The sequence below is a fragment of the Rana temporaria genome, chromosome 4 (genome assembly GCF_905171775.1).
Source record: "Rana temporaria chromosome 4, aRanTem1.1, whole genome shotgun sequence".
Taxonomy (NCBI): Eukaryota; Metazoa; Chordata; class Amphibia; order Anura; family Ranidae; genus Rana; species Rana temporaria.
The window spans coordinates 421,783,196-421,846,215 of NC_053492.1; the positions used below are offsets into that span (position 1 = coordinate 421,783,196).

Below are 63,020 nucleotides of genomic sequence, written 5' to 3' on the forward strand. Positions count from 1 at the left end.
AGCAGTAGATCAGTGTCCTGTCACTAGGCAGAACAGGGAGATGCCTTGTTTACACAGGCATCCCCATGTTCTGCAGCTCCGACACCAAGTTTGCGGGTCCCACGGTCACGGAGCTCGTGGCAGGGATGTACCTGTATGCCAATTTGCCTGTCCGTGTCATTCTGCCGACGTAAAAGTGACAAGTGGTTAACTAAAGGTAAAGTTATCCTTTGATCACCACTGCATTGAAAGTTTTGTGAGTTCAGGCAGCTGAAAGTGATGCTATAAGATAAGGTATGGTGCTTTGCCTCCCTCTGCTGGTATCCACTGGTACTGACACTAATTTAACGGATATCTGAACAGAAAAAAAAGTATTACATTGCAAACTATATTATATGCAAAACAAACTGAAAACCCTCACCTTGTAACAGCCCATTCAGTTTAAAACAGAAATGAAAGGCAAAACATTTGTGTGTATATATATATATATATATATATATATATATATATATTATAATCCTTTTTTTTTATATATATAAATGCTTACATTCCCTCTGTTCTCTACTGCATAAGGCCTAAGGGAACTTCCCAGTGAATTGGTGTGCAGGGAGTAGGGGTGTCAGGACAAATCAAATCATTGGAAGAGAGCAGGCTGAGTTCTCAGCACAGCTAGAGAACTGACCACAGTGTGTTCTTATGCCTAGTGTGGTCAGCTTTTAATAGGCAAGCAGAAGGACTGGAAGGAACACCAGGGATTTCACATAATGGGATTGCACAGAGTGGTCCTGAACTTCCTCTTCTGGGGTCCCCCGCCAGTAGGCTTGGCTCCTCTTCTTCTGTGTTGCCCCCCATAGCAAGCCACATGGGGGTACTCCTGCGGGCTTGCTCCGGAGCTGGGCTGCGTGTGTCCATAGACTTGGTCCCACCCCCCACTCCCTCCTTACAGGATGTGATTTCCAGCAGCAAAGGCCAAGGCTTGTACCTTGTCTTAAAGCGGAACCTGGTCATTTTTTCATCTTTCATTAAATCTTCTGCCCTTGTTGTTTTTACTTTTGATAGTAAAACATTTTTGTCCGCCAGTAAATACCTTATACAGCCCACTTCCTGTTTCTTGTCTGATAATTAGCCTAGGCTTATGATATCATGCACAGCTCTCTCTCTCTCTCTCTCTCTCTCTCTCGTGAGAGTTTGCCAGAAAGGGAGGGGGTGAATCAAAATAGGGCCAATGAGAGCTGCAGAGCTGGAGGTGTGCCTCTGTGTGTGTCTGTGTAAATCCACAGGCAGCAGCTTCGGCTGCCCACAGTAAAAATGGAAGCAGCCAGACTCAGTGGAGGGAGATTTCTGCAGCATATTTGGCAAGTATAGAATCACAGTATATATAAAATAATATGCAAAGTGGTTGAAGGGAAGCTTCAGAATGGCAAAGATGTTTTTATCTCAAATTATGTGAGCAGACTGCACTTCCTCTTTAACCACTTCAATACCGCACATAGACATACAGTGAGGAAAATAAGTATTTGAACACCCTGCTATTTTGCAAGTTCTCCCACTTGGAAATCATGGAGGGGTCTGAAATTGTTATCGTAAGTGCATGTCCACTGTGAGAGACATAATCAAAAAAAAATAATCCAGAAATCACAATGTATGATTTTTTTTAACTATTTATTTGTATGATACAGCTGCAAATAAGTATTTGAACACCTGAGAAAATCAATGTTAATATTTGGTACAGTAGCCTTCGTTTGCAATTACAGAGGTCAAACGTTTCTTGTAGTTTTTCACCAGGTTTGCACACACTGGAGGAGGGATTTCGGCCCACTCCTCCACACAGATCTTCTCTAGATCAGTCAGGTTTCTGGGCTGTCGCTGAGAAACACGGAGTTTGAGCTCCCTCCAAAGATTCTCTATTGGGTTTAGGTCTGGAGACTGGCTAGGCCACGCCAGAACCTTGATATGCTTCTTACAGAGCCACTCCTTGGTTATCCTGGCTGTGTGCTTCGGGTCATTGTCATGTTGGAAGACCCAGCCTTGACCCATCTTCAAAGCTCTAAGCTCGAAGCTTCAAAGCTCTAACTAACAAAATCTCGCAATACATGGCCCCGGTCATCCTCTCCTTAATACAGTGCAGTCGCCCTGTCCCATGTGCAGAAAAACACCCCCAAAGCATGATGCTACCACCCCCATGCTTCACAGTAGGGATGGTGTTCTTGGGATGGTACTCATCATTCTTCTTCCTCCAAACACGGTTAGTGGAATTATGACCAAAAAGTTCTATTTTGGTCTCATCTGACCACATGACTTTCTCCCATGACTCCTCTGGATCATCCAAATGGTCATTGGCAAACTTAAGACGGGCCTTGACATGTGCTGGTTTAAGCAGGGGAACCTTCCGTGCCATGCATGATTTCAAACCATGACGTCTTAGTGTATTACCAACAGTAACCTTGGAAACGGTGGTCCCAGCTCTTTTCAGGTCATTGACCAGCTCCTCCCGTGTAGTCCTGGGCTGATTTCTCACCTTTCTTAGGATCATTGAGACCCCACGAGGTGAGATTTTGCATGGAGCCCCAGTCCGAGGGAGATTGACAGTCATGCTTAGCTTCTTCCATTTTCTAATGATTGCTCCAACAGTGGACCTTTTTTCACCAAGCTGCTTGGCAATTTCCCCGTAGCCCTTTCCAGCCTTGTGGAGGTGTACAATTTTGTCTCTAGTGTCTTTGGACAGCTCTTTGGTCTTGGCCATGTTAGTAGTTGGATTCTTACTGATTATATGGGGTGGACAGGTGTCTTTATGCAGCTAATGACCTCAAATAGGTGCATCTAATTTAGGATAATAAATGGAGTGGAGGTGGACATTTTAAAGGCAGACTAACAGGTCTTTGAGGGTCAGAATTCTAGCTGATAGACAGGTGTTCAAATACTTATTTGCAGCTGTATCATACAAATAAATAGTTAAAAAATCATAAATTGTGATTTCTGGAATATTTTTTTTTATTATGTCTCTCACAGTGGACATGCACCTACGATGACAATTTCAGACCCCTCCATGATTTCCAAGTGGGAGAACTTGCAAAATAGCAGGGTGTTCAAATACTTATTTTCCTCACTGTATGACGTCCACAAAGGGGATCTCCCATCCCGGGTGGACGTCATATGACGTCCTGGACTTTGTGCGGTGATATCTGAATGATGCCTGCAGCTAGAGGCATCATTCAGATATCATTGTGTTCCGGTGGTGATCCTGCGCACCAGCACCAGATAGGAAGCATAGAGATGATTGGTGACCAGATGGTCGGAGACCCGGGCGCGATGTGATGACGTCACGCCCGGATACTGGAATGTAAACAAAGCCGCAATTGCGGCTAGTAAGCATGAGATGGGTGAATTTTTTGGAGGAGAGATGTGGGGTCTTATTGACCCCGCATCTCTCCTTAAAGAGGACCTGTCACACACCTTTCCTATTACAAGGGATGTTTACATTCCTTGTAATAGGAATAAAAGTGATAAAAATATTTTTTTTTTAAAAAGTGTAAAAAATAAATAAATAAAGTAAAAAAAATAAAATGTTTAAAACGCCCCTGTCCCCGTTAGCTCACGCTCAGAAGCGAACACCCACGTAAGTCCCGCCCACGTTTGTAAACGTCGTTCAAACCACATATGTGAGGTATTGCCGCGTGCGTTAGAGCGTGTGCAGCAATTCTAGCACTAGACCTCCACTGTAACTCTAAACTGGTAACCTGTACATTTTTTCAAAGCGTCACCTATGGAGATTTTTAAGTAACGAAGTTTGGCGCCATTTCATGAGTGTGCGCAATTTTAAAGGGTAACATGTTAGGTATCTATTTACTCGGCGCAACATCATCTTTCATATTTTACAAAAAAATTGGGCTAACTTTACTGTTTTGTTATTTTTTAATTGATGAAACCATTTTTTTTTTCCAAAAAAGGAGTTTGAAAAATTATTGCGCAAATACTGTATAAGAGGTTGAAATGGCCGCCATTTTATTCCCTAGGGCAGTGATGGTGAACCTTGGCACCCCAGATGTTTTGGAACTACATTTCCCATGATGCTCAATTACACTGCAGAGTGCTTGAGCATCATGGTAAATGTAGTTTCAAAACATCTGGAATGCCAAGGTTCACCATCACTGCCCTAGGGTGTCTGCTAAAAAAATATGTATAATGTGTGGGGGTTCTGAGTAATTTTCTAGCAAAAGAATGATGATTTGTACATGTAGGAGAGAAGTGCCAGAATAGGCCCGGTATGGAGGTGGGTATAAAAGCCCTGTATTGAAGGGGTTAAAGTGATTGTAAAGGCAGTAGTGTTTTTTTTACCTTAGCACATTCTATGTCAGTGATGGCGAACCTTTTTGAGCCCGAGTGCCCAAACTGCGATGCAAAACCAACGTATTTCTTTCAAAGTGCCAACACAGAATTAAACCCACCAGCGGCTCTGTACAGAGGATGGGACTGATTATCCTTCTCTGAATGAGCCCTAAGAGGTCAAAAACGTAATATTCTGCCAGATTCGCTCAGAATGCAGGGTTCAGGAATGCATTGTGCTTAGAATGCACTGTGCAACATACACTGACCTACCTTACACATGCACTGACCTACCTAATGAGGCACAATGTTTCCCAATGACACCAATAATGAGGCACAAGGACACCAATGAGGGGGGTAAAATGTTTCCCAATGACACTAAGAATGAGGCCAAATAACAGCAATGATGGGGCATAAAGTTCCAAAATGAGGCACAATGACACCAGTGAGGGGGGTAAAATGTTTCCCAATTACACTAATAATGAGGCCAAATAACAGCAATGATGGGGCACAAGTTTTACAAATGAGGCACAATGACACCAATGAGGGGGGTAAAATGTTTCCCAATGACACTAATAATGAGGCCAAATAACAGCAATGATGGGGCATAAAGTTTTCAAATGAGGCACAATGACACCTATGAGGGGGTAAAATGTTTCCCAATTACACTAATAATGAGGCCAAATAATAGCAATGATGGGGCACAAGGTTTCCAAATGACACCTATAATAAGGCACAATGTCCCAATGACACTAAGAATGAGGCCAAATAACAGCAATGATGGGGCATAAAGTTCCAAAATGAGGCACAATGACACCAGTGAGGGGGGTAAAATGTTTCCCAATTACACTAATAATGAGGCCAAATAACAGCAATGATGGGGCACAAGGTTTCCAAATGAGGCACAATGACACCAATGAGGGGGGTAAAATGTTTCCCAATGACACTAAGAATGAGGCCAAATAACAGCAATGATGGGGCATAAAGTTTTCAAATGAGGCACAATGACACCTATGAGGGGGTAAAATGTTTCCCAATTACACTAATAATGAGGCCAAATAATAGCAATGATGGGGCACAAGGTTTCCAAATGACACCTATAATAAGGCACAATGTCCCAATGACACTAAGAATGAGGCCAAATAACAGCAATGATGGGGCATAAAGTTCCAAAATGAGGCACAATGACACCAGTGAGGGGGGTAAAATGTTTCCCAATTACACTAATAATGAGGCCAAATAACAGCAATGATGGGGCACAAGGTTTCCAAATGAGGCACAATGACACCAATGAGGGGGGTAAAATGTTTCCCAATGACACTAAGAATGAGGCCAAATAACAGCAATGATGGGGCATAAAGTTTTCAAATGAGGCACAATGACACCTATGAGGGGGTAAAATGTTTCCCAATTACACTAATAATGAGGCCAAATAACAGCAATGATGGGGCACAAGGTTTCCAAATGACACCTATAATAAGGCACAATGTCCCAATGACACTAAGAATGAGGCCAAATAACAGCAATGATGGGGCACAAGGTTTCCAAATGAGGCACAATGACACCAATGAGGGGGGGTAAAATGTTTCCCAATTACACTAATAATGAGGCTCAATGATGGGGTAAAAGGTTTACCAATGATACCAATAAAGAGGCCAAATGACACCAATGATGGGGTACAAGGTTTCACAATGATACCAATAATAGCGGGGCACAATTCCCAGGGCTGCGGTTTAAAAATGTATATATATATTTTTTTCCAATGAAGAAAAACGATAATTTCACCCAACAAAGTGTATGACAAGCAAGTGTATTGGCAAAGAGAAAATCTGCAAAGGCACTTTCTGGAGAGATTCCCAGGAAATCTTTTATTTTGGGAGTTAATCTGGATCATAGACACAGGGCCAGGATGAAGGAGGTGAAACCAGACAGGAAGGAGTTGAAGGTGAAGGTACCTCCAGCAGTTGGTACAGGTATGGCATGGCTCCGGTCAGCAGGATGTACAGTAGGAGCTTAAACCTCGGCCTCTAAGAAGCAGGAATCCACAAACAGAACCGATCTACACATGATGTCCACATCTCACCTGTCTCCAGTGTCTGTGTCTCCCAATCCGACAGCGCGTTCCCGCCCGCACGTCACCCCTGATTCCAGCCGCATGGGAGCCATGTTCTCTGTCACACCCACCCCAGACACATCACCGCTGGCCCCAGAGACTTGTGGGAGCCGCGTCTTATCATTCACGCCCACCTGTTCTCTGTCACACCCACCCCAGACACGTCACTGCTTGCCCTAGAGACCTGTGGGATGTGTAGTTTGATGGGGGCCGAATCAGTTTCTATTGTCCGAGGATTTTTTACAACACCGGTCGGTGTTTGCTTTTCTCCTGGCGTGCCCACAGAGAGGGCTTGACGTGCCAGGTGTGGCACGCGTGCCACGCGTTCGCCATCACTGTTCTATGTAGTAAGGTAAAAAAAAACTTCTGCATGCAGCTCCCCCTTCAGGCCCCTCTAAACACATACCTGAGCCCAATCTCAATCCAGCGATGTGCACAAGAGGCTCTCTTAAATCTCTCGCTCCTCATTGGCTCATATACAGCAGCGGGAGCCATTAGCTCCTGTTGCTGTCAATCACAGCCAGCCAATCACCTCGCTCGATTCACACAGCGGCCTCCTGTGCCGCCGATCTCCGTTCCCTGCGACGTTACGACGCACGGGGACGGAGAACGGCGCCAAATTCAAAAAAGTAAACAAACACATTACATACAGTATACTGTAATCTTATAGATTACAGTACTGTATGTAAAAAAAACACACCCCCCTTGTCCCTAGTGGTCTGCCCAGTGTCCTGCATGTCATTTTATATAATAAAAACCTGTTTTTCTCCCTGCAAACTGTATATTGTCCATAGCAACCAAAAGTGTCCCTTTATGTCAAAAATAGTTTTAGATCAGCTAAAAAACAGCGATAATAAATTATAATCACTTGCAGAATTGTGCGATAGCGATTTGTGGGGAAATTCGTCATAAAAAAAAAAAAATTATGACAATGACAATTCTGCAACTGAGCAAATTTCAGTGATTTTGATTTGATTACATTATTGAATAATTTTTATTATAATTATATTATTATTTGTTATAATTATTTATAATTATTTATTATATTATAATTTATAATTTTGTTTTTAAAAAAATGTCATACCCGGGATGTCTATTAGAATCTTGTTTGGTCAGATTTAAGTGAGTTATTTCTAAAAATTACAGGCCTACAATATAAAACGCCAAATTTCCTTGCAAATAATGGTACCGCTTTCAGCATGTTTTTTCTGAAAGAATCATACCGCCAGGGAGGTTAACAAACTTTTTTCTTGCATAGTTCTCCTTTAAGGGGGCATGGCAGGGGGGTGTGTCCCATGCCTACATACTTTTTCTAATAGGTGTCCCTCGCTTCTATCTCGAAAAGTTGGGAGGTATGCCCTAGCAAGGGGCTTGCTGTGAGGACACTCCGCATGGGGGGGAGGAGCCAGGAGCACCGGTGGAGGAATAAAGAAGAGGAAGATCGGGGCTGCTCTGTGCATAACCATTGCACAGAGCAGGTAAGTATAACATGTTTTTATTTTAATAATAATACAAAAAAAAAACTTTTACAATTACTTTAAGCTGGGACTGAGCTAGACAAGGTTGCCTAGTGGAGTGCCGACACACCTGGTGGTTTTGTAATTTAGTCCTTTATTTTCGTAAAAAGTGGTTAACAATCAAGACAGATAGCAGAGATACATGACAAAGATCAGGCAGTAGGATCATACATGGTCATAAATGAGAGAACACTGCTTACATTTTGAATAAATATATTACATTAACCAGTTTCTGACTGTGTCACACAGATATACTGCGGCACAATGGCTCTCCCTGGCGAAATCCTGTATGGGTACATCCTACCCATTTTCGGCCACCAGAGGGCGCGCACCCGCTGCACAGTGGGGGACCCAATGCGCGTGGCCGGCGGGCACAATCGCCGCCGGCCACGATTGCATGCACGAGCGCCAGCACAGGGATTTGTGTGTGTAAACACACAAATCCCTGTGCTGTCAGAGGAGAGGAGCCATATCATTTCTTCCTATGAAGTACGAAAACCGATATGGCTTCTCTCCTAGTCACTCTCATCCCCACACAGTAAGAACATGCTGAGGGAACACACATTTAACACCTTGATCGCCCTCTAGTGTTAACCCCTTCCCTGACAGTCACATGTATACAGTAATCAGTGCATTTTTATAGCACCGATCGCTGTATAAATGACAATGGTCCCAAAAAAGTGCCAAAAGTCTCCGATCTGTCCGTCGCATTGTCGCAGTACCGCTATAAAACGCAGATCGCCGCCATTACTAGTTTAAAAAAATGCCATAAAAATGCCCAAAATCGTTCCCATCGTTTTCAGACGCTATAACTTTTGCGCAAACCAATTAATATACGCTAATTAAATTAGCATGTGGAAGAAGGTGCTCTGATCAGATGAGACCAAAATTTAACTTTTTGGCCAATAAGCAAGATGCTTTATGTGGCGGAAAACTAACACTACTCATCACCCTGAACACACCATCCCCACCGTGAAACATGGCGGTGGCAGCATCATGTTGTGGGGATGCTTTATTTTAGCAGGGACAGGCAAGGTGCTCAGAGTTGATGGGAAGATGGATGGAGCCAAATACAGGGAAATCTTAGTACGCTCCTTTTGACAATTGTTGTCCAACTTTCGGCCAACAAATGTTGGATGACATGCTAGTAGATTTTTGGCAGACAACGGTTGACTTAGGAGTTCTGAATACAAATGCACACCACACTTTTCACATATTCATTTGTAAAAAATCTTGAAAGCCATTTATCATTTTCCTTCCACGTCACAATTATGTGCCACTTTGGGTTGGTCCATCACATAAAATCCCAATAACATACATGACAAAATGTGGACATTTTCAAGGGGTGTGAATACTTTTTCAAGGCACTGTAATATACTTTATTTTTCGCTTTTATAAATAATAAACCAATGAGAATGAGGAGTGGCCATTTTTTATACACAACTAGAAAAGATACCCCTTAGGAGCCATTCATGCCCAGTGCTCCACCATTGTGCCACAAATCCCCAGATTTACAAGGAGGTTTTTGGAAAATAAAAACTGTACAATGCACTCCTCTCCCCTAGTAAAGTCAGGGAAAAGGACTGCAGGCACCAGGCACACAGGGGTTCGGCCTGTCCGTGTCCCCAGCAACCATGGCCAGTTGTCACTCCTCCATTGGCTGTCATTGTGGCAGGAGGCGGGGGCGCGCCCGTCACCGGCGACAGCTCAGAGGGGCGAGGAAGATCCGCGCGCTCCACGCTAGTCTGTCCGCGCATGCGCTCGGGCGTGAGGTGACTGGCTGGCTGGCGGAGGTGACGTGCGCGCCCCCGTGTCTGGGAGCCGGAAGTCGGGACGTGGCCGGGACAGGATGGCGGTGGTGAGCGGTGTAGAGAGGCTGGAGGTCTCCATAGACGGGCTGACACTGAGCCCTGACCAGGAGGAAGAGCCGCCACAGGGGGCGGATGGAGGAGAAGAGGAGGCGGCGGAGGAGGACGAGGAGGCCGGACAGCTCAGCATGGAGCAGCGCTGGGGGTTCAGCCTGGAGGAGCTCTACTCCCTGGCACTGAAATTCTTCAAAGGTGAGAGGCACCTGAAGAGGGGCGGGGTCCCTGATGTGTATATGTGGGGCCTCTCTACTACTAAAATACCCCCCCCCCCATCTAATTATACATATGATTGGACGGGACTGTAGGGCCCCTCAACAGCTTTGCATTATAGGGCCCCCATGAAACCTGAGTGTGTTATTGGACCCCTGTACTGCTATGCACTATGGGACCCCATCACTGGCGTAGGAAGGGGGGGGGGCAGGGGGTGCTGTTGCACCGGGCGAACCATTTAGGGGGGCGACTTTCCGTGCCTCCTCCTAATTTTAATTTCCCGTGTCACCGCGACGCGGATGTTCCGAGCGGCCAGCGGCCACCATGTGTAATGTCCAGCCGCCAGCGCCCTGTGATTGGGCATATGGGGGTCATGTGAGGAGTGGGGCTGGAAGTCCCGCCTCCGCACATGACCGCCATACGCCCAATCACAGAGCGCCGGGAAACTCTGAACATGGCGGCGGGAGACGGCAGGTGCTGAAAGTGTGAGCCGCCGTCTTCCCCTCCGCTCTGGTGCTCTGCGGTACGGCGCTGTCTGTGTGGAGGGAGCGCATGGAGCGGGCTGCGCGTGGATGGCGCTGGCGGCCGGCGGGGGAGAGAGTCGGGACTCAGTCTGAAGCAATTCTGTCAGACAGAGAGGTAAGGAGGACTCTGAGGAGGATGGATTTTCACCAAGCTGGGGGAGGGGGGGGGGTTTGCGAGTATTGCAGGACTTCTACTGTCATGGTCAGTGTCATCATGGTCAGTGTCATCATGGTCAGTATGGTCAGTGTCATGGTCAGTGTCATCATGGTCAGTGTCATCATGGTCAGTATTGTCAGTGTCATGGTCAGTGTCATCATGGTCAGTATGGTCAGTGTCATGGTCAGTGTCATCATGGTCAGTGTCATCATGGTCAGTGTCATCATGGTCAGTATGGTCAGTGTCATGGTCAGTGTCATCATGGTCAGTATGGTCAGTGTCATGGTCAGTGTCATGGTCAGTGTCATCATGGTCAGTGTCAGTATGGTCAGTGTCATCATGGTCAGTGTCATCATGGTCAGTGTCAGTATGGTCAGTGTCATCATGGTCAGTGTCATCATGGTCAGTATGGTCAGTGTCATCATGGTCAGTGTCATCATGGTCAGTGTCATGGTCATGGTCAGTGTCATGGTCAGTGTCATCATGGTCAGTATGGTCAGTGTCATGGTCAGTGTCATCATGGTCAGTGTCATCATGGTCAGTGTCAGTATGGTCAGCGTCATCATGGTCAGTGTCATCATGGTCAGTGTCATCATGGTCAGTGTCATGGTCATGGTCAGTGTCATGGTCATGGTCAGTGTCATGGTCATGGTCAGTGTCATGATCAGTGTCATGGTCATGGTCAGTGTCATGGTCATGGTCAGTGTCATCATGGTCAGTGTCATCATGGTCAGTGTCATGGTCATGGTCAGTGTCATCATGGTCAGTGTCATGGTCATGGTCAGTGTCATCATGGTCAGTGTCATGGTCATGGTCAGTGTCATCATGGTCAGTGTCATGGTCATGGTCAGTGTCATCATGGTCAGTGTCAAGGTCAGTGTCATTGTAGGTGTCTGGTCAGTGCAGGTGTTGGGGGTCAGTACCATTACCGGTTGAACTTTCACATATACACGATCGGCGGCTCTATAGCCTGCCAATTGTGTATATGTGCTGGCTGCGTGCCCCCCTACCCCCCTCCAGTACTGCCGCCGCCCCCCCTCCTGACCCCTCACCTTCAATCCCGGGATCCGCTGCCCCATCTGCGGCCCGGGACCGGCTCGGGAGGGTGTCAGGAGGTAAGATGGGAGGGAGACCAGCATCTTCCTCCTTGCTGATCTCCCTCCAGGCTGTGAATGCAGAAGTGATGTGTATTACATCTGCATTCACCTGTCAGTCATCTGGCTGCTATAGCCAGAGAGAAGAAGCAGATCTGTGCTTCATCAGCTTCTTTTGGGGTCCCCAGGTGACATTAGGGGTCCTAGAGACCCCTAATGTCTCCATAAAGAGGACCTGTCAGTGTACCTGTGCTATTATATAGGGGGATTTTTATCCCCCTATGTAATAGCAATGACATAAAGTGTAAAAAAACATAAAAAGAGGGAAAAAAATAAGTAACTATAAAAAAAAGTGGATGTTTATATAGGGGGGGGGGGGGCGAATTTTTTTTTTTGCCCCGGGCGCCCATAACTCTGGTTACGCCACTGGACCCCATGTCCTGTGACAGTGGGGCCCCTGTACTACTATGCACCATGGGACCCCAGATCTTGTGACAGTGGGGCCCCTGTACTACTACTATGCACCATGGGACCCCAGATCATGTGACAGTGGGGCCGCTGTACTACTATGCACCATGGGACCCCAGATCATGTGACAGTGGGGCCCCTGTACTACTATGCACCATGGGACCCCATATCATGTGACAGTGGGGCCCCTGTACTACTATGCACCCCCATATCGTGTGACAGTGGGGCCCCTGTACTACTATGCACCATGGGACCCCATATTGTGTGACAGTGTAAATCATTGCACTGTGAGTCTACATATCATCTGACTGTACTGTGGGGCCCCTGTATGTACACCATAGCCCCCCCATATATCATTGTACTGTGGGGCCCCTGTATGTACACCATGACCCCCCCATATATCATTGTACTGTGGGGCCCCTGTATGTACACCATGGCCCCCCCATATATCATTGTACTGTGGGGCCCCTGTATGTACACCATGGCCCCCCCATATATCATTGCACTTTGAGTCTACATATCATCTGACTGTACTATGTGATTTCTGTATTGCCTTTTTTTTATATTATGTGGCCTTTATATAGCTGTCAGTATTATGTGGCCCCCATCTCTTCTCATTACTAGATGGGGCCCCTGTACTGTGGTATGTACTAAGCTGAATATGTTTGACTGTTAATGGGGTCCCTGTGCTGCAGTATATAAAGGGTGCCAATATTATCCAAATGTATCCAACTTCACTACTGCTGTCATCACAGGGCATTTATACTGGTGACTTTACTATGGGCCCCCATATGACTGTACTGTGGGGTTCCGGTATGGCCTTGCACCATAGGGACTAATATTTGCTTTGTGGTGTCCCAAGATTCTTTGATTATCTTATTCCCATGGTACCCTACCCAACAACCTCAGTAACCCCCCCCCCCCCCCTTTACTGCATGGCCCCATTGTAAATAAAGTGTCCCATTGACACTGACTTGTGCTGCGTGGAAGCATTTCATTGACTGTTACAGTGGTAGTACTTTATTATCATAGTACCTGCAGGGAAGGAACACTATTGGTTATGGGTAGAGGAGTCGGACCAGGATGTGTTTATAATTCCACATGCCGATCCTTCCCTTACCTGTCTGCTGTAGGAGAACAGATCCTTCCCTTACCTGTCTGCTGTAGGAGAACAGATCCTTCCCTTACCTGTCTGCTATAGGAGAACAGATCCTTCCCTTACCTGTCTGCTATAGGAGAACAGATCCTTCCCTTACCTGTCTGCTGTACTCGTCTGACTGGATAGCAGTTTGTTACCATTTCTAAAAAGTGTCATTAAAGGGGTTGTAAAGGAAAACCATTTTTTTCCCCTAAATAGCTTCCTTTACCTTAGTGCAGTCCTCCTTCACTTACCTCATCTTTCGATTTTGCTTTTAAATGCAGACCTCCCGATAGGTAAAACCCCCATGTGGTGCTGAGCCTTCATGATTTATTGAAAGAACTGAAATCCAGTGACTGAAAGGGGCAGTCCAGGGATAGTAAAGCTGGAGAGGAAAGACATTGATGATGCTGGACGTCCTACAGCCAGAAATGAGGGGGGTTCTATCTGACTTGCAGTACAGGAGAGGAGCCTGTGAAACTGTGCAAGACTGAAGGAAAGGTGGAGTTCCACCTTAACTATTGAAGCCACAAAGAAATCGGCAGCCGAGATATACCTATTACTGCCACCGACTGTACAGAGTCTTGCTATAGGTGTGTGTGTGTGTGTATGTATGAATATATATATATATATATATATATATATATATATATATATATATATATATATATATATATATATATATATATATATATATATATATATATATATATATATATATATATATATACACAGTTTGGTGATGTCACACTTATTCAGTAGACTTCCTTCCTCATTCCAGCACACCTTGTCCAGCTCACCAGTAACATTTTCAACAATACTTAGTGTCATTACCATTGCAATGAATGTAGCTTTTGTGTGTGTGTGTGTATATATGTGTATATATATATATATATGTGTATGTATGTATGTGTGTATATGTATATATATATATATATATATATATATATTATATTATATTATATTATTATTATTATTATTAAAACCTTGGTTTGAGAGCGTTTTGGTTTTGCAAGACAAGCAAATGTGTTAACAAATTTTGCCTTGATATACAAACGATGTCTTGATATAAGAGTGGCGTCCTGTCACAACTGAGTATAAAGAAGGAGAGGAGTCTCTAAGTGTAGCAATATGGTTACATTTAATGAAGGTACAACATTTAGCAACTTATTGCTACACTTAGGCGGTGCCTCTCTTCTCTTTTATACCCTGTGAAAAAAATGCTTTGATATACAAGTGCTTTGGATGACAAGCATGTTTCTGGAATGAATTTATGCTCACAATTGGGGCCGAAACAACTAATCGATTATGAAATTAATCTATTACAATTTTCATAATCGATTAATCGGCCAGTAACATAATGGGGTTAAAAAAACAAAAATTAGCCTTTATAGTACAAAAAAGCAAATCGCTACTGAAAATATTACTTTCACTGTCCCATCTTAAAAAAATGAACCCCTTACAGTAGCGATTGTTTGCTATTTTTGTACTTATTTTATTTTTTTTAACCCCCATTATTACTAAACATCTCAGGCCTCGGTCACACCTCTGTTTTTTGGTGCTTTTTGCAGAAACGCACTACAGTTCATTTACATGTTTTCCTATGGGACACGTTCACATCCATGATTTTTTTTCAGCTGCTGCGTATTTGGAAAGGGCAAGGACTTTAACGCAAAACGGTGCTATTTTGTTTTGTTTTTTTGGTTCAATATACTTCAATGGAGAAGCTGCAGAAAAGCATGTAATGTGTTTTTGCGGCAATTTATGTTTTGTAATCCGCCCCAAAAAAATTCATTTTTTTTTTAAGGCTGTTATCCGATTAATCGAAACAATAATCGGCCAAGTAATCGATTATGAAAATAATCGTTAGTTGTAGCCCTACTCACAATCCAAGGTTTTACTGTATATATGTTTATTTTTACCCTGTCTGTGTCCCATTGGTTGGGAAACTCGCCTTTCAGTCCTATAGACATAACAGACGGTCGGAGAAGATCTCTCTACAGCAGGGATATGCAATTAGCGGACCTCCAGATGTTGCAAAACTACAATTCCCATCATGCCTCTGCCTTTGGGTGTCATGGTTGTGGCTGTCAGAGTCTTGTTAGGCCTCATGGGACTTGTAGTTCTGCAACAGCTGGAGGTCCGCTAATTGCATATCCCTGCTCTACAGTGAGGGGAATCCCTTCTTGTCGGCTGCCTCTGTTGAAAGATTTCCTCTTTTCCTGTTTCGGTGAAAACTCAAAATTAGGTATTTTCCATCATTTCAGCTGCGGTGACCATGGCAACCAGGACCCAAATGGCTGAATTTCCCGAGTGGGGACACAGACAGCAGAATAAAAAATGCATCTGAATATTTTAATCCTTTCTGTTCACATTGTTACTTTTCCAGTTTGGTTTAAAAGCGGAGGTCCGCCCATCACTGCAAAATTTAGAAGCCAGCAGCTGCACATACTGCATCTGCTGACTTTTAATAATACAACACTTACCTGTCCTGTAGTCGATGCGATGTCGGCACTGAGTTCCATCAGCTGTCGGGTGCATGCCGCCTCCATTACGGGTAAAGGAACCCAGCAGTGTAGCCTTTCAGCTTCACGCCAGGAACCCTACTGCGCATGCGCGAGGCTCGGCTCCTCTCTCCTACTGGCCTGGCGACAGGGGGAAGAGGAGGGAGCCATGACGTCAATACCCGTGGCTGATGTCACATTTGGCACTCCCCGAAAGGTGCCAAATGTGGCATCTTAACTCCTCCTAAACGTCTTCACGGACACGTAGATTTTCAGGCATTGGGTTTAAAAGGGGGGGAGGGGCGCGATGCCAAGTGCCCCTAGGAGCAGCAGAAAAAAACTCTAAGTGTACTTGAGGCCTTATAGTTAACCTATCTGCTGTGAGTTATCAGTAGTTAGTGACAGTTGAATTTATCGCCCACGTGTCAGTACGTATTCTTGTGATTGTGTGTCCGCAGTTATCATATGACAGATTTTTATTTATAGGATATCACTTGTGACCTCTCACTGTCTTTTGTGTAATTCTTTTTTTTAATACTTCGGTCTTGAAGTTGGCTTGGAGGAAACCAAACTAGGCAATCCAGTCAGCTCATTTGAAGTTTAAGGATTTCTTTATACTAAAGTAGAACTATAGGCAAAACTATTTTTTTTCCTATTTTGGATTGAGCAAAGAAAGGGTATAACACTGTTATATATATTTATTTATTTTTTTGCAATCTGTGGTTCGTCGTAGAGATTTCTCTTCACTTCCTGTCCCCATAGCCAAACAGGAAGTGAGTGAAAATCTCTGTAAATTAAGGGGATTCCTTGGGGGCCCCCAGGTTACCCGGAGTAGTGTTCCTATTGGAAGATTTCCCATCTATTACTTTTCAGAGGACAACTCCGAATTTGGGATTTTCTTTTACTTACAAAGCTATTGGTAAACAGAACAAATAGAGAGGGTGAATCTCCTTAGACCCCCCTTTTACAGTGGGGCGCTTATCGGCGTTTTAGCGCTTAAAATAGTGCCTGTAAATCGCCTCTCTTGCCACCCCAGTGTGAAAGCCTGAGTGGGGAGGTGGGCTTGCAGGACGGGAAAAAAGTTCTGCAAGCAGTATCTTTGGGGCGGTGCTGAAGCAGTGTATACACCACTTCCAGAATGCCCTGCCCATTGAAATGAATGGGCAGCGCTGTCGAAGCGCTGCAACACGGGCCCTATTAACCCTTTCTTCAGCCACTAGCAGGTGCTTCAAAATGCCCCACCCCAGTGTGAAAGTAGCCTTAGGCCACTTTCACACTAAAGACCACCCTGTGCTCGCAGTAAAGTGCTGCTCGTTTTGGCAGTGTTTTTACCGGCGCTGTGCGGGCGGTAGAGGGGCGCTTTTAACTTCAAAGAAGGGGTTAAAGGCACCAGAAAAGTGCTGCCCGTTGATTTCAATGGGTAGGGTGGCGCGGTATATATGCAGCTCCCGCAACACCCCAAAGAAGCTCTTTATTTTTATTTTTTATTTTTTGTCCTGCAAGCATACCGCCCCAGTGTGAAGGCACTCGGACTTTCACACTGGGGAGGCATGGGAGGCGCTATACAAGCAATATTTTTTTGCGAAAGTGGCCTCAACAGGGGCACAGGCGGCAGTAAAAACTGACAGGCATTCTAATTCCTCTCCACAAAACTGCAAAAAAGCTTTGCCTTTTGTTATACTTTAAAGCTGAAATGGACTCCTTGATTTATCTGTTTTCAAAAACAATTACATTAAAGGTATGCCATGAATGATAACTTTTACAGTTGCTTTGGATCTCAACCAAACTGTCAAGCCATCAAATGTCTGGTGTCATAACTGATCACTTCAGCACCATGAAATCTGCAAATTTAAACAGAGGCTAAGATGTAAGGTGGCAGCTTCCGTACTGCAGACATATATAGCTAGGAGCCAGAGACTAAGGACTGGTTCATACCTAAATCGCACAGAAGCCTCCCTGTGCGATATTTTTTTTTTTCCCTCTTCTTCCTTTTAAGCCCATTTATTTGAAAGGGCTGAATATTGCACCGTGTGATACTTTTAAAAAATGCACGACGCTAAATTACATGGCCCTGCGGTACTATGCAATTTGGTGCCTGCAAACGCACTATTGTCACAATTTTGGGTATCGGTAACAATGTGCATTTTGAGCACAGTTTGGAAAATGTGCACGATATTCATCCTTCCCGCACTGCTTTGTGCTGTGAACCAGCCTAGTAATTTATTCCTTGACCTCAGTCCTGTTTCAAACCTTCAGCAGGTCCCATGAAGTGGCTTTTTTTTTTTTTTTGCACCTTTAGTTAATATTTTACGGTATTGTAGTATGCTACTATGCGCAGTTCCCGAGTTTGTGGTTGGATACATTGTCGCTCCATTACCATTAGGCATTGATTCTAAGCTCCCTGTCACTGAACAGGTTTTCTCACTCGGGTTCCACAGCCAATCATAGGAGGGGAGAAGTCTGCGGGCGGTATCAGATTTTCGGATGACAGCCGCACACAAGCAACGCAAGGTTTTTACAAGATTAGGGGAGTGTTCTGTAGGGGTGCACCAAATGGGAACTTTGGAACCGAAAATGCAGGATGTACTTGGCTGAGACCGAAACAGAAAAAGACAGTTTAAAAAAAATAGAAGATATATATAATATATATATTTATCTCACAAATTTAAATTAATATGAAATGGTCGGCCATTATTGGCACGTTTTTAGCTCAAGAAAAGTTAAAGAAAAACGTGTCCCTTTTAAAATTCTATCTACAGTGGAACCTCGGTTTACGGGTAACGCGGTAACGAGGTTCCACTGTATGTCTTTACACTGGTCTGTAACGCTTTTGTTAAAAATCCTGCTTGCTGCATTTTTGGTCAGTTAAAAAAAAAAAAAAGCACCAACAAACGCACCTCCCTGTTGAAATGCATTGAAAACGGACCAAGAACGCACCCGTGTTATGTTTTTGATGTGGTTTTCGAGTCACATGACCTATGAAAACCAGACTATAAGCACGGCAAAATCGTGTGCATTTTCAGCTCCATTATCGGCACCTTTTTCTCTTATTGTCAAAATGCAGATAACGCCATTTTTAGCCACCAAAATGTTGTTGCATCTCTAGTTTATAGTACACAAGTGTAAAAAAATCCTAAGGAAAAAACCAAAGGAAAACACTGCGCTAATACGTGATGAAAAAATTGTGAAAATAATAAGTGACAAAAGCAGCTGGTACCTATTGCTCTAAATACCCAAAGCAAAAAAATTACAACCAAAAAGAAGGTACAGCGCTGATGTGAATGAAACGAATTGTGAGTGAACAATACAATTATGAAAAATAATCAGTGACTGAATAAATAAATTAGATATTGATAAAAATAGTTCATAAAAATATCCAAGAGTGAATGTACTGATCCTTCACCAATCAAGAATTAAGTATAAGTGACAAAAATAGCAAATGTAAATCAGTGAAAAAAAGAGTCCAATGATAAAAAAGGCAAAATTCTTATTTCTTTATCTTCCACCAAGTATGACACCCGTGTGATGGTATTCCAATCTGCTTACCAGATTAACTGACCGTGATTGCGGTCAGATAAAGCCCAGAGATCTTTTAGAGTCCTCTCAAGTGGACTAAATGGCAACAGGTTATACAGATCATCTACTGCTCCAAAGCTCCAGAGGGAATAGGGATACGCTCATATATTCAAAAAGAAGAAGAAACGAGAAAAAGCTCCATGGTGAAGTACTGTATATAGGATCATGATTTATCTTTATCTGCTTCCTTGGGTATGGTGACCTTCTTTCAATGGGAGGCGTGTATCCAGGTGTTCTTCCCTGCAACTTTCACCGTTGTAGCTGTTATTAGGAGGACCTGATCTGATGCATGTAGTCAGTTTCGGAACTGACTACATGCATCAGATCAGGTCCTCCTAATAACAGCTACAACGGTGAAAGTTGCAGGGAAGAACACCTGGATACACGCCTCCCATTGAAAGAAGGTCACCATACCCAAGGAAGCAGATAAAGATAAATCATGATCCTATATACAGTACTTCACCATGGAGCTTTTTCTCGTTTCTTCTTCTTTTTGAATATATGAGCGTATCCCTATTCCCTCTGGAGCTTTGGAGCAGTAGATGATCTGTATAACCTGTTGCCATTTAGTCCACTTGAGAGGATTCTAAAAGATCTCTGGGCTTTATCTGACCGCAATCACGGTCAGTTAATCTGGTAAGCAGATTGGAATACCATCACACGGGTGTCATACTTGGTGGAAGATAAAGAAATAAGAATTTTGCCTTTTTTATCATTGGACTCTTTTTTTCACTGATTTACATTTGCTATTTTTGTCACTTATACTTAATTCTTGATTGGTGAAGGATCAGTACATTCACTCTTGGATATTTTTATGAACTATTTTTATCAATATCTAATTTATTTATTCAGTCACTGATTATTTTTCATAATTGTATTGTTCACTCACAATTCGTTTCATTCACATCAGCGCTGTACCTTCTTTTTGGTTATAGTACAAAAGTGTAAGCTAAAGGCGCTTTATGTATTAACGAGTAAATCGGAATCATTTCATATGTAAATTTCTGGTTGCAGTTCCACTTTAGGCTGAGGTTCACACTGCGGCACCGTCCGGCTCCCAGCAGGGGTCCGTTGTGTCTGCATTCACTGTTTCAGGTCCGATTTCAGCTCAAATTTTGGGCTGAATTTGGCCCTGAAATGGACCAAAAGACGCACAGACCTGTGAAATTCGCACCTGAGCCGCTCTGGAGATGTGTGAATCGGCTCCATAGAGAGCCACTCACAATCTCCTTAAAAAAAAAAAAAAAGGCTACAAAAAAAATTAGAAAGAATTTTATTTTAATTTTTTTTATATACTTGCCAGAAGTGGCTGTTACTAGGCAGATCGTCCTAATCTGCCACTTCCTCGCCCGCTGTGGTCTTCTTTCTTTCTGAGCCCTGTCTTCTGGGGTCCCTCGGCGGCTGTCTCGGATCCTCCTCGCAAAAGCTTTCCACCTTCATGCAAGCGAGCTCGCATGGTGGAAAGCTTTTGCGAGCGCGCTCCCGTGATACAGAGGCGGGCATAGCCACCTACTGTATCAGCGCTGCCTCATCCGCTGTGATTGACAGCAGCGCCAGCCAATGGCTGCGCTGCTATCAATCCATCCAGCCTAGCCAATCAACGGCCAGGCTGGGAACCGAAGAGGATCACGTGGACGCGCGCAGGACTTTCGAGGGGTCAGGTAAGTAAAACGGGGGTTCGGGGGGGGGGCGGTACCGTCGGATGTTTTTTCACCTTAATGCATAGGATGCATTAAGGTGAAAAAACATGTACCAATACAACCCCTTTCATTTTCTTTTTTTTTTAATGCCAGACCTCCGCTTTAAATGCGAATTGAATGCAGAGAAATCCGCATCCCATTCACAACAGTGTGAATACTAATATGTAGACATCATCACTAGACTTCTAAAATGCTAGTTGCCTGGCAATTTCTGAAATCAGTAGTTTGAAGTCACTGACCTGCCATTGGATTGACATGACCTCCAGGCAAACAAACCGTTTTATCCAGGAGATGTTTTCCTCTAAATGTGGGTGATAATTCTAACCATCCTCCAATTCATAGTGGAAGAGTCATGTGTATTGTTCCAGGTCTTTCAGTAGCCTTCTGTGTGTTGTCCCTGAAGCAGCCTGCATGATAAATGGGCAGGTCTTAGCTGTGTGTGTATCGGCGCTCAGCGCACATCTTATTAACCTAGATGTGCTACAGCCAAGGCCAGTGTGTGTAAATGGAGTCTGATTCTAAAAGGGTGACAGCTGCTGGCTGGCTGCCCTGCTCCACTATCCAGAGGCAATTTATCTTGAACATTCTGCTTTTGTTTCCATATCTGTTCATACAGTTACAACCCCAAGACACCTTCTGGCAGAATTAAAGGTTTGTTTTTGTTTTTTGTAATCCTTTGCCAGTTTTGCCAGCTTGATTTGTATTTGGAGCGATGGAATGCTTTGAGGTTTTGGCCTCCTTTACCCCTTTTGTAAGAAATACTGCAGACCACTTTAGCTTTTCACTGAACTAAATTAATCAGTCCAGATTAACAAACACAAGGGACCATCACATATTAGTGGAGAAGTGGCAAAATCCAATTTTTAACACTGCAGGCATCATTTATAGAGAATCTTTCACTTTGTCCATTCAAGGCTCTCAGAAAAGGGCACCTGCAAGAGCCCTGAGTCTAATCCCTATATTTGCCCCATGTCCGTGTCATAGCTTATAAAGGGTTAATGAGTTTCTCTGCTCCCTTATGCGTCAGGTCAGGAGATTGGCCACTAAGACCTGAACATTGCATCCTGGGAGAAAGAGAAGGTCCATATGCTCCTCCACATATATGGAAGAACTAATTATTTCCTAGGGCTCAAACAGACAGACAAAAGTAGCGGAACTGCAGAGCAAAGAAGATGATCTCCGATGATCAAAGTGATTGATTTTGATGGCAAAGCAATATTCCATCCAGTACTGATTTGGAGTTATTCTGGAGAATTAAAGTAGTTGTAAAGCCACTCGGATGACATGATTGTTGAATACATGCAAACAACTGCAGTGCGGGCCATTGACCTGTACCGGGTGCTAATCCGGCCTCAATGCTACTGGTCTCAGCTCTACACACAGAGGGTGCAAAGAGAGGTACATTTCTCTACCAGCAAGAATCGCATGTTCATCTAGTTCAGGGATATGCAATGGGCTGACCTCCAGCTGTTGCAGAACTACAAGTCCTATGAGGCAGAGGAAGACTCTGACAGCCACAAGCATGACACCCAGAGGCATGATGGGACTTGTAGTCCGCTAATTGAATATCCCTGATCTAGTTCATCCCTAATACAGAGAGTGACATTTCTAACTGCCTGTCAGCTCGTGACAGTGCCAAGCCTGCTGATATAAAACGATCCCACTATCATGCCATCCCCTCCCTTAAATAAGGACATGTGCCACACAGTATGTGTTTTATAAAAAAAAATGCAGATTTCTACCTTCTTTCAGAGCGTCTTCCGGCGCTCGCGTGACTCCTCTGCTCTCTCCTCTCCTGGACTGACCTATCCAGTGGGAGGGGCCAAGAACTCCCTCTGACATCAGCGAGGAGGAGAGAGCCAATGAGTCATGTAAGACGCTCTGAAAGAAGATAGAAATCTGCATCTTTTTTTACAAAACGCATACTGTGTGGCACATGTCCTTATTTAACAGGCATGATAGTGGGATAGTTTTATAGCAGCAGGAGTGGCACTGTCATGAGCTGACAGGCAGTTAGAAATGTCACTCTCTGTATTAGGGATCAACCAGATAAACATGCGATTCTGGTGGAGAAAATTACCTCTATGCACCCTGTGTGTGTGTGTGTGTGTGTGTGTGTGTGTGTGTGACCAGTAGCAGTGAGGTCGGATTTGCTCCCGGTACAGGTCAATGGCCAGCACTGAAGTTGTTTGCATGCAATCAACAATCATGTCATCCGAGAGGTTGCATATGATTAGGCACTCTGACAAGCTCTGTATGCAGACACTTTGCATCCAGGGACAGCGATTCTGTTTGCACACAAACTGGATACAGCAAATCGCCCACTTTTATGCAGATATTTCACAGATGCAAACTTTGACTGCATCTAAATGCTGTAGCCCAGCCACCTATTTTGAATATGGCCTATCTTTTTTCACTGACTCCTATTATCAGTTCTATAATGCATCTGCTTGTAAAAGTTACTTTTTATAGAGCATAACATTTACATGAAGGGGAGTCTGTTTAGTTTATATTACCCCTGGTCTAGAAGACTGTCTGTTTTGGGTGTTTTTGTACACATTGTGCGGTCTCTAGCACTCCTGCAATCTGTGGTATGCTAGGGACATACTTAGAACTGAGCCTTTCCTCCAGTCTAGGCCGCCTGTAAGTGTTTACATTGCCTTTGCTAAGCCAAGTTTCTCTGCTTCTGCACTGTGTTGAAACATCACAAAGCATGCCTGGCACCAGAGGATTACACTTGTTGACCAGGCCACTTAAAGTGTTTGTAAACCCTTACAACTCACTTTATGCTACATGTAAGCCTATATTAAGGCTTACCTGTAGCTACCCTGCATATCTCCTAAACCTGCACGGTTTAGGAGATATCCTCCTGTGTCTGCATGTGCCAAAATGATCAGCACATGCGCACTGAAGCGACGAGCCAGGGGGAGACAACCACTTTAAAGTGCATGTAAATCCAATTCATGAAATTTGAGCTGGGCACATATATCTGCAGTGTTTTATCTCTCTTCAAAAGAGCTACTTCTCCTGAATTGTTCCTCTGTTATCAGCCTGATAATTTCTGACATTTTAGATAAAAGCAGCCTGAAATTTCTGTCAAGGGAGGTTGCTAAATTAGATTAATAGGGAGCAGGCCCTATTGCAAAACAGCTCTGAGAGTCTCTGCATATGACAGTGTTTCTCAATTCCAGTCCTCAGGCCCCCCCAACAGGTCAGGTTTTCAGGATTTCCCTCAGATGAAAAGGCTGTGGTGATTACTAAGGCAGTGAAACTGATCAAATCACCTGTGCAAAATAATGGAAATCCTGAAAACCTGACCTGTTGGGGGGGCCTGAGGACTGGAATTGAGAAACACTGGCATATGATGAGAAGGGGTGTGTGCCTTTCCTCCAATCAGCAATTTTAGCTATCTTGGCTGTATACTCAGACATCACACTCTGTGTTAAACAGGAAGAGAAAGTCTCCTAATAGGATCTGAACTTTCTAAACAGTATATAAATGTGAAGACCGCACAGATGTATGTAAAATCTATGTAGGGAGATTTGGTTCATCTGTATCATCTGAGCTTTTCACTTCCCTGGGTGTATGGAGGGTTTACCTCCACTTTCAGCCGTGGTTCACATTGATGCTACTTTGAAATCGGACTACAGTACTTCACTTGAAGGAGCGTGATTTAAAGTAACAAGCTCAGCGCGATTTCAGGTGCTACTTGATAGATATCTGTGTGGCTTCATACACAGATGTCTATTGAAGTCGCACCTAAAATCTGCAAAAGTAGTGCAGGAACTACTTTTGCAAATCGGTGTTGCGCCGATTGGAACAGTGCCATTGCCTATAATAGGCTGCGACTTGACATGCGATTTGATCTTTCAAATCGCATGACAAATCACTGCAATGTGAACCTAGGCTTTTTCTTTCTACTTTTCATCCATCTGTTTCTTACATAGGAGAAGTTGTCATTTTTTATTTGCCACAAAATTTTGCTGGAGGGAGTTGCCTGATAATTATGACATCTTCCTTGGCTCACACCATGAGGTGACATAAGCAGCTGTGAACGTGGATCGCTGTGACTAGAGGAGTATAAAGCTCCTTGGTAAACACGTTCCCAGAATAGGGGCCACTGAAGCTTCATTCAGCTCTCGTCTCTTTAGAAGCTGCAGTATGATAACGAAACTGAAATTGAAAAAACTAATGGCAGGTAAAGTTTTATGGCAAAAGAGACTCTGCACATAAAACCTCCTTGTCCTTCCTTTTTTTTTCTGTTTATTATGCGCTGTTGTCAGCGCATAATAAACGGAAGAGAAAAAAAGGAAGGGCAAAGGGGTTTTATGTGCAGAGTCTCTTTTGCCATAAAACTTTACCTGCCATTAGTTTTTTCAGTTTCGTTATCATACTGCAGCTTCTAAAGAGACGAGAGTGAATGAAGCTTCAGTGGCCCCTATTCTGGGAACGTGTTTGGTGACAGTGACAACTGCTCATGTGCAATGCAGTGTATAATCTTGGCATCTATGATATAAGCAATAATGTGCGCGTTCTCCAGTTGATGAAGATTACGCTTCCTTACAGCCTGGTACTTCAGGAAATATTGTGTGATCCCCCCTTTCTCTGTGATAAAGAGCTGTAAGTTGCAAGTATTACTTTAATGTCTGTGTTTTTTTTTTTTTTCCCTGTAAAGTGCTGTAGTTATAATAAATTAAAGCTGATTTACTGAAAGAGTTGGGGCTCTTTTACACTTGTGTTAAATGTTAAAGCTGCCTAAAAGCACATCAATGCACCTATAGCATTAATGAGCATTTGAGATGTGTGTTACAGGCGTTTCTGTTGCGTCAGACAACACTTCTCAATGCCCCGTGTGTTTTGTTTTTTGCAAGGCTAAAATTAGAAATGATCACTTTTTGGTGATTTGCAACTGCACTGTAAATGCCATAGACGCGTTGGCAGTGAGTTTAAAGGGTGCAGTTGTGCTGTTTGGAGTGATTGGAGACAGTTACAAAGTTGTTTTTGCAGCAGTGCTATTGCTGCAGTGTGATCACCTCCCTATTGTAACAATTCTGTGTGACATTGATGAGCATCCAGGAAGCGTTAAAAATGCGACCCAACCGCCTATTTTCAATGCATGTGAAAGAGTCCTTAAAGTGATACTAGTCTTGTTGTGTGTTTATTTTTAAAGGATTATTATTATTTTTTTTTTAATACTTGCCTGCTCTGTGTAGTGGTTTTACACAGAGCGGCCCAGATCCTCTTCTTTTTGGGGGTCCCCGCCAGCGCTTCTGGCCCCTCCCTCCTGTTGACTGCCCCCACAGTAAGCAGCTTACTATGGGGGCACTTGAGCCACGGCTCTGTGTCCATTCAGACAGGGACCTGTGGTTTGGCCCCGCCCCCTCTGTGCTGATTCGCTAATTGACTTTGACAGCAGCAGGAGCCAATGGCGCCGCTGCTGTGTCTCAGCCAATCAGAAGAGAGTGTCCCGGAGGGCCTAAGGACTCTAGAGCGAGGGCTCAGGTAATTGTTGGGGGGGCTGCTGCACACAGAAGGCGTTTTATCTTGATGTATAAAATGCATTAAGATAAAAAAAGGTATCCCTTTCTCGGCCGCTAGCGGGGGTTAAATGTGCCCTTCTAGCAGCCGAAATGCGTTACAAATACGCCCATAGCTTCGGGGGTAAAAATAGTTTTTTTTACCGCTGGCGCTATTGGCGGCTCCGTGTGGAAGGGATCTAAATGATCCAATCATGAAAAGCAAATTTCTGTTTTTTTCAAGTGCACATGCTTTGATAATTGCTGTCAATCTTCATTTAGTTTTAGTGAATATTCTTAAAGGAGAGGTCCAGCCTAAGCTCGTCTGGCTGGGCTTCTTTTATGGGTCACAGGGGTGCAATTAGTTTTGCACTCCTGTGACCCGTTTTCAGTAGAGAGAGGTTACAGAACTTGTTTTATTGAATGGAACATGGTGCGTTACCGCAGTTTTTGGTGCGTTTGCTGCACTTGGGGTGCCTTTTCCATGTATTGACATCACAAGTGCAATGCGTGTTTTTTTTTTTTTAAACGCACACATGTGAATGGAGCCTCATTGTTCTTGTGTATATACACACCAATTTCTCACACCCAATGACAAGATGTAAACCATTGGTGAGCCTCAAACACAGGAAGGCCAGATTAGTTTACCAAACAACATCTAAAAAAGCCTTCACAGTTCTGGAACAACATCCTATGGACAGATGAGACCAAGATCAACTTGTACCAGAGTGATGGGAAGAGAATGGAGAAGGAAAGGAACTGCTCATGATCCAAAGCATACCACCTCATCAGTGAAGCATGGTGGTGGTAGTGTCATGGCGTGGGCATGTATGGCTGCCAATGGAACGGGTTCTCTTGTATTTATTGATGATGTGACTGCTGACAAAAGCAGCAGGATGAATTCTGAAGTGTTTCGGGCAATATTATTATCTGCTCATATTCAGCCAAATGCTTCAGAACTCATTGGACGGCACTTCACAGTGCAGATAGACAATGACCCGAAAGCATACTGTGAAAGCAACCAAAGAGTTTAAGGGAAAGAAGGGGAATGTTATGCAATGGCCAAATCAATCACCTGACCTGAATCCGATTGAACATGCATTTCACTTGCTGAAGACAAAACTGAAGGTAAAATGCCCCAAGAACAAGCAGGAACTGAAGACAATAGAGGCCTGGCAGAGCATCACCAGGGATGAAACCCAGCGTCTGGTGATGTCATCGCGTTCCACACTTCAGGCTGTAATTGACTGCAAAGGATTTGCAACCAAGTATTAAAAAGTGAACGTTTGATTTATGATTGTTAATCTGTCCCATTACTTTTGATCCCTTAAAAAGTGGGAGGCACATACACAAACTGTTGTAATTCCGACACCGTTCACCTGATTTGGATGTAAATATCCTCAAATTAAAGCTGAAAGTCTGCAGTTGAAGCACATCCCGTTTGTTTCATTTCAAATCCATTGTGGTGGTATATAGAGCCAAAAAGATTAGAATTGTGTCGATGTCCCAATATTTATGGACCTGACTGTATATAGGCGAGCTGTATTTTAGAAAAAAAAGCCTTCAATGTGCTTTGCTTATCACTTTTGTATGTTCATTGTGTAAATTCATCCTGAATAAATGACTGTGTCCACACCAGATAACTTTCATTGTAGGTTGGAAGGCTGTATAGGCTTTCTGTATATTTGTATTACAATAACCACAATATTTTTATTTTTAACAGAAAAGGATGGGAAGGCTTTCCACCCAACCTACGAAGAGAAGCTGAAGCTGGTGGCTCTTCACAAACAGGTTCTCCTGGGGCCTTACAACCCGGACACCTGCCCTGAAGTTGGATTCTTCGATGTCCTCGGCAATGACAGAAGGCAAGTCTGTAGTTTATGTCTGGCTTTCTGGTTACTTCCATATACTGTCTGCTCAGTATTTATTAACCTTGTTTGATTGGTCCCTGCAAAATACTGTATTTTATAATATTGTCTTATTTGGTTGCTCCTAAACCGCTGGCATGAAACTGCCAGATCTTGCAACCTGGCTTTGCTGGGTGAATGGTATATAAGAACGTAGACAATAAAAGGGGCATGACGGTTCAGTTTAGTGATGGTGTATGCTTTAGACACCTGATAGCCAGGACTGCGGTGGAGGAGCAATGTTACCACAAACACTTTATTTTGTCTCCGCAAGATGACATTCCATACATTTACTGTTCTTCCTGCACTCTATTCTTTTTTCAGTGATATAGTGGGCGTGGTCTTGTGTGTATGTATATGGGACAAAAATTTGAATTTCCATTCCTATTAAACAAATGTGCAGATGTTGGTGCGTACTGCACATGTGATTCGGGAGAACAGTCATGTTCGCCAAATACTGTACATCATAAAAAAATAAAATAGCTAGCTGCCCGCGGTTCCAAATCGCAGGACAAGTTTGTGAAGCCATTACTTCTTAATGGCGCTCCAATCGATGTGCGATTTTGCCGGACGATAAATGATGCTGCAGTCATGGCAAATCACAACATGCCATGCTGTCGTCCAAAAGAAGCTCCTGCTCCTTTTTTGCTGTGATTGCTCGTGCCACGGTCGTGGCCAAATCGCACCTTGATTGTGATGCCATTATGAAGTAATAGCATTGCATATGTGTCCGCCGTTTTTCAGAGATTTTGGAACGTGGGCAGAATCGTAGCGATTCCGCACGCAATTCAAATTGCCTAGGTGTGACTGGAGCCTAAAAGATCTGCTTCCGGTGGAAGCTTTGTATTGATTGATAGAATACAAAGCTTTCTATGAATGGCTGAGCATCACATAGACCAATGCTATTTTGTTCTGGGTGTGAGACAGGAAGGTCTCGGCTCGCACCTAGAACACAGTTCAGTATATTGTATGTAGCCTCAGCTACATGCAGATTATACAACACAACACATTCGTGAGGGAAATGGTTTGTTTGAGCCAGCTTAACCTGAACAATCCTATTTAAACTGAAACTAAAGCTGGAGATCAACTTTACCGCTAATGGGTGCTTACAATGATCAGCTTTTGTTCATTTAAAACTTTTATTCCAAAATTAAAAAGACGACAGGATCCTCTAACTTTGCATTTTATAAATTAAGCCAAAAGTCAGGCGCAGTGCAGAGCAACGTCCTGCATTGTACCCCATGACATGCCACATTTGGCCGGTCATTTTTGTTGGGGGGGAGCGAATAGACTTTTTAGAGGCATCCAGCTCCCACTTCCTTCCGGGCTCAGGTGCTGAAAGGAAGTTCACTTCTCCCCCCCCCCTCCCTGCAATCTTCTGGGACACGTCACAGGTCCCAAAAGATTGTCTGACGTTCACAGCGAGCAGTGTGAAGCCACGGCCGGGCGCCCACAGAAATAATGCCGGCACCATGTAGAAGAGGGGGGAGAGGAGCGAGGCTTCATACGCCCGCATCGCTGGACCGTGGGACAGGCGAGTCTGATTTATTAAAAGTCAGCAGCTACACTTTTTGTAGCTGCTGACATTAATATTTTTTTTTATTTCGGCAGAACTCTACTTTAAGGTACATTGATTATGATTGCTTTAAATAGAAAAAATAGGCTGCAAGGAGAATGAGCTTGTAAGAAAAGCAGTATAGGGTCATAGGATTAGGGATTTCATTCTAAACTGTCTCACAAAGCTAGTTTTCTGGATAATTAAGATATTTGTGAGAAAATTTAGATATTTGCTCCCAGGCAGGAATTTTAAATGCTTGTAGTAGTGGTGGTCAGCCTTCTTGATGCAGGGGGGGAGTCTCAGGAGATGGTCAGACTATGGGCATGCTACAAGTGATGGTCAATGACTGTACACGTACTATAGGAGTTTTTGGAGACTCTGGAGTCCTAGATTGAAGATGTGTTATATGAGACTGCCAGAGATCGCTGGTATTACAGCCCTTTACAAATCAATTTGTACTCCCTACAGCCCTATTCAAATTATTTGTGCCACATTTGATATTTCTTTCAGCAAGGTCCATTATAAAAGATAATAGGGGGAAAAAAATAATGGGCTGCACCCGCTACAGAGTGGAAGATCTTTTATGCATAGATTGCTTTTTAACCCTACTTATCCTGTGAGTGTCTCTTCTTTTGATTATATTAACCACTTGCCGCCCGCCAATGACAGATTGACGTCGGCAAAGTGGTTGTAGAATCCTGACTGGACGTCATATGACGTCCTCAGGATTCTATGCCGCTGCGCGCCCCCGGGGGCGCGCATCGCGGCGATCGTTGTTGCGGGGTGTCAGTCTGACACCCTGCAACACCGATCTCGGTAAAGAGTCTCTCACGGAGACTCTTTACCACGTGATCAGCCGTGTCGAATCACGGCTGTTCACGATGTAAACAGGAAGAGCCGTTGATGGCTCTTCCTCACTCGCGTCTGACAGACGCGAGTATAGGAGAGCCGATCAGCGGCTCTGCTGACAGGGGGGGTTCGCGCTGATTGTTTATCAGCGCAGCCCCCCCTCGGATCGCCACATGGACCACCAGGGATGCCCACCCTGGACCACCAGGGAAGGGCAGATGAAAAAAAAAAAAGCGGGGAAAAAAAAAAAAGGCTGTAAAAAAAAAAAAAAAAAGCATTTAAAAAAAAAAGATGCCAATCAGTGCCCACAAATGGGCACTGATTGGCAACATAGGTAAATCAGTGTCGCCCCAGTGTCCATCAGTGCCACCCCACATTGTCCATCAGTGCCACTCTACAGTGTCCATCAGTGCCACCCCACAGTGCCCATCCATGCCCAGTGCCCACCTATCAGTGCCCATCAGTGCCGCCCATGAGTGCCCATCAGTGCCGCCCATGAGTGCCCATCAGTGCCGCCCATGAGTGCCCATCAGTGCCGCCCATGAGTGCCCATCAGTGCCGCCCATGAGTGCCCATCAGTGCCGCCCATGAGTGCCCATCAGTGCCGCCCATGTGTGCCCATCAGTGCCGCCTATGTGTGCCCATCAGTGCCGCCTATGTGTGCCCATCAGTGCCGCCTATGTGTGCCCATCAGTGCCGCCTATGTGTGCCCATCAGTGCCGCCTATGTGTGCCCATCAGTGCCGCCTATGTGTGCCCATCAGTGCCGCCTATGTGTGCCCATCAGTGCCGCCTATGTGTGCCCATCAGTGCCACATACAAGCGCCGCCAATCAGTGCCACCTCATCGGTGCCCATCAGTGCCGCCATATCAGTGCCCGTAATTGAAAGAGAAAACTTACAAAACTTACAAAAAAATTAACAGAAAAAAATAAAACCGTATTTTTTTTTCAACATTTTCAGTCTTTTTTCAGTTGTTGCGCAAAAAAAAAAAAATCGCAGAGGTGATCAAATACCACCAAAAGAAAGCTCTATTTGTGGGGAAAAAAGGACGCCAATTTTGTTTGGGTACAGTGTAGCATGACCGCGCAATTGTCATTCAAAGTGCGACAGTGCTGAAAGCTGAAAATTGGCTTGGGCGGGAAGGTGTATACGTGCCCTGTATGGAAGGGGTTAATGTTACTGACTGCTACACTTAGATGGCACTGCACCTCTTATCTCCAGAGTCTCTTCTAGCTCCATTCAGAGCTACAGGAATGCAATGCATTTGAATTATGAACTAATATGCACCCATCTATGAACTATATGGACATGGTCTTTTATCCATGAGTATATGGTTATACGCTATTTAGCCTGAGCTAGAGTTTGCCAATATTGTTTGTTTTGGTTTCTATCAAGATCTCACTGGTCATTGTCTTGCATTTTCTGTTTCAATATCCCCTGGTGTGCATCTTGGGGAACATACCTGTACCCTGTGGGGCCAGCCTATGTTTCCTTCGGGCACAGGATCCTACATTAGGCGCTCACCTTGGCACGAATTGCAATGTGTGCAGTAAAGCCAGTGGCGGCTGGTGCTCCAAACTTTTGGGGTGCAAACAAACTGAAAAATTCTGAAATAAACCCATCAATTGACGGCGCTATGCATGTACCTAAAATAATAATAATTGACAAATATTGTGTTGTGTTCTTTTCTGTAGGAAAGAATGGGCTGCCCTTGGCAATATAAGCAGACAGGAAGCCATGACTGAGTTTGTGGGGCTGCTGAACCGATGTTGCAACCTGTTCTCCACATACGTTACATCACATAAAATAGAGAAAGAAGAGCAGGAGAGAAAGAGGTAACCCTTCCACCAAAATGGCAGCAACCTTCGCAGCAATTATTTTGGTCACCCCATCTTTGTTTATGCCCCTTTTTATAGGGGTAAAAAAAATGTTCTCCTGACTTATTGCACAACTGTTTGCTCCTTTATTGCTTGCTTAAGCAGTCATAGTACTGACCAAACTAAAATATATCTTTCCTTGTAGGAGAGAAGAGGAAGAGCGCAGGAGGCGGGAAGAAGAGGAACGACAACGCCTGCTTAGAGAAGAGGAGAAGCGGAGAAGGGAGGAAGAGGAGAGACTGCGGAGAGAGGAGGAGGAGAGGATGCGTGCTGAGGATGAGCGATTTCGCATGGAGCAGCAGAAGTAAGAACCTAGAGTTATTCCTGCCTGGCAGCTCTTCATAGAGTGTGTGGAAAGTTTATTGGCGTTGGCTTTGAAGGTTTTACATGGGTTACTTTCACACTGAGACGCCCGCCCGTTTGCGCTAAAGCGCCGCTCATATTTGCGGAACTTTAGCAATGTTTTAGCAGCGCTTTACCCCCCCAAAACGGTCAAAAGTTAAGTTTTGCGGCACTTGACTTTGTGGAGGTGAGATATGTAAGCCTAGGCCCCTTTGTCACTTTAATACAAAACAAATTTTCCCTCACTTCCTGTTCTGGTAAAAAACCTGTGAAAGAAAATGGGAAATCCGTTGCCACAGTGACTGGAAAGACCCTTCCTCACTTTAATAAATGTATCTTTGTTTCTGCCCATATAGGAAAGATTTCATATCCTTTCTTGTCTCGACTGAACGCATGGTGCCATAATGGCAAATAACACATTTTCAACTCTATTCAAAAACATTGGTTTTACCGCAGCTTGGTGCCGGGGGGACGGGGCCGAGTCCTGCAATTGGTGGCTATGAACGCTGAATGCAGGACTCGGGAGCGGGCCCGCAAGGTAACCCCCTTGGGAGAGCACTTCCCAGAGGGGTAATTGTAACAAGTGAAATATTTGCGCTGTCAAGTGTTATACAAATTAATGTGTGTGTGTGCATATAACCACATACATATACAAGTACAAAAAATGGGTGGGGAAAGTCCAAAAAAGGGGGAGTGACACTAATATACCAGTAAACAATATTGTTGAATAGTCATTAATCAAGGGCACAGTGCTGAAGAGGTCCAGGTACAACAAAATCCAACCATGTAGGGGTGCAGTTCATCAATACTTTATCCAATCAATAACGTTGTGAAGTGAAAAATGTTGAAAAACACAACAATAAAAAAATAAAAAAAATAAAAATAGAAATAAAAATAAATATAAAAATAAGAATAAGGGTCAAAGTATTTCAGAAGAAGGAGGCCTTGTATCCAAAAAGGGTGAAAGATAGAGAGTGAGCCGTAACCAAGATCTCATATATGCACCTCTAGTGATCCCAGCAGCTCACCTCTAATCTGGCAAACTGGATTAAATCAGCCTGATCCTGATGGGTGTGGTCCGTTGTTGAATATCACATACGGGTCTCCATAAAGTGTATTACATGAAAAAGTAAAAAGGGTAGAAACCAAATGGTGTGATAACGTCACAGGGAGGGATAGCAATGTCTTCTGATTTAAACCAGTGGAGATGCACTCACATGTGGGTGAAAAAACTGGGGCTCTTATCCACGAACGCCGAGCTCGTCAGTCCCTCCTTCCTCTCCCTTACTGATTCTCCAGGGTTAGGAGTCCCGTGTCCCCAATGGTTCACGAGTCGACTCTTGTTATGTATGAGGATCTCGGTGGTGTATGTGGGGTAAGAGAGAAGGACAAGCCTGATCGTGTGATATCATCAACAATAAACAAAAACCCCCCAGGAATGCCCAGGTAGTAATGCACTCACATGAACAATATAACATAAAAGACCTTCCTCCACGAGTGCGGACTCGCAATAAATCTGTGCCTCCAACACTTCCCCTCTATCTGTGGCTCAGTCCGGACACTCAGATGTGGCAGTCATACATGGGGGGAAGTGGAATAAACAACCACAGCGTAGCCCAGTCAGACGTGAAAAGTTTATTTTAAAAGCACTTAAAAACTCACATTTAAAATCGAAATTGCTGCATCAATCCGACGAGTGGCGAACTCGTATATCCAGTGGTCGGATGCTGGAGTGTGTCAAGCCCTCCAATCCCGACGCGTATCGTCAACATGTGACTTCCCAGAGGGGGTTAGCTGAAGCGGGGAGGAGCTGAAAAAGAGCCGCTGTGGAACTCCAGAACAGGAGGATCTGGGCCACTCTGTGCAAAACAAACTGCACAGTGGAGGCAAGTATGACATGTTTGTAGGTTTTTTTTTTTTTTTTAAATAAACAATCACTTTAAGGATTATGTTCTATATTCAAATAAATTGGTTCTTTATCACATATACTGTATAGCCCATACTGGGAAAGAAAGGGCTATAGACTTCTGATGGCAAAATGCTCCAAACATCGAGGTACTAAGTGCCTGGGAGCAGTAAGGGTAACTTTTTGTTTTTTGTCATCACAGGCAGCAAATCATGGCAGCTCTGAACTCTCAGACAGCTGTTCAGTTTCAGCAGTACGCAGCGCAGCAGTACCCTGGAAACTTCGAGCAGCAACAAATCCTTATCCGACAGCTGCAAGAACAGCACTATCAACAGTACATGCAACAGCTCTACCAAGTTCAGCTAGCACAGCAACAGGTATGTCACCAGGTCCTATCTCTCACAAACACAACAGCAAGTACATCTCTAAAGTGGACCAATTGAGAATGGGCATTAGTAATCTACAGTCTTCTGATTATAATAGTGATGCTCTACCTGTTGGGAATGATGTGTTTGCTGTTATTTCATTGCTTTCCATTACTGATGCCCAGGCAACACCTTTTTTGTGTTTCTGTTTTATATGTTGAGCTCAGGAAGGCCCTACAGCCCAACAGTCCTGTTCTAGAAAAGAGGGAATACCGGAGAATACTAAAAAAATAAAGTATACTCAGAGTTTAGGTCTGCACTACTGTGACAATTCAACAGGGGAGGTACAGAGTTACTACTAATGGCCGTCTGGTATCTGTGCTTTTACATAGGACATTACTGTCAGTAGCACAATAACAAGGGTATCCCTAATATCTACCTGAAAAACTGCCTTTTATCTTTTAAAGTCAATCTGCCCTATCATTGGCAGTAGTACCAGGTGGCGGGAGATGCAGAATATAAATATTGGCCTCACCCATGCAAAATAATAGTCTAGTAGCGATGAAATTTGTGTGGCCCATTGGTATTTAGTTTTCATTTTGGTCATCTAATCCTCATCTGCAGGCTGCACTACAGAAACAACAGGAGGCGTCATTAGCTGGAAGTGGTTCCCCAGTGAACTCTCCCATTAAAGCAAGCTCGGGAAGTGCAATGGCAACCGGAGAATCCCCTTCTGTGAATGGTCAGAGTCACCCCCACATAGACGGCACTGAGACAGAAATGGAACCTGATCCCTTGGAAGAGATCCTAGAGAATGGGCCAAAAGGTGAGCAATGAGATTTCTCAGCCAGGCAACTTTTATATATACATGCACCTTGAAATTTTTTGACGGGTTTTTGCTGCCTGGTGATAGACATTACAGGGACAGGAAGTGCAAGAAGTATCCCCAATGAGTACAAACTCCAAGAATTCAGTCACTTTTTAAAATGTGCTCTCTTAAAATGGGTTAAATCTAACAAGTGAATGCTTTTTTATTTACAATTTACAGCCATCACTGTACGTTCTGCCACTCCAGATGCAAGCAACTGCTCTGCCCATCCCTCTTTTCTATTGCTCAATCACAGAATGCTATGTATTATGTGAATCTATTTACAAAATACAAAGCCTTCTCTGAATGGACAGCAGAGAGTTGGGGCAGGTAATGTGGGTACTGTGTGAGAAAGCTGCATCATTCCTGTCAGAGCGTCGAGAGTATAGCAATAACTGTACTCCTGATGCTCCGGAAATCTGTATATTGTAAATAAGAAAGAAGTCCACAAGGTGGCATACACCTTGTTGGACTTAACTTATGAGCCGGTCCTTTTTTTAACCACTTGAAGACCACCTTTTAACACTGTTTAATTTTTATTTTGCTATCACAAGAAATGTAAGCATCTCTTGTGATGACAACAAGCAGGGACAGGTCCTTTTAACTGACACATCTGGGGTCTGATAGCCTCCTTCTGCCCTTGAAAGCTTCAGTTCAAACTTGGATTGGTTTGATCAGAAGCTTTCCTAAATGGACAATGGCCGGTAAATAACAGACAGCGAAATGACAAAATCATCCTTTCCCTCCACTGTGTCTCAGGAACAGGATGTCACTAGACGCATCCTTACTGGGCTCCCCAAATGCACGTTGTGATTACTTTTGCCGACTTTGGAATCGCCAGCTGGAAACACTAGGACATTGTTGCAGCGACATACCGGTATGTCGCTGGATGGAAAGCGTTTAAAGTCCCCCTATTCCTCAGTGCTCATGCGCAAGTGCAAGCATTGGTCTATTGGTCTTGCACACATACGTAAACTGCAATCGCACCACACGTGAGGTATTGCAGTGAGCATCAGAGTGAGAACAATAATTTTAGCACCAGACCTCCTCTGTAACTCTAAACTGGTAACCTGTAAGGACGTTCAAAGCTACGCCTATGGAGATTTTTAAATACTGTAGTTTGGCATCATTCCACAAGCATGCACAATTTTAAATCGTGACATGTTTTGGTATGTACTCAGTGTAACACCATCTTTTATATTTTACCCAAAAAATATATTTTTGTTTTATTTTTTCCTAAAAAAATTGTGTTAAAAAAAACACTTCACAAATACCATTTGACATAAAAAATTGCAAAAGCCACCCCTGGCCCCAGTGTGTTTTTCAAGAGAGTCCTGTACAATTTTAGGTCCGGTTCAGGAGATATTTCAAGTGTCATTTGCACCTGAACCGGTGAACAAAACCGCTCCAGACTAGTTTGAAAAACTGCAATCAAGCTGTCCCCAGACATATGTGAACTGAGCCTAAAAGCTAAGCTACTCAGGTGTTTTTGATTGTTGTGGTTCTAATAGTCTTCTAAATACCTGGGATTAATTGCTAGTGCTAGCCATGGGTTGCTTACTAGTGGAACCAATACCTCCCTATGGTGAAAGCCACCAATGTAGCACCTACTAGCCAATAATTGCACACAATTACAACATATATGCGATCCTACTTTATTTAATCAATAGTACTCTATGCAGCTTGTCATAGGCTGCTTCCCCACCCACCCCACCCCAGATGATTCTAGTAGCCTAAACGAGTTACTATAAATCATTTAAACAGTTCAGGCCTAATTTCCTTCTTTCAACAAATATACAGTACACCTGTACCTTAAAACCCCACTCTAAAGATGTACAGTGAATTGAAGGTCTGCAGCTAAATTATTTGGAATTTTCTTCTGCAGAGAACACGCCAGTGATAGCGGCTCCCTCCATGTGGACCCGACCTCAGATTAAAGATTTCAAGGAGAAGATCCGTCAGGATGCAGATTCAGTGATCACTGTAGGACGAGGGGAGGTGGTGACAGTCAGAGTCCCCACACACGAAGAGGGATCCTACCTCTTCTGGGAGTTTGCCACAGATCATTTTGACATTGGGTTTGGTGTTTACTTTGAATGGACAGACACCCCGAACACAGTGGTCAGCGTTCACGTCAGCGAATCCAGCGAGGATGAGGAGGAGGATGAAGGTTGGTAAAAAGGTTAACCTAATCTGTTTCTCCTGCTATAACTTGAGTCTTACAAAGAGCCTGCAGAGTTTTGTGATTGTGTCTGTTTTGGCCTGTATTGTTAACCACTAGCCGACCGCGCACCGTCATTATACGGCGGCAGGTCGGCTCTCCTGGGCGAGAGCCCGTAGCTATACGTCCTATCGTATAGCCGCCACTAGGGGGCGCGTGCGCGCCGCCGGAGGCGCGCTCGCCCCCGACTCCCGTGCGTGTGCCCGGCGGGCGCGATCGCCGCCGGGCACACGCGATCGCTTGTTACAGAGCGGGGACCGGGAGCTGTGTGTGTAAACACACAGCTCCCGGTCCTGTCAGGGGGGGAAATGCTGATTTTCTGTTCATACAATGTATGAACCGAGGATCAGTGTTTCCCCTAGTGAGCCCCCCCCCCCCCCCCCACAGTAAGAACACACCCAGGCATACTTAACCCCTTCCCCGCCCCCTAGTGTTAACCCCTTCACTGCCAGTGGCATTTTTATAGTAATCTAATGCATTTTTATAGCACTGATCGCTATAAAAATGCCAATGGCCCCAAAAATTTGTCAAAAGTGTCCGAAGTGTCCGCCATAATGTCGCAGTAACGAAAAAAAATCGCTGATCACCGCCATTACTAGTAAAAAAAATATATTGATAAAAATGCCATAAAAATACCCCCTATTTTGTAAACGCTATAACTTTTGCGCAAACCAATCAATAAACGCTTATTGCGATTTTTTTTTTACGAAAAATATGTAGAAGAATACGTATCGGCCTAAACTAAGGAAAAAAATTTTTTTTTTATATATTTTTGGGGGATATTTATTACAGCAAAATGTAAAAAATATTATTTTTTTTCAAAATTGTCGCTCTATTTTTGTTTATGGCGCAAAAAATAAAAACCGCAGAGGTGATCAAATACCACCAAAAGAAAGCTCTATTTGTGGGAAAAAAAGGACGCCAATTTTGTTTGGGAGCCACGTCGCACGACCGCGCAATTGTCAGTTAAAGCGTCGCAGTCCCGAATCGCAAAAAGTGCTCTGGTCTTTGACCAGCAATATGGTCCGGGGGGTAAGTAGTTAAATGCACCATCATCATTGGTATCAGTGGGAGGAATAGTGCCCCATCATTGGTATCAGTGGGAGGAATAGTGCCCCATCAGTGGGAGGAATTGTGCCCCATCATTTGTGTCAGTGGCAGGAACTATGCTCCACAGTTGCTGACAGTGGCAGGGAATCGGGCCCTGGGGGCCGGATAAAAGCAAGCAAAGGGCTGCAGTTTGGATTAGATAATTAGATAATTTGATTTGGTATGAGCCTCTTGCAATCCCCCTAGAGCAGGGGTCGAAAACTGGCGGCCCTCCAGCTGTTGCGAAACTACAAGTCCCATGAGGCATTGCAAGGCTGACCGTTACAAGCATGATTTCCACAGGCAGAGGCATGATGGGATGTGTAGTTTCGCAACAGCTGGAGGGCCGCCAGTTTTAGACCCCTGCCCTAGAGGCTAACTGTAAGAGAGAACAGATTGCGTAGGGGGATTACCAGGCCATACTTCATCTGATTGACCAACAATTTTCCAATTGAAAAATTTGGTCAAGCCAGATGATGTCAACAGGGTCACCCATGCCTCAAATTTTTGCTAATTCAGCAGGATCATGTTTTTTTACACAGCCTACTCAAGGTCAGAGATCATACGTCTTGTTCTGGACCTAAAGCATACTTGTCAGGGTGATTGCCTCTGTGCTTACTTTGCTTCAGTAGCTGGTTATACCAACTGGAATTTTCTGGACAACCTCTTGAGAGAATAGTCGGCACAGACTTTATCAGTCAAATGTCCAACAAGTTGTTCAAACTCTACAGAGGTTTGGTTGGATCCTGAACTCCAGAAGGCAGTGTTGGAACCAACTCATTGCTTGGAGTATCTAGGTCTTCTAGATACTGCTCAGTCTAGACAGCATTCTTTCCGCAGAACAATCTTCTGACTCTCCACTCCTGTGTTTGGACTCTACAGTAAACTAGTCTCCATACTCTCTGCTTAACAAGTTCTGTGTTTTGATTATGGCATTCTTTATGTCTGTCCACAGTTCTGCACTCCTGTGATCCATTTTCAGCTGACAGCGGGCTAAAGCCTGCTGTTGGCTGACATTACAGACCCGGGCCAGGCTCTATAAGGTTTTTACCAGATGATCGTGATCCGCCGAGAAGCCTTAACCAGCAGCTGGCTCAGCCTCTGATAGCCGATAAGAGCCTGAGTCAGCTGACACACCCCCCCCCCCTTTACACACACACACACACACACACACACACACACACACACACACACACACAGCCCCATACTCCCAGTGAGCACTGGGATCGGTGCTGCAGCCATCTAGCCAAGTATTTTTATTTTTTTTATTTTTTATGGACTGTTATTTTGAACAGTCACAACCAATGAAAGCTGAAATTAATACATTTTGGCAAATGTTATATAGCTCACTGAACTGATCCTAAAGGGCACAAACCCCCTGGGCTGGGGAAGTGATTAGGTATGAAAAATCCTTGCCATCCTTTAGGGCTATCCAGTCAGTTTTTCTTTTACATACTGTTCTGTATTTAAACTGTAGACGTCACTAAGGAAATCTGCCTTTTTTTTGGATATCCATATTTGCCTTTATTAGTTCTGCAAAATATTCACATGAATGTATCTAAGTTAATCCTCTTCTCTTCACACAGAGAACCCGAACAGTGAAGAGAAAGCCAAGAAGAATTCCAATAAGCCTCAGGTGGATGAAATCGTGCCGGTATACAGGCGGGATTGTCATGAAGAAGTTTATGCCGGAAGTCACCAGTACCCTGGCAGGGGGGTCTACCTGCTGAAATTCGACAACTCTTACTCCTTGTGGAGGTCAAAGTCTGTCTACTACAGAGTGTACTACACCAGATAAAGGGGGAGGGCCAAGGCCAACAGCAGGGCTAAGGCAGTGAGTGGATCACTTTTTGCTGGATCCCTTCAAGTCAGTGTTGTCCCTCCATCTCTCCTCATCTTGTGATATTTGGGGGCTGAACCTGCTTAGTGCTACACTAACTCAGCCCAGCGCAGTTTGTTCCTTTCGTTGCCATCAAGCCTCTGACAGTGAAAGGGTCAAAGTGTTGGAAATCGGCTACACTGGCAACTCGTTGTTATCCTCCTTTACCAAGTTTTATTTTATTTTTTGTTTTAAATTAAGCCCTTTATGGAGTTCTAATCTGCAGAGGAGAAAACAGGAAGTTGTGCGTGGGAGTGGCATGGTGTATCCATGGAAAAGTTCTTTGACTCATGAAGAATTCCTGTCTATCTGGTGTTGGTGTGGTTAACATCTCTTATGTGAAGACACAAATGACAAGCAAAGCTTCCCTTCTAATTATCCTGAAAATTCTGTACTGAACGGGGATGGTTCTGGACGATGGGACAAAATGTGGCTGCCCTTCTGATTTCACGGTGGACCTGGGCTTGAAGACTTATGTGAAACATGGCAGAATGAAGTGGTTCTCTCTGTATGAATGAGTGGGATCCTTAATTTAATATTAGAGATATATAAACGGGCGGGTTTAAAAATGGTCAGACTGTCTGCTGCATGATTGATTGTGACCTTCCTTCTCTTCTGTTATTATTCCTAGTGATGTATAATACTGTGCAGCCTGTCTGCAAATTTCCCCGCCATATCGATCTTGTCGGTTTGTCAGAAGAGTTTTATAATCTGGCGCTCCTAAACTTTTTCTGGTACGCAAATGAAATGATCTCCTGTACCTTGTGAATCTAATATTAATCCTATGAATTATGGTTTGTAATAATAATTATTCTCTAATATTTCAAACTAGAGTCTTTTTTTTTTTCCAGACCAGCCTGTTTTGACCGAAAGAGGAACCCCCACCTTGAATAGCTTTGGGTTCAACCAAAGAATTGTTGAAGTAAGGGCTAAACCCAAGAACAACATTTTAAATATTACAGCTTACTGGTATTTAGCTGAGGTGGCTGTATTTGTTTTCCTTTATACTTGCATTTTCTCTAAGTATAGAAAAATACCTGGTACTCCTTCCAGTGATCCTATGGCCTTGTAACTTGCTATGAGCTAAACTGAAATATCAAACCATCTTATCGGCCTTTACCTGTGTGAACTACAGCACACCTCCTTCCTATGTAATGGAGATGAGTAGAGAGGGAGGCATTTGCAGTCCAATTCATAAGAGCTGCCTAGGGTGAAGGGCCTGAAGAAAACTACAAACCTATAAACACTGTTATGCTGCAATATATTAAAATTTTGTTTTTGGGTTTAGATCTTTTTTATCTCATGGGATTACCATCGTCAACGATTTAGAGGTAGAATATTTCAGGCTTATTAAGTGATATGTCTGCACTAAAATCCCAAGTGGTGTTATTATTAGCCCTGCCCATTTCTCTCCAGTTGTACTACAGGACACACCCTCTTTTATATAAAAAAGTGTAAGGTTTGTTCTGTTGTCTAGCAGGTGAGAACTGATCAATGCTTTGGATCTCATTTCAGCTGATTTCTGTTGCACAGCCTGGCAATGATGAACCGGAATCATGTGAGGGCAGTTTCATTCATAAATTCCTGTTTTAGCTAGTCTAGAGTAACACTATGGCAGAATAAAACACGCCCCTGACCATTCCTTTTTATTGTGCATCTGTTCACAGGAAATTTAAGTATTTAAATTAGATTGGACTGATGGGTGATCATAGGCACCACATCCTTGGTAATTTTAAAACCAAAATGTCTATTCAAATGGGACTTTCTGGGTGGCAAAAAAAAAACCATTATTACATAAATATTAAGATGCATTCCTTGCCACTTGCTGAAGCAATTGTTTGCCCCCTGATAGCCAACGTCTATTCTCCACTGCTTCAATATATTCATTCACAGCCAATTTGGGTCTAAAGCACTTGATTACTTGTAGATATGGGGAAGAGGTGGCTGCATTCAATGCCTTTCGCAATTGGCTACCTCGAGAAATCAGGAATTGCATACATTCTTAAATGTTTAAGCTTTTTGCAGGCTTTTAACATTTATGTAGCTTTACCACTACACGTGTGTACTGTACCACGTGTAATATCCCTTGTTTGCAGAACAGTACACAAACTGTGTAAACAATTTTTGTAATGGACACGTATATGTTTTTGAAATTTTGGTGCATTTATGCCACATGGCTATGAAATTGTAATTACTTTTACACTCTTAATATTTATATAATAATAAAATATGTACAATACTTGGCACCTGTCCAGTCCAATGTATTTGAATAGACATGCATGAAAGAAAATCTCATGTTCGTTACTAAATCTTTTGCAGACCTGTATGAATGTGCCTCCGTTGGTTGCCCAGGAATCCTGATGCCAGGGGTTGCAAATGCACTGAAGAACTGTCACTCAGACTTAATTAGAGGTCGACCGATATATCGGTTGGCCGATATATCGGCCGATATTTGGCGTTTTTAAATTAATCGGCATCGGCCGATTTGTGCTTTAAAAAAGCCGATTGATAGTTCAGCACCGCGACTTGCAAAAAGCTTCTGCAATACAAGTCAATGCAAGTGCTTCCCGTAGAAGAATTCTCTCTCTCTCTCTCTCTCTCCTGGGCAGACTGCCAAGTTTTGAGAAAAGATATACAATGTTGCTACTTATCAATTAACTGAACTCCGTGTAGGAGAATTCTCAGTTTAACCATTTAAAGGCTAAATCTTTTTTTACATTTGTTGCTTACAAGTAAAAATCCTGTATTTTCTGCTAGAAAATTACTTGGAACCCCCAAACATTATATATATATTTTTTAGCAGAGACCCTAGGAAATAAAATAGCGATTGCTGCAATATTTAATGTTAAACGGTATTTGCGCAGCGGTCTTTCAAACACATTTTTTGGGGAAAAAATATACTTTAACAAATAAAAAACTAAACAGTAAAGTTAGCCCATATTTTTTTTTTTTTTTTCACCCATATCGGTCTACCTCTAGACTTAATGAGGCAACTTGATTTGTGCCTAATTGTGGTGTTAACTTTCTTGATAAATATCCCCTATTGTGTTTCCTCTTACAAAAAACAGTGTTCCTTCACTGGAAAATGTATTTGAGTTTTTGAAAAAAAAGGCCAAACATCAGCCAAGAATAGGTCATTCTCATATTGTCTGCTTAAAGTTGGACTGTGTATAAGTTGCCCCAGAAAATATCTTCTTGGATAAAGATGCCTACAGACTTGGGATCAATTTTGCCCATTTTAGTCAATTAGTAGTATGCAGCCTTTGGCTTTGTCAGGCGTCACCTGACTAACCCTTCTTAGAAGACTGTTGACCCTGCAATTAATGTTAGATGAGTGATTCCCTTACTCAACAGGCATAAACTTGCACATTTAGCTTTGAATGTGCAGGTTTGCAAAATGTTTTTTTTGACAGTCAGATTGTATCTATCATCTCTTGTCTGTTAGTAGCTCATGAAGAAACAGTTGGGATAAAAGCTATGATTGTACATTGGAATGAGTGTGTGATTTTTCTATGTATTCGTCACGTGGATGGTTGGAACCTGCGCTAAATGAGTGTAAGATTTTTGGCTACAGATTTGGCACCCCCAGGTGGTTTAAAAACATTATCTAGCTATATAGTTCAGAACACCAGCTCTTTAGTCATTGCAAATGATTCTATGCAGCTACCTTCAGGTAATTGGACACTGCAAGGATATCCCCTGAATAACCTCCTTCCATTGCCAGTTAGCCCCACTTCTTTTGCTAGTGTCCTAAGGTGCTGAAACTCATTCCTCTGTTTGGAGATTTCTTTTCTCTGGGTGACACCATTTGAAGAGGATTCTTCTATCAATTTGCTGCACCATAGCTACATTAACTTTTCATGCAGCCTTTAGAACAGTAGATTCCTTGACAACCTTGGGGAACTGTATGGGGTCCCCACCTAGTGGAAGATGCACGGAGGGCCTGTAATGTTGCTCCTTCTGTGGGCGCTGCCCTTGGCACATCTTGCATCATGTGAAGGGTGCTTTACAGGTTTAGGCCTGTTGTAGAGCACTGTTCCTATGGTCCGTGGTACCCCTTTGTAAGGGGGTCAAAGCCAGGATAATGGTAATCTCCGGTTATATCCTGTCTACTGAAGTGTGCTTACTACAAGGTGGAAGCCCTTTAAACATTCAGCCCAGGATGCCCTTAATCCCAATTACTTCCCTGTTGTGCATGCCCCCTTCTGGTGGTGGTGATGATGAAATTACTGGGACTGCCAGGGTTAAATTAAAATTGGTTCAATTTTTGGTCACTTAGTCTCACTTTAGTCTCTATTGTACTATCATGCATCCCACCAAAGGTACCTAGTGCAGAGGAAGCCATCACTGTACCCATTTCACAGATTGGAGTACTTGGGCTTGAAGATTGTCTGTCTCCTTCAAGGCTGTACGGTGTGCCCAGTTTAATTGCAGACCAGTTCAACTCATTATCCTGGCAGTGTGGGGCATACAGACTTGGTTCTTTGTCAGTCCCAAGCATCTGACACCTAGGGTCAGACTCTCCCGACTGTGTTATGATTCCAACCCCGCACCAGAGCTAGGAAAGTCCTTTCCTTCATAGTTATGGAAGGTTCTCGCAATAAATGTTCATGAACCGAGAAGGTGTTCTGTGCTGCTTCCCAGCCAGACAAGCTGATAGTCATCGGAGGAATCTCCATTTCCCATCAACATTCTGTAACTCATGGCCATTCGATTTGTCCCTTCAACTCAGGGCCCCTCTATTGCAAGGACATCTGATGAGCATCAAGTCGGACAATGTCATTGCCTACATTAATCATCAAGAAGGCACCAGAAATTACACCACTCTAAGGAAAGCGGACTTTATCCTCTCTTGGGCAGAAGTTCAAGTTCCTGCCCTTCCCGTCACTCACATCCCACACTCGCATGCATGGAAAATTGGTAGGCCATCTTTCTCGCCACTGTATGGTTCTAGGAGAATAGGCTCTCCAACCTTAGGTTCTTCCAGCCCTTTGCTACAAATGAGAGGTGCCAGATGTGGATCTGCTGGCGTCAAGGTTTAGCATCAAACTGGACAGGTTTGTCACAAGGGACCCTCGGAGCCTTTGCAGTGGATGCTTTGATACTGTAGGATCAGTTCAGCTTGATCCATAATGTTCCACTCCTCCAGATTCTCCACTGCCTACTTTGCAGCATCAAGAAGATCATTCTAGTCATTCTCATCGCTCCGACTCGGTCCAGGAAGACATTGATTCATGGCAGACTTTCCATTAGCCCTTATCTTTCAAACCTCCTGCTCCAAGGGGCAATGTTCCAGTCTCTGGCTTTAACAACATGGTCAAAGCCAGCGACTGTAGTTTGAAGGATAGGGTTCCTCTCTTCCCTGTTGAGGCACACTGTACCAGTTGGTGCCTTATGGGGATTTCAGCGCGCCACGCACCTGTTCCTCAGATTTGCAAGGCTGCCACTTTTTTACCAGGTGGATGTCCAGGTTTCTACTGATGCCAGTTTCAGGCGTAATGTGCTATTGGCTGCTCTCTGAGTCTGTCGAATGCTTCGTGAGTCATTCTGTTTTGTAGGCCTTGTTTGCCATGTTGCCCAGCCCTCACCTGGACTGCTTTTGGACATCTCGGTTGTAATTATTAAAGAGCCTGTGTTTTGTACTGTACGACTAGGAAAACAGAATTTTTGATATAGTAGTAAAATCTATTTTCTGGAGTAGAATATGACGTGTCCCCCTCCCCCTCCTCTGTTCTTATGATCGTTCTATTGCTTGCTACAAAACTGAGGCTAGCTGGGAATGGGAGGGAGGGAAACTGATTGTACTGGACACAGCCTGCCTGTTAATGGGGCAGCTGTAGAAGAACTTAGACGGGATGGGGCAATTCTGCTGTAGATCTGATTGCTCACGCTGCACAATATACTGATTTAATATTGCACTAATATCTTGTTTATTTAATAGAATTGTGCAATCCTAGAAGCTGTTATACTATGTACTTCCAGCAACGGCTTTATTTTTCAGTGTCTGATAGAATGAGTTTGACAAATCCTGTTCATGTACTTTATTGTCTTTTTTTTTCTTTTTTGTCACAAAATCTTGCAGTTACTGGATGATTATAAAAAATCATATTTCCTGTGATGAACCCCTGCAGGAGATTGCAGTGTGTCAACACTCTATTTATGGGGTGATCTTGGAGTAGAATTTTTGTGTTTTTGCTTTTTTGTGCACTTTTTTCCGTTTTGTTCAAAACACATGCATGTTGTCTGGCTCCGTCTCCCTTTCCAAATCCTGATGTCCCTAATTGGGCCTGGAAAGGTTACACGCACTCAGTATTGGATGGTTAAACAATCCTTTGTACTAGTTAGACATTGAAACGTAACTTCTATATTCAGATTTATTTCCCGTGTGTGCTGATCTCAGTGCAGCCTTTTTCCCTTTGTACGATACCTTGGATAGATGAGGTTTGTGGCTTCAGCCAGGGGGTTGTACCACAATGATCACAGTATTATAATCTGACTAAACAGTCTCCTTTTGATCCAGTATGTAGTGCAAGATCCTACCTTAATGCCTGGTACACACAATGAGATTATCGACCGAATAATCGTTAATTTTGTTTGCGAAAATTCTCGTAAGACAGAATAAAAATTCAGAAGTGATGTAATGTGTTGTAGTGTATTTGTGTTGTATTTTCAAACAACTTTACTTATTGAATGAAAATCGTACGATATGGTATCGTATGAGGAAACCTTTTGTGCTTGTCCCATCAGATAATATCGGATGAACTGTCATGATCGGCATTTGAAAGCTCTGTACCAATGATCAGGTTATCGTATGACCATGTCGAAATCTGTTTTTGTTTTTTTTTCCCATACGATTTTCCGATCGTGTGTACAGGCCAAAAGGGGTGCAAAGTGATTGGATAGTTTAGGTAGGTTTTCAGATTAAATGGTTTTGGTAAATCTAAAGGAGATTGTACAATCGGATTGTAATTTGGATGGTGATCTCGGTGCTCATCGCAGACGGGCAGATATCTCCAAAAGAATGATGGGTAGGACCCACCAAAATCCTTGCCTGGCACTGATGGTCTAACCACACCTTTTTTCTTTTTTAGGATCTAGCTCTGCTCGCACAAAAAAAATATCAGTGGTTTAGGAGGTTGGTGTGCTCATTTATGGCTCTCTAGTACATCAGGAATGGCTGCTGAATTCGGGCAAAATTTGCAGTTTATTTTTTAGTAAACAAAATAATAATCTGGTAGCCTAGCTGATAGTCAGTCAGTGACTGCCACCTTATACTTCATGTGTCATAATAAAGTATGAGATAAGAGCATATTGGATGCAGTTATAAAATGCAGATTGGTTAGCAATGACACCTTTAACTTGTAACTGTAAATCTTATAAAGCGGTAATAAACCCAAAACCAAAAATTTAATATTGTAGCTTACCAATCCTTCCCTCTGTTTTCACCTGGTGATCTGGCCAGTAACATGCCAGTCAGTAGTATGTGGTTTGTCTCATCTCTGCAACTGATACATTCTGCTGGAGAGCTTATTCTTTTGAAAAACAGACACTGACTGGATCACCAGCTGAAAATAGAAGGAGCCTAAAAATGAAAATGAATGCAGCCATGGCATCTAGGAAATGGTAAGCTGCAATATAATAAATGTTTGCTTTTGGGTTTAATACAACTTTAAACTTCATCTCCTTGTTCCTTAAATTTTCCATTTCTCACCCTTTCACAGGACTTGACATTCATTCCATGCAGTCACATGGCCAGCATGGTCCCCTTTTCCATCTATAGCAGGGGTCCCCAAACTTTTTAAACAAAGGGCCATTTTATTATTCTTCAGACTTTAGGGGGGCCGGACTGTGGCCAGTGGAAATTTTCCATGTTTCAGTGGACATAAGCATCACCATATTTGGTATTAGGGGAAGGAATAGTGCCCCATCGTTGGTATCATTGGAAGGAATAATGCCCTATTGGTGTCGGGGGAAGAAATGATGTCCCGCTGTTGGGTGGCAGACGAAAAGTGTTTCATTACAGTAAGAGAAATGGTGCCCCAAGGGCTGGATAAAGGCAGGCAAAGGACCACATCTGGCCCCAGGGCCACACTTTTTGGAGATCCCTGATCTATAGCGTTTAAGAATTCTTTACATCCTAACATTTGGGTGCCGTTTTAAGATGCTTTCACACTATAGACAGTGACCTGTTTTTCTGCACAAGAAAAAAAAAAAGATCACTGCTAGGGCACATGGAAAACAATTTGGTTTAATGCATGATGCAATGTGGAAAAATGTAGTCTATTTCGCATTGCACCGCCCCCTGCCGGACCTCACACCAGACACTTGTATGTGTTTTTATAGCTGTGTTTTACTGTGTGGGTTAGTGTGAACAAGCCCTAATGCAGCGTAGGCTGTGTATGATGACACTAGCCTTGGTGGTGTATCCATGATAACCTGGGCTCAAGGGAGAGGAAAGCTACCCTTATTTTTTGCACACATGAAATGAACATTAAACTCTGTCAGAAAACCAGAGACTAGGGTTGACGCAAAGTGGCGGCAATATTTAAATAACCCATTAAAGGATATCTAAACCCAAGAACAAAATTGTAATATATTCCAGCTTAGATGTTGTGACTGCATTTGTTTTCTGTTTTTTTTTTTTTTTTTTTTTTTCCACCAGGTCATCCTGGGACTAACATACCTTTTGCTATTTGAAGAAAAGTGACAAGGACACTGGATTTCTAGCAAAATCATTTTAGCATTTTCTGTACTTAATATTATTGGCCTTGAAAAATATTACTAATGCAGCAACCTCATCCAAGGACTGGTAAGCTGCAATGTATTACATTTTTGTTTTAAGTGTAGGTACACTTTGGGGGGGGGGGTGAATTACTAAAACTGGGGAGTGCAAATTCTGTGATGCAGATCTGCATAGAAATCAATCGTCTTCCCGGTTTATTTTTTTTTGTTTGTTTTTTTGGTCAGAAGATGATTGGCTACCATGCAGAGCTGCACCAGATTTTGCATTCTCCGGTTTAAATAAATAAATCCCCAAGTTTGCTAAAGAGAATATAAAACATAATCCTTAAAGGCCAAGTTCCAGTAAAACACATTTTTAGATAGTGAGAAATGTGTTGATTGCTTTTTGGGTCCATTGCTTTCAGTCCAGACAAGAAAGAATGAGAACATATTTCCCGTAGGGGCAGAAAAAAATATAAACTGGAGAGTGCAAAATCTGGTGCCGAATCAGCTTTGAGATTTTTTTCTGATTTTATTTTTTTTGTCGAAGCAAGCTGAAGTTAGAAGCTGGTTGACCACTATGCACAGCTGCACCAGATTTTGCACAGTTTTTTAGAAAATCAACCCCTTTATCTCCTCAGTCCTAGGGTTCAGAATACTGCAAATAGGATCCACAGAGAGGCAAAGCAAAGTTTGTATAACTGACTTCCAGTACTGATGTTCCCACATTCTTCATCTTTCTTTCCTCTTGGGGTCAATCTCCACCACCTTGGTGTGACTTTCCTGTCTGGCTGCCTTCAAGCTGTTCCATAATACAGTACAAGTGCAATTTAAAGAATGAAATTTCTTGAGATAAATATATTTAACCATATAATTAAAGTTACAGGTCTCTGTATCTTTACTACTTTTTTGTGTGTTTTGATATTGCATCTGTTGTCTGACCAGAAAGATTAACATACACTGTAAATTTAGTTCTTATAAAACAAAATGTTTATCCGCATTAAAAATCAATTTTCTTCTTTTTGATTTCAAAGTGGAAGTTGTACAGGTTTTATTGTGTTCTAAACTGTAGCTGGTGTATATGGATTCTCTATAATGTAATTTTATATACAGTAGGTAAAATATCACTCACCATCTTTGTAGACTGGACAGTGATCTAAAGGTATCCTGGCTAACCACAAAGGTCGGAGAGTCCCTCTAGGGAGGAGAAGGGATAGTAGATCGGAGGGATACTGTGCAAAACTCGGCCTCACAAGTTCCTAAAAAGTAAATGTTTTACCTGGGAAAGAGAACGGTGACCAGGTTGGAATACAGCTCCTGAGACAAAGAATGTTGCAGAGACCTCGGCACTACCTATTAAACTGGACACTCTGATTCTGGGTCTTGCAACGAAACGGTCCCCACTGTGTCTGGAAATGGACCAAAGGCTCTGTTGAGGCATGCTGGTGGAGGGGATGAAGGCTAACCTGGTCTGGCCTAAAGTCCATTCCTTCTGTAGGTGGCTGTGTAAGCTAAAGATTATCCCTCACCTACTAAGAATACATTTTTTATTTTTGGGTTTAATTACAGCTGAATTCTGAGCAGCTAGACATGCTGAGCACCCATTTTAAAGAAAAGTATATGTATTCATAACTATAGCTAATAAGTATCTAAGTTTTTTTCCTTTTGAAAATATCCTGCAAAGCGGTGAATGTGGCAGACCGCCAGCTGATTGGCAGCCTCGACTCTGTTCCTGTGTTAGGGGTGTGTCTTCCCTCCAATCGGCTCTCAGACCTCTCCTCACTGAGCTCTGCAGAGTGTAACTTCATCTCTTCACCCCCCCCCTTTTTTTTTTTTTACCCCCCTCTCATACAAGTTTTATAATTCAACACTTTGAACAGATGTAGAGAAGGGGGTGCAGATAGGCAAGTATAACTTATGTAGGAGATTTGTTTCATCTCTGATGATTTTCTTTGTATTTTGATGTATAGACCTTTATAAAACAAAAAGCACTATTTACCAAACAGGGTATACTATTTAAAATCTTTCATATAATCTCTGTTATTGCACTTGTTTAATTTGAAAACCTGGTATAAAGAAATATCGTGGTGGGAAAAAAAAAAGCACTTTTGGGTTTAACCAATCACCTTTTAGGTATTTTTTTAAAATAAGATGCCATAGCAGGGGTATGTCGTTTGCCTTCATACTTTGTGCTTGAATGGTCCCTCTTGCTAAGGGGTATGTGATTTCTTGCCTGATGGGAAAGCAGGATTCTTAATAATATAACACAACAAAGAAGTAAGGATTGGGGGGAGAGACAAGAAGAAATAAGCCAATATGTTGGAAACAGCATTACCTGTTATCCCTAAGGCAATAACAGAAGGACAAATAAACAAGCTATATTTGCGCTGGTACTGGACAAAAGTGCGGGCCTGGATGGATATACCTCTTGATTTTATAAGGTATTCCAGGAGATATTTGCTCCTATTCTTAGCCAGACGTATAACTCTATATCTGCCTCTCGATCCTTTGCTTCATAGGGTATGGAAGCACGCATTTCACTTATCCCTAAACCCGGTAAGGATCATATGATATGCGGTAACTACCGACCAATCTCCCTTACAAATATAGATTTGTATTCTAAAATTATTACGAATAGGTTGACACCCATTTTACCCACATATATTAATCTTGATCAAGTGGGCTTCATGGTGGGTCGGGAGGCAAGGGACAACACAATAAAAACATGTACATTAATGGACTATGCCCAGAGAAACGCAATCCCAACATGCCTTTTTTCAGTTGATGCTGAGAAGGCATTTGATAGGGTGGATTGGGGTTTCCTGTGAGAAGCCCTGAATCAACTTGGGGTTGGATCATGGATGTTATATAGGATCGTGGCCTTATATTCCAACCCCAGAGCGCAAATATGCACAAATGGCATACGCTCGGAATATGTACAAATATCAAATAGTACCCGACAAGGTTGTCCCCTGTCCCCCTTGTTATACGTGATAGTAATGGGACACCTTACTACAGCTATATGCAATAATAAATAAATGTAGACGATTTATTAATATATGTCCCTCACAAACCAATAACGACACTACCTAATCTTATACACAAATTTAAACGGTTTGAAGAGGTAAGCAATTTTAAAGTTAACTATAATAAGTCAGAGATGTTAAAATATTTCCTTACCAAATGAAGTTCAGGAACTACTCCTTCAAAAAAAGCTTTTCCTTTAAATGGCAAGAAATGGCAATCAAATATTTAGGGATATCTTTCTCTCTCTCTATAGATAGATAGATAGATAGATAGATATCCCAAGAGATATGGCTAAATTACACGAGTTAAACTACTTGCCAAAAATCCAAATTGAAGTTATAAAATCACTTCAAAGATAAGATAAAGTGAAAATGGATATAATACCAAAATTTGTATTTCAGACAATACCTATGGTTCCTCTAATTAACATAATGGCACAATTAGGCAAAGCCATAGTAAATTTTATATGGGCCCAGAAATTATCACAAATAAAAAGAGAAATCTTAATTAGAACAAAAGAGAATGGAGGTCTTGCCCTTTCGAACTTTATAATATATTTGCTGCAGCGTCCATAATTAGGATCATAGACTGATTTCACAATGCAAAATATAAACAATGGGTAACCCTAGAAGAAGATATTATTTCTTTGCAATTTAAGTCACTCCCATAATAACTAACACTTTTTGTGACATCAACATTAAAGATTTGGGACGCAGTGTTTGAAAAGGAAATGCCTCTCTGCACTGGTCGGGCCTATGACCCCATTATTTTCTAATCCTGAATTTCCACCAGCATTAGAGGCTACACATTTTTTTAAATGGAATAGTTCAAAGAACACAAGGATAGTACAGACCCTAGTAAATGGTAAGCTTTCTCAGCTAGCTGAATTAGGGCAGGAATATGAACAAAAATGAATACAATATTGGCAATTGTATACATATATTGGGTAAAGTTTACAACTTTCCCTGATCGATAGAACGGTAACTAGTTTTGAGCAAATATTAATACAAGAACAGAGACCTACTCATAATTTGTCAATCATGTATAAGCTTCTGCTCCCTTCTGGGTCTCTGGAGGAAATAACATATATGAGAACGTGGGAAACCGAAAGAGAGAGGCCAATTTCATTACCAGAGTGGAAGAAGGCATTTCAGTTAATATGCAAATTATTGATACTGACTAAGCATCAGGAAAGAAATTACAAAATTATGATGAGATGGTATTGGTGCCCTGTCGATTTACATAAAATAAATGGCGATAACCCAGAAACATGTTGGAGATGTCTAAAGGAAAAAGGTACAATGACACATATTTGGTACTGGTGTCCAATGGTGAAGGATTTCTGGCTTAAAATATTTAATATATACCAGTTGGTATCAGGAACCGAGATACAACCAATGATTAATATCTCAATGTTTTCTATTATTCCTGGATCAATGAAAGCCATCGGGGCAGATGTCCATCGCCATATGATGAGAGCTGCTAGGACAATAATAGCTCTAACATGGTGAAAAGCAGAAAGTCTACAATAATAGAATGGGTCTGTGAGATGAACGAAATGCGATCCATGGAGCAAATGATTAACTTTGAGGAGATTTTAAAATCAAAAAGCATGGCAATAGGAAGAATTTCGGCCCTATGCAACTTTTATACAATATCTATAAATGGGACCATATACATTTAAGGTTCACCTTCCAGCAGGACATTGACCTAAACATACAGTCAAAGCTATAATGGAATGGTTTAGATCAAAGCATATTCATGTGTTAGAATGGCCCTGTCAAAAACCAGACCTAAATCCAATTGCGAATCTGAGGCTAGACTTGAAAAAATGCTGTTCGGAGATGCTCTTCATCCAGTCTGACAGAGCTTGAGCTATTTTCCAAAGAAGTATGGGCAAAACGGTCACTCTAGATGTGCAAAGCTGGTAGAGACATCCCCAAAAAGACTTGCAGCTGTAATTGCAGCGAAAGGAGGTTCTACAAAGTATTGACTCGGGGGGGGGGGGGGGCTGAATACAAATGCATGCCACACTTTTCACATATTTATTTGTATGTGTTGTAAATGTTGAAAACCATTTATAATTTTCCTTCCATTTCCCAATTATGTGCCACTTTGTGTTGGTCTATCACATAAAATCCCAGTAAAATACATTTACGTTTTTGGTTGTAACATGACCAAATGTGGAAACTTTCAAAGGATATGAATACTTTTTCAAGGCACTGTAAATATTTGGGACATTTTCTGCACCAAATCAAATGTATAAAATAACATTACTGGTAAAGTGCAGGCAAAGTAATTGCACTGATCTGAAAATCAGTTCCTTTTTTAATTAAGATTGACCTTGGATCCTAGCCATTAAGGTGACACTAAAGGTTTTTTCTTTTGTTTAATTTACAAACATGTCATACTTGCGTCCACTGTGCAGTGGCCACGATTGTCTTCTTCTGGGGTCCCACAGTGGCTCTCATGACTCCTAACCCCCTCTGGGAAGCTCTCTTCCGAGGGGGGTTACCTTGCGCGTGTGCGCTCCCGTGTCATACAATCGGCGTCCATAGCCACTGATTGTATAACTCGGCCCCACCCCCGGCGGTTGAGTCATTGGATTTAATTGACAGTGTCGGGAGCCAATGGCTGCGCTGCTATCAATCTATCCTCCTTGAATGTCTAGTCTACAACCGACTGAGCGTCCACCTTGCCGAAAATAGCATTCTTGATCCCCTTTAGTCTGGATTTTGCCCTCAAGACTCAGAAACTGCTCTCCTAAAACAAACGATCTACTAAAGGCCAAAACTAAGGGACACTATTCTGTACGCCTACTCCTGGACCCCTCTGCTGTCTTTGATACGGTTGACCACCCCCTCCTCTTCAAAAAAACTCCATGCCTTTTGGTCTCCGCAGCTGTACTCTTCGCTGGTTCTTTACCTACTTATCCAACCGCACTTTTAGCATTACTTACAATTCTACTTCCTCGTCTCCTCTTCCTTTCTCTGTTGGTGTTCCCTAAGGTTCTGTTCTTGGACCCCTCCTTTTTTCAATCTACACTTCCACCCTGGTTCAGCTGATAGCCTCCCATGGCTTCCAATACCATCTCTATGCTGACGACACTCAAATCTATTTCTCTATCCCTCAACTCACTCCATCATTCTCCTCAGTCCTCACGTATCACTAACTTACTATCAGATATATTGATTGATTGATTTTTTAGCTTAATTAGGCGCCAAATGCCCACTGTGAAGTGAGCGTCTAAGCGCCGCTGCTGAGATGTAACTTTGAATCAATCCGTGGTGAGGAAGAGAGAGAAGAGAGGGCGGTGAAAGGAAAGGGTATCCAGCCCTTAGGGAGCAAGAGGAAAGAGCCGTGAAGTGTATGAGAAAAAATATAAAAGAAAAAAGGAACAGTGGGGATACTAGAGGAGGGGTAGAAGACATCATAGTTATTAGAGAGGCAAGTGGCCCCTTCAATGAGGGGGCGGACTGAGAGAGAAAAGAATATAAATTTATCCATAGGCCTGGACGAACAGCTCCGTCTTTAGTTTTTTTCTGAAGAGGAGCAGGTTAGGTGTCATCTTAAGTTCCAAGGAGAGGGCATTCCACAGCATGGCACCCCTACTCTGGAGTCATTTGCCTCGCATGGAAGAAAGTTTAGATGGAATAACTGTGGCTAAATGTTGGGTCTTGGATCTTAATAGGCGCGAGGGTTCATAGTGCACCGCCAAGCTGTGTAAGTACTTGGGACCCTGTCCCCAGTATGCACGAAAGAAGATACAGAGCGTTTTAAAGATCACTCTCTGCTCGATAGGGAGCCAATGAAGTGATCTCCTGGCCAGGCTAATATGGTCTCGTCTCGCTAGACCGAGTACAAAGCGAGCAGTGTGGTTCTGAACCACCTGGAGCTTATGGGCCCATTTCTGCGGGGCACCCAATAGGAATACGTTTGCCCCGTCTAACCGGGAATGGATAAAAGCCTGGGCAAGTAGTGACCTGTTATTTTGCGTGAATAGATGTTTTACTTTTCTGAGGAGCCTTAGATGGTAATTGGCATTGCGCAGGATGTTTCTAAAGTGGGGCACAAACAAGAGGGTGTCATCAATTATGACTCCTAGGTTTTTTACCTGCTTGGCTGGAATGGTCACACCACTTCCTAAAACTTAGTTTATTCAAAACCAAACTTAGAATTTTTCCTCCCTCATGTGCCCCCTCCCCCGATCTCTCTGTCAAAATCGATGGCACAACTATCAGCCCATCCCTGCATGCCAAGGTTCTAGGTGAAGTCCTGGACTCTGAACTCTCCTTTAAGCCCCACATCCAATCACTGTCCAAATCTTGCCGCCTCAACCTCCGCAACATCTCCAATATATGCCCCTTTCTAACCAACGACACCACAAAGCTCTTAATTCACTCCCTAGTCATCTCTCACCTTGATTACTGCAACTCCCTCCTCCTTGGCTTACCCCTACATACTCTATCCCCCCTTCAATCCATCATGAATGCTGCTGCCAGACTCTTCCATCTTACTAATCACTCTGTGTCTGCTACTCCTCCCTGTCAATCCCTCCATTGGCTTCCGCTCACCCAACAAATTAAATTCAAAATACTAACGACTACCTACAAAGCCATCCACAACTCTTCCCCCAGCTACATCACTGACCTAGTCTCAAAATACCAACCTAATCGTTCTCTTTATTCTTTGCAAGACGACCTGCTCTCTAGCTCTCTCATCACCTCCTCCCACGCTCGCCTCCAGGACTTTTCCAGAGCCTCTCCAAGCCTATGGAACGCGTTACCCCAATCTGTCCGCTTATCTCATACTCTATTAGCTTTTAGACAATCCCACACCTAACAACTGCATCTTCATCTTGTCCATCTGATCATTCCCCACAGCTACTACCCTTTATTCCACTCCCTTCTAGATTGTAAGCTCTGATTCCTCCTGTATTGAATTGAATTGTAATTGTACTGTCTTCCCTGATGTTGTAAAGCACTGCGCAAACTGTTGGCGCTATATAAATTCTGTATAATAATAAATAACAATATCCAATGAAGAGCCGATCAGCCATGGGGAGAACAACGTGTGATCGCGTCCTCGGAAAATTCGGGGCTCAGGTAAGTAAAACTGACCAGGGGGGCCTGGACACTGCAAAGTGTTTTTTCACCTTAATGCAGAGAATGCATTAAGGTGAAAAAACACGAAGTTTGACAACTCCTTTATAGGCAAAATTAAAAAACAAATCAAACATATACTTTCCTGCTCTGTCTAGTGTTTTTTCACAGCACCCCCGATCTTCCCCTTCTTGGATCCCTCCGCCGTTGCTCCTGGCCCCTCCCTCCTGCCAAATGCCTCCAGAGCAAGCAGCTTGCAATGGGGGGCACCCAAGCAGGCTCGCTCCCGAGAGATGGCTTGGCCCGCCCCCTCTTTCACCCCATTGACTTACTGTCTGTGATTGACTGCAGTGGGAGCCAGTGGCTCTCGCTGCGTTCTCAGCCAATAAGGAGGGAAAGTCCCCAGATAGCTGTGGATCAGGATTTTTTTACCTTCCTGCATAAAATGCATGAAGCATGATTATCCCTCACAATGATCACATGATCAGGAGCCCATCCTGGCAGGTCCAGAACACATCCGGAGAGCTGTTGCATATGCATTACCTGGATGGCAAGAGTTTAAACTGTATACAAGGCCTCAACTTTTCAGCAAGTCAACGCTAAGCCTTATACCTGCCATTGAGCAGCAATATGCCAGAGGCTCCGGTGTTGGTAAACTATTTCATGGGGAGGTGTTAATCTCAACATCTGAAGGTACCAACAATGAGCTCAGGCGTGTTCGCAAACCACACGTGCAGAGCCTGCCAGGAAGTCGGCGCTGCGCTAATCAAGCAGTAAGACGTTGTCCCGATGCGCAGCTGCAGAGATCAGGAAATGTCTCACTGCCTGTGATTAGTGCAGCGCAGTGCCGACTTCCTAGCAGGCTCTGCACGTGGGGTTTGCAAACACGCCTGAGCACATCCTTAGAAGGTACTGAAGCAGCACTTGCCTAGTTTTTACTTTTTACACTTTTTCATGAATGTGACAAGTTAACTGCAAAGTACACCTGCCGTGAGAGAGACAAGGGGGCTGTCCGTGCCAGTCTCTGAAAATGCTAACTGGCCTTTTTTTTTTCCCTGACCCCCTGATTTCAAAGCTTTGGTGTGATCTAGACCTAGAACGAGCACTCACACACAAAGTACTGTGCAAAAGTTTTAGGCAGGTTTGAAGAAAAACAAAGAATGCTTTGAGAAATAGAAATGTTAATAGTTTTTCTTATCAATTAACAAAATGGAAAGTAAATGAACAGAAAAGAAATCCAAATAATATCAATATTTGGTGTGACCTACCTTTGCCTTCAAAACAGCATTAATTCTTCTAGGTACACTTGAACACAGTTTTTGAGGAAAACTTTGTTTCAAACATCTTGGAGAACTAACCACAGATCTTCTATGGATGTAGGCTGCTTCACATCGTTCATTAAATCTCAGGCAGACTCGATGGTATTGAGATCAGGGCTCTGTGGGGGTCAAACCATCACTTCCATGACAACTTTTTTTTTTTTTAATCCAAATTCTTATTTAAATGCCAAAAAGTGACTGTACATTCAAAAAGTATACAATGCAATATAGATCATGTACAGTCTTTTTGACCCCAGATCTCATATTTAAGAGGACCTGTCATGCTTTTTTCTATTACAAGGGATGTTTACATTCCTTGTAATAGGAATGTGACGTAGATTGGACTCGAAAACCAGAAATTACGTCAACACGTTTCGCCCTCCGACAGAGAATCAAGGACCCGATGACCTGAAGGTCCTTGATGACGCCCTGTAGGAGGGGAAAAACGCGTTGACGTAATTTCCGGTTTTGAGTCCAATCAACGTCGCTTCTGATTGTCGGCGGAACCCACGCTAACAAAGGCGTTTCCTATTGCAATCTCTTGCTATTATCTGCCTGTTAGATCTTCTGTTTCAGGGCCCTGTGTTCCATCCTGGCTTTAATGGCCTTCTACCAATTAGGTCTTGACACAAATTGGGCCTTAAAGTAGGGGTCCGGTAAAAAAATAAAAATAAATTAAAAGTCAGCAGCTGCTAACACTGTAGCTGCTGACTTTTAATAAGGACACTTACCTGTCTTTGTCTCCAGCGATGTCGGCCCCCGCCGAGGCCCAAATATCTGCCTGTTTTTACTCTGCACTTTGTAAGTATTCATTTTATTTGCGCAATAAAGATATTGCCAAACAGTACTTCACTATAGTTCCCTCCTTTATATCTAATTTTGAGCACTATTATCCATGGATGATTATTATGAGCATGGGAGATCTGTTTTGTGAATCAATGTAAATCTGCCTTTCCTGGCCAACATTTTAAGCTTGAAACGAGCCCCAGACTGAAAAGCTAAGGGTCCATTCCATCCGGTGAGTGTGGACACAGGAGGGGGGTTGCGCACCTCGAATTTTGGAGCACCTTGCGGATTGGAGCACATCGTTCACCAATATATGGACATTCACTTATTAATGAATTGTATTTTTGCGATTATTTCGTTAATTGCTTGTTTATCATTGCTAGCACTGTAATATATATACGTATTTTAGAAATGCCGGAAACTGACATTCTCCTTATCAACTGATGATGCCATTGAAACATGAAAACCTGTATAACTAAAAAGGCAGCCTTCATCTACACGCCAGCTTGTATACAATTTTTGGGCAACGTTTAGGCATTTTGTCAAGGCACCCTGGTTGAAAAAGGCTGCTCTAGGGGTATGTCCTCAAACGCTTGCCACTATCCAATCACCTTAAGGTACAATTGTGGGAAAACTTTTTTTTCTGTCTAAACAGAAAAAAGACACTGCGCTAACGTAAATATAAATGATTGATAAAACACGTGAGAATGTAAATAAGCAGCCAGTACTAATTACTAAATACCATAGTAAACCAAAAACTAAAAAAACATGAGATAGTACAGCGCTGTGGGATGAGTGACCACCAAAAAATACAGAAATTAATCGTATAAGGTCAACCAATAAGTGACAACAAAATATATATGAAAGTTTTGAAGAGTAAAACATATAAAAGCATCCAATTCAGTGAAAAAGTTCATAAGTGAAATAAATCTTCTTTAGGTAATCTTGTGTGTTGAAATAGGAAATCCTCCACCAGAAAAGGACACCGGATAAGTGAGAATGGGATCTCCTTACCAGAAAGGAAGACCGGATTTGCAGCGGTCTTATAGGGCCTAGGGATGTTTAAGCTTAGTCTTCCCAAAAAAGACTGCTCCAGGGACTGGCAAGATCCAAAGGACTGGCTCCTAATCGAATGTACTCCAACAATCCAGCAATCAGTTGGCATTAGATAACATGAAATGGAGAATAATGGAATACCACATAGTGCATTACTGTATAAGGAACTTGTTTAATGAAAAACAGATGTGCACTTACAGTTGTGTAGTAAAATACAGCGCATGTGGGATAATCGTGGTGGGAGAGGATGGCGTCTCCTCGGGTCCTCCTCCGTCTGCCTCGGAACTCCGTTGTCACGTGTCTCCGCGTAGCGTGATGACGTCACCCAGCTTAGCCACTCCTACGCGTTTCTTCACGAATGGGACGTCTTCGGGGATAGGCTGCTGATACTATGTGGTATTCCATTATTCTCCATTTCATGTTATCTAATGCCAACTGATTGCTGGATTGTTGGAGTACATTCGATTAGGAGCCAGTCCTTTGGATCTTGCCAGTCCCTGGAGCAGTCTTTTTTGGGAAGACTAAGCTTAAACATCCCTAGGCCCTATAAGACCGCTGCAAATCCGGTCTTCCTTTCTGGTAAGGAGATCCCATTCTCACTTATCCGGTGTCCTTTTCTGGTGGAGGATTTCCTATTTCAACACATAAGATTACCTAAAGAAGATTTATTTCACTTATGAACTTTTTCACTGAATTGGATGCTTTTATGTGTTTTACTCTTCAAAACTTTCATATATATTTTGTTGTCACTTATTAGTTCACCTTATACGATTAATTTCTGTATTTTTTGGTGGTCACTCATCCCACAGCGCTGTACTATCTCATGTTTTTTAACCTTAAGGTACAAGCCTACAGTGTATAAGTTGCCTGTATCCTGTACTGTATAAATAGAATAATTACCTTAGATCCATGCATTCCTCCATAGGGCCAATATGAGCCAGGGGGGGCATACTTCAATTCGTATAACTTTTACTAGTGCACTTGTGGTCTTATCAACAGGCTTACAAGAGGTTTTATCAGTAGGCATGTAATTGCTTGCATGTCATTGATTTTAATGTTGTTTTTTTCTAACTGCTTTGACAATAATACACCTTTCTGGTATGTACAGCAAGTTGTGTTGATTGTTTTGGGATGGTTGAGCTTAACCACTTAACGACCGCCGCACGACGATATACGTCGGCAGAATGGCACGGCTGGGCAGATGGACATACCGGTACGTCCTTTACATTTACCCAGCCGTGGGTCGCGGGCACGTGCCCATGCCCGCGACCCGGTCCGAAGCTGCAGGACCCGATCGCCGATGGGGTCCCGCCATCGGTCCCCGGAACTGAAGAACAGGGAGAGTCGCGTGTAAACACGGCTTCCCCGTGCTTCACTGTGGCGGCTGCATCGATCGTGTCATGCCCTTTATAGGGAGACACAATCGATGATGTCACTCCTACAGCCACACCCCCCTACAG

General features: G+C 43.1%; 1 protein-coding gene across 1 annotated transcript; it reads left to right on the forward strand.

Annotated features, from left to right (window-relative positions):
- Positions 1-9,730: 9,730 nt before the first annotated feature.
- ACBD3 (acyl-CoA binding domain containing 3) lies at positions 9,731-43,788 on the forward strand. Its single transcript, XM_040351346.1, has 8 exons — positions 9,731-9,992; positions 28,411-28,552; positions 32,697-32,837; positions 33,025-33,183; positions 35,330-35,504; positions 36,117-36,318; positions 38,246-38,530; positions 41,257-43,788. Exons 1-8 carry the CDS (start codon positions 9,782-9,784, stop codon positions 41,466-41,468), a joined length of 1,527 nt encoding a protein of 508 aa, XP_040207280.1. The 5' UTR covers positions 9,731-9,781; the 3' UTR covers positions 41,469-43,788.
- The last annotated feature ends 19,232 nt before the right edge of the window (positions 43,789-63,020 follow it).

What these genes read in the sequence shown, in the direction of transcription:
- ACBD3 (XM_040351346.1), top strand. Translation starts at nt 9,782, where the DNA reads ATGGCGGTGGTGAGCGGTGTAGAGAGGCTGGAGGTCTCCATAGACGGG. An exon ending in CCTAGAGAATGGGCCAAAAG is followed by an intron (nt 36,319 to 38,245) that starts GTGAGCAATGAG and finishes TTTCTTCTGCAG; the next exon opens with AGAACACGCCAGTGATAGCG. An exon ending in GGATGAGGAGGAGGATGAAG is followed by an intron (nt 38,531 to 41,256) that starts GTTGGTAAAAAG and finishes CTCTTCACACAG; the next exon opens with AGAACCCGAACAGTGAAGAG.